General features: G+C 41.2%; 5 protein-coding genes across 5 annotated transcripts; 3 read left to right on the top strand and 2 right to left on the bottom strand.

Annotated features, from left to right (window-relative positions):
- Nucleotides 1-548: 548 nt before the first annotated feature.
- Nucleotides 549-818, top strand: LCE3A (late cornified envelope 3A). The gene has a single exon (NM_178431.1). The coding sequence runs from the start codon at nucleotides 549-551 to the stop codon at nucleotides 816-818; it is 270 nt and encodes an 89-aa protein (NP_848518.1).
- Nucleotides 819-9,553: 8,735 nt separating this feature from the next.
- On the bottom strand, nucleotides 9,554-9,841 carry LCE3B (late cornified envelope 3B). The gene has a single exon (NM_178433.1). It carries the CDS (start codon nucleotides 9,839-9,841, stop codon nucleotides 9,554-9,556), a length of 288 nt encoding a protein of 95 aa, NP_848520.1.
- Nucleotides 9,842-22,565: 12,724 nt separating this feature from the next.
- Nucleotides 22,566-23,418, bottom strand: LCE3C (late cornified envelope 3C). The gene is made up of 2 exons (NM_178434.3): nucleotides 23,368-23,418; nucleotides 22,566-22,945 (listed from the first exon to the last, which is right to left on the bottom strand). The coding sequence occupies exon 2, from the start codon at nucleotides 22,918-22,920 to the stop codon at nucleotides 22,636-22,638; it is 285 nt and encodes a 94-aa protein (NP_848521.1). The 5' UTR covers nucleotides 22,921-22,945; nucleotides 23,368-23,418; the 3' UTR covers nucleotides 22,566-22,635.
- Nucleotides 23,419-43,135: 19,717 nt separating this feature from the next.
- On the top strand, nucleotides 43,136-44,271 carry LCE3D (late cornified envelope 3D). The gene is made up of 2 exons (NM_032563.2): nucleotides 43,136-43,183; nucleotides 43,695-44,271. Exon 2 carries the CDS (start codon nucleotides 43,716-43,718, stop codon nucleotides 43,992-43,994), a length of 279 nt encoding a protein of 92 aa, NP_115952.1. The 5' UTR covers nucleotides 43,136-43,183; nucleotides 43,695-43,715; the 3' UTR covers nucleotides 43,995-44,271.
- A 12,600-nt stretch (nucleotides 44,272-56,871) lies between these two features.
- Nucleotides 56,872-57,998, top strand: LCE3E (late cornified envelope 3E). The gene is made up of 2 exons (NM_178435.4): nucleotides 56,872-56,914; nucleotides 57,423-57,998. The coding sequence occupies exon 2, from the start codon at nucleotides 57,444-57,446 to the stop codon at nucleotides 57,720-57,722; it is 279 nt and encodes a 92-aa protein (NP_848522.1). The 5' UTR covers nucleotides 56,872-56,914; nucleotides 57,423-57,443; the 3' UTR covers nucleotides 57,723-57,998.
- Nucleotides 57,999-71,923: the final 13,925 nt, after the last annotated feature.

Genomic DNA, 71,923 nt, shown 5'->3' with positions numbered 1-71,923 from the left:
AGAGAGGCTGTGGTGGGTGGCCGGCTGGGACTGGGATGGGAGATGGGCGGGATAGTGAGGAAGACAGACAAGTCTGCGAGCCACTTCAGGGGCTCCGCGATGCTGCGACCTCTGAACCCCCTTTTCCTCATGTGCGCAGAGATGCGTTGCCTCCTCACACCCTGCGCTCACAGGCGTCCAGAGAGACGCCACCCTGGAGGGTCATGGGCGTTGTGTTCACGGGACGCCTGCAGGGGGAGCTGTTCGCATCGGGTCCGGAGGTGTGACAGGCCCCGCAGGGCGTGCGCAGGAGCCCCAGAGGCCCACCCAGGAGTGTCAGCTGCCTCCCAGGCAGGGGAGAGGGCCGGAGGAAGGGGCAGTATCAGGCCGGTTTAACTTCAGATCCGTTTGCATTCCCCTTCCCCAGGTCTTAGCTGGAGGGCAGACTGAGTTTAGGGGAAGGGATCCACAATTAAACCAAAGCATGAGGAGGCCCTGGCCTGAAACCTGCATTGACACGTATTTTGCTTTGCTTTTATTTTGCCCAGGCTCCCTGACCTCCTGCCTAGATGTCCTGCCAGCAGAACCAGCAGCAGTGCCAGCCTCCGCCCAAGTGCCCTGCAAAGAGCCCAGCACAGTGTCTGCCTCCAGCTTCCTCCAGCTGTGCCCCAAGCTCTGGGGGCTGTGGGCCCAGCTCCGAGCGCAGCTGCTGCCTGAGTCACCACAGATGCCGCAGGTCTCACCGTTGCCGTTGCCAGAGCTCCAACTCCTGTGACAGGGGAAGTGGTCAGCAAGGCGGGAGCTCCAGCTGTGGCCACAGTTCTGCGGGCTGCTGCTGACCTGAGCCACGAGATTAAGTAAAAATATTTGAGAAAAGAAAGTGCCAAAATGACTGGAACCAGCCCTAGCCTGGTGCTTCTTTGCTCCTGTCTCCTCTTTCCTACTGAGATGTTCCTTGATGAGTTTCAAGTACTCCCCCAGGGGATTTATCCTGCTGGTCTTAGTGTTTTCCCTCCTTCTTTAATATCCCTGTGCTGTGAAGAATAAAGCTGTGCTTTCTCGTTGCAAGCTCTGTCCAGTGCGTTCCCGTCTTTGCCTTACAGGGGCTGCCCCACATTGGGTACATAGGCCTATCTTAGGAACAGACACAAGTGGGTCATACACCCCTCAACTCACAAAACCCTTTTAGGGGGGTTGTATATTAGTGTGGGAATGAGGTGAGCAGTCTTTCACAAGGTCAAGGACAGAAGCATGAGTTGGAAATAAACACAGAGCTCTGGAAAACAAAGGGAATGAGCTTACTGGGCCCGTTCAGATCCTTCCGAAAACACTTTGGTAGCTCAGCCCTAGATGGCAGAGAAGAAGAGAAGCTCCAGATGGGAGCAGGTCCTTGGTCCTCTGGTTCCTCCAACTCTGATACTCTGTAGTCTTCATGACCCAGGACCACAGCAGCCCCCAGAGCTGTGGCAGCAACTGGAGCCTCCAGAATGCTCTGTTGGGCATGTCAGTGGGATCTGTGGGCCCATGGTGACTCCGGTAGCAGCTTCCTGCAGAGCTGGAACCACAACAGAAATAGACTGGCAGCAAACAACCAAAAGGATACTTGAGGGTTAGGCACTTGGGAGGGGGCTGACAGTGCTGTTAGTTTTTCCTTTCAGGACATCTCAGCTCAGTGATCCCTGGAAGAAATGAAAAAGTAAATCATTGTTTTCTATCTATCTATCTATCTATCTATCTATCTATCTATCTATCTATCTATCTATCTCTATCTACCTATCTGTCTCCCCTTGTCCCTCACCGTCTTTCTCAGACCCTGACCCTATGACCCTAAGCTCACGTTTTTGCTAACCTAAGGGCAGCAGGGAAACAGGGCCTTGGGCAGGGATGAATTGGCTCAGAATGTTTGCTGATCAAGGTATTTTCTCCTCCTACTTTGATTTAGAATCAGAAAAAAAGGAGATGGGACATGGAGAGTGATGATAGTGATGGACTCTACTCCAAGTAACAGCTCTTCAAACTCTAGCCCCTCAGTAGGAAATTCAATAATTATTCAGTAGATGCCCAGATGTTTTCTGATAGAAGGGAACCAGGAAGTCCCTGTAACACCCAAATATCTGGCCTTGATTATCAAGACTGTTGAAAACTAATTGTCTATACTATTTTATTCATTAATTAATTCATTCAAACAACAGGAATTGAGGACACAGTTCAGATATATGTTGACACAAAGGACTCAGAAATGTGTGAAATATGATTCCCATCCTTGAGATGCCGACTGACAAGTCAGCAATCCACTTATGAGCTGGAATGATATGGACTGTTACATAAGTGTGTGGGAAGTCCATGGGACTTATCCTTTGGATGGTAACCCCCTGTTTCCCTGACAAGAGTGAAGTGTCCAGACATTGTCACTAGTATCATTTGTGGGTGTTGGGTGAGGTTTCTGGCCTGCAAAATGACCTTTGATGGTCCTGTGATGGCCTAGCTAAAGTGACTAAGAGGAACTAATGGGACCCAAGAGCCAGGAGTCCCTGGGCAGAAGGTTTCCTGGCAGAGGGAGGAAATGAAGCTGCCCTTTGAGAGAAGTTGGATCTGAAAGGGAAGCAAGCTAAGATAATGGGAGGCAGAATAGTGTGCAGGCCAAGAACATGGGCACTGGAGTCGGACATTCCCATTGCCTCCCCTCTTTTAAATACCAGGAGAAACCTTGAAGAGTCTAGGGGAAAACAAAGCTAAAAAATAAAGGCAAAATGAACCAGAAATGCTGGAATTAAAAGCTGAGCCACCAATTAGCAGTCTAGATCTGTGACATGACAGACTTGCAAATCTAGCAGTCTAGATCTGTGACATGACAGACATTGCTTCAGCATTTACTTGACTGCACTATTGATCCAAGAGATAGGAATGGTTCAGACACAGGGATGCTCATATCACATTGGCCAGAACGCTTTAGGAAAAAGGAGGGATTGAATGATAATTGATGGGAGAAAAAATAAAGTGATGGACAATAGTGGTAATTAAGTTTATTTCACCAGTGTTTCTGCTGAATATAAATGACAGATGTATACTATTTTCCCATTGCATTTAATTTTTTTTAGGTGGAGTCTCACTCTGTCTCCAGGGCTGGAGTGCAGTGGCATGATATCTGCTCACTGCAACCTCCCAGGTTCAAGTGATTCTCCTGCCTCAGCCTCCTGAGTAGCTGAAACTACCACGAGCCACCACGCCTGGTTAATTTTTGTATTTTTAGTAGAGATGGGGTTTCACCATGTTGGCCAGGAATTAGATAATTATCTGGCATATGTAAATAACTTTGATATATTTTGGTAAGACATCATTATTGCAGCAATAGTTCTGAACATTCTAGTTCCATAAAGGTTATAGGAGTGGCCACCCTCTTCAAAGCTTGAATATGTTACAAGCATGACCAAAATCTGAGTCTTTTCAAAACACTGTGGGAACATTAATTTATACTAGGGCTTCAGCAACATGTAGAGTGAACTGACAAGAGGGTGAGGATTTGGCTGATACCTATTTGTGATGATTTTAAAGCATGGTTCAAATTTTTTTTGACATTCCTCTCATTGAGAAGTTAGGCCTATGTCCACTTACCTTGAATCTAAGCGGGCTTGTAACTCCTTTAACCAAATGAATATGGTTGAAATATGCTATGTGACTTCAAAGGCTGGGTCACAAAAGGTCATGCAGATTCCACCTGGTCCTCTTAGGAGGCTGTCTCTGGGGAAGCCAGTTACCATGTAAAAAGTCTCGCTATTCTAAGACCATCATGCAAGAGAGGCCAGATGTAGGTCCTCCAGGTGACAACCCCAGAAGAGGGCTCAGCTGGCATCCAGCATCAACAGCCAACCATCTGAGTGAGACTTCTTGGATGTCCAGCCCAGTCAGCCTTCAGATGACCACAGCTCCAATCAACATCTGACGACAAATGCATGAAATGAGAATTGCCCTGCTGAGTCCTTTCTGAATTTGTGACCCATAAAATTGTGAGAAAACCAAGATGGCTGTCATTCCAATCACTTAGTGTATTGTTTCACATCACTAAGTTTTGGGGTGATTTGTTATGTAACAATAGGACACCCACTGATTTTCTGCCATCAGCAACTTATGTTCTTCCTTCTAAAGTTGTTGGCTCTGCTGAGGTGCCAATAGCCACTAGATAGCTTTCTTAGTCCCCCCAAAATTCACCACTTTCATGCCTTAATGTTTTTCCAAGGTTTATCTCACCTACACTGACACTCATGACACACAGGGTATGATAATCCAACTGAATGCAGAGCAAGGAAAATGTCAGCCTGCAACATGCCCAGTCGATGTCTGCTCCAAGTAAAAAGAAACTTCATCTGTTCCCATTGTATCTACAATGCCTAGAGTGGCACCTGGCATGGGAGATACACTCATTGTTGGGAGAAAAGCTGAGTGTTGGGAGACAAGCTGAGTCAGGGCTTGGAACATGTCTGGGTTCCAGGATCTAAAACCCCCTTGTGGCCTCTGGAATGTGTCTAGACTTGCTGGCTCCTCGCTTCTAGCATTCCCATTATTGCAAGTAGCCATATGTTTCAAAGAAAATGCTAAACCATCACAGCTGTAGCTCATTCACTTAATACATTGCTTCCTTTCAACCCCCACATCCTCACCACCTGTTTCTTTGATCACAAATAAATAGCATGGGCTCCCAGAGCTCGGGGCCTTTGCAGTCTCCATACTAGCATTGGCCCCCTGGTCCCACTTTATTTCTTAACTGGTCTTTTCTCATTCCTTTGACTCCACCGGACTTCGTAGCCCCCCCCCAGCCTGGTGTTGGGTCTGATCACCCCAACACTCATCAAATGTTTGTGCAATCTCAGTCTCTATGCACCCTGAAATGCACACAATTCCTGTGAATTTTAGGCCAACTAGCTTCATCAATGCTTGTGGCTTTGCATGTACAACTTAGCTGAATGTGGGACTCAGGTGTTCCCATAAGGAGCTTGCCCATCCTTTTCCTTTTTTCTCCATTATGTGTTTTAATTCTGACTTTTAAAAAGTACTTCCCAAGCATGTCTTAAGTGTACCAGAGCAAGAAGCCTATTACATTGATTCAAGTCTACTCAATTGTAAGCTTCAAATCTCTGTTCACTTTCTCAGAGAACCCTTCTCAGCCAGTTAAGTGATTTGACTAGCAGAGCAGATTTGACTTCAACTTTCAGTTATGGTTCCTTTTGACACTTTTCATTCCAGTTTCTTAAGAAATAATGTGTCCACATATATTGGAGCAAAACTGATTTTTCCAGTTTGCCACTTTTTAAAAATGAAATTAAAAAAAGTATTATAATCAGTTGAATTCCCAAAGTATCATATAGGTCTTATTCTCTGTCTAAAATGTCCAAGCTCAACCTCTAATTTCTCTCAAAAGTTTCTGCTTTGACTGTAGCCACAGCTATATGATTTGTTTTCATCTTTCTGAAGTTATCTCAAGAACCATCATAGCTTGGGTTGAACAGTCCCCAGTTTTGCAACATTATTTCCAAAATCCAGCTATCAAAATGAAGCAGCACTGATGATTCACATCAATCACTTTGGTTTGGAGTAGAGATAAAACACTGCCATATTCCAATGTTGGGGCAGGAGCTGCCCAGTTAGAGTCCAGTGGTAACTAGAATATGGCTGTGTCTCATTATTGTTGAGTTCAAAAAGTAACACACGACAGAAAATAATAATGAGTTCAATTCTATCTCAAATATCTTAAAAGAAATTTACAGATATGTAATCTGTACCCCCAGAAGCATTCATCATGTCCGCTTTTTTCTGTTTTCTCAGAGCACAGAGCCTCTCATTAGCATTCCCGTCAGAGAAAACTTCAATTCCAATTGCTTCAGAATCCACTGACTTCAGCTAACCTCCCTCCCTAAGGTCCATTATGTGCAGCTTGACTTGATCTTCATCCTTCAGACCTTTCTTTCTGCCTCCACATGCTCCATCCACTTTGGTCTCATTCTTGTCGATTTTCTGATTCTCTACATCACCGTCAATGGAAACTGTGGGCTACAGGGTCAAATCACTCCTCCCACGGTATCATCCAAGAAAAGTCAGGCCTTTATTTTTTTTAATTATACTTTAAGTTTTAGGGTACATGTGCACAACATGCAGGTTTGTTACATATGTATACATGTGCCATGTTGGTGTGCACCCATTAACTCGTCATTTAACATTAGGTATATCTCGTAATGCTATCCCTCCCCCCTACCCCCACCCCACAACAGGCCCTGGTGTGTGATGTTCCCCTTCCTGTGTCCATGTGTCCTCATTGTTCAATTCGCACCTATGAGTGAGAACATGCAGTGTTTGGTTTTTTGTCCTTGCGATAGTTTGCTGAGAATGATGGTTTCCAGCTTCATCCATGTCCCTACAGAGGACATGAACTCATCATTTTTTATGGCTGCATAGTATTCCATGGTGTATATGTGCCACATTTTCTTAATCCAGTCTATCATTGTTGGACATTTGGGTTGGTTCCAAGTCTTTGCTATTGTGAATAGTGCCACAATAAACATACGTGTGCATGTGTCTTTATAGCAGCATGATTTATAATCCTTTGGGTATATACCCAGTAATGGGATGGCTGGGTCAAATGGTATTTCTAGTTCTAGATTCCTGAGGAATCGCCACACTGACTTCCACAATGGTACAGTCCCACCAACATTGTAAAAGTGTTCCCATTTCTCCACATCCTCTCCAGCACCTGTTGTTTCCTGACTTTTTAATGATTGCCATTCTAACTGGTGTGAGATGGTATCTCATTGTGGTTTTGATTTACATTTCTCTGATGGCCAGTGATGTTGAGCATTTTTTCATGTGTCTTTTGGCTGCATAAATGTCTTCTTTTGAGAAGTGTCTGTTCATATCCTTCGCCCACTTTTTGATGGGGTTGTTTGCTTTTTTCTTGTAAATTTGTTTGAGTTCATTGTAGATTCTGGATATTAGCCCTTTGTCAGATGAGTAGATTGCAAAAATTTTCTACCAGTCTATAGGTTGCCTGTTCACTCTGATGGTAGTTTCTTTTGCTGTGCAGAAGCACTTTAGTTTAATTAGATTCCATTTGTCAATTTTGGCTTTTGTTGCCATTGCTTTTGGTGTTTTAGACATGAAGTCCTTGCCCATGCCTATGTCCTGAATGGTATTGCCTAGGTTTTCTTCTAGGGTTTTTATAGTTTTAGGTTTAAGATTTAAGTCTTTAATCCATCTTGAATTAATTTTTGTATAAGGTATAAGGAAGGTATCCAGTTTCAGCTTTCTACATATGGCTAGCAGTTTTGGGAATCCTTTCCCCATTTCTTGTTTTTGTCAGGTTTGTCAAAGATCTGACAGCTGTAGATATGCAGCATTATTTCTGAGGGCTCTGTTCTGTTCCATTGGTCTATATTTCTGTTTTGGTACCAGTACCATGCTGTTTTGGTTACTGTAGCCTTATAGTAGAGTTTGAAGTCAGGTAGCGTGATGCCTCCAGCTTTGTTCTTTTGGCTTAGGATTGACTTGGCAATGAGGGCTCTTTTTTGGTTCCATATGAATTTTAAAGTAGTTTTTTCCAATTCTGTGAAGAAAGGCATTGGTAGCTTGATGGGTATGACATTGAATCTATAAATTACCTTGGGCAGTATGGCCATTTTCACGATATTGATTCTTCCTACCCATGAGCATGGAATGTTCTTCCATTTGTTTGTATCCTCTTTTATTTCATTGAGCAGTGGTTTGTAGTTCTCCTTGAAGAGGTCCTTCACATCCCTTGTAAGTTGGATTCCTAGGTATTTTATTCTCTTCGAAGCAATTGTGAATGAGAGTTCACTCATGATTTGGCTCTGTGTTTGTCTGTTATTGGTGTATAAGAATGCTTGTGATTTTTGCACATTGATTTTGTATCCTGAGACTTTGCTGAAGTTGCCTATCAGCTTAAGGAGATTTTGGGCTGAGACAATGGGGTTTTCTAGATATACAATCATGTCATCTGCAAACAGGGACAATTTGACTCCCTCTTTTGCTAATTGAATACACTTTATTTCCTTCTCCTGCCTGATTACCCTGGCCAGAACTTCCAACACTATGTTGAATAGGAGTGGTGAGAGAGGGCATCTCTGTCTTGTGCCAGTTTTCAAAGGGAATGCTTCCAGTTTTTGCCCATTCGGTATGATATTGGCTGTGGGTTTGTCATAGATAGCTCTTAGATTATTTTGAGATACGTCCCATCGATACCTAATTTATTGAGAGTTTTTAGCATGAAGTATTGTTGAATTTTGTCAAAGGCCTTTTCTGCATCTATTGAGATAATCATATGGTTTTTGTCATTGGTTCTGTTTATATGCTGGATTATGTTTGTTGATTTGTGTGTGTTGAACCAGCCTTGCATCCCAGGGATGAAGCCCACTTGATCATGGTGGATAAGCTTTTTGATGTGCTGCTGGGTTTGGTTTGCCAGTATTTTATTGAGGATTTTTGCATCGATGTTCATCAGGGATATTGGTCTAAAATTCTCTTTTTTGTTGTTGTTGTTGTGTCTCTGCCAGACTTTGGTATCAGGATGATGCTGGCCTCATAAAATGAGTTAGGGAGGATTCCCTCTTTTTCTATTGATTGGAATAGTTTCAGAAGGAATGGTACCAGCTCCTCCTTGTACCTCTGGTAGAATTTGGCTGTGAATCCTTCTGGTCCTGGACTTTTTTGGGTTGGTAAGCTATTAATTATTGCCTCAATTTTAGAGTCTGTTATTGGTCTATTCAGAGATTCAACTTCTTCCTGGTTTAGTCTTGGGAGGGTGTATGTGTCCAGAAATTCATCCATTTCTTCTAGATTTTCTAGTTTATTTGTGTAGAGGTGTTTATAGTATTCTCTGATGGTAGTTTGTATTTCTGTGGGATCTGTGGTGATATCCCCTTTATCATTTTTTATTGTGTCTATTTGATTCTTCTCTCTTTTCTTCTTTATTAGTCTTGCTAGCGGTCTACCAATTTTGTTGATCTTTTCTAAAAACCAGCTCCTGGATTCATTGATTTTTTGAAGGGTTTTTTGTGTCTCTATTTCCTTCAGTTCTGCTCTGATCTTAGGCCTTTTTTAAGAGATTTTCACCAACCTCTCTCAACACCTCCCCTTTCTCCTACACTTCTATACTCAAATCTCCCACAGGGACTCCCTGCATGAAGAAAAATATGAACGTTTAATTTTCCAGCCACAAGCCAGTATTATTCTCTATGCAGGGTGTGCTAGACCTTCAGGAGCTGAGGGAGGGGAGACCCACTGAGCAGCCTTCTGTGGAGCAGAGTGAAAGACAAGTTAGATGCAGGTGCTGTTCAGAAGCTTTATTTCTCTGTATAATCAGACACAAGTGATAACATTGTCAGGAGGAAAGGAGGCTTCCACGATCTTGGAAAACACATGGGTGGAGCCTTTTGGAAAAAGCACAATTCTTCCCCATGAATGAATGGTTAATTAGCATGTCTAAGAAAGGATCTAACAAGTTGGGGCTTTTCCTTTTTCCTTGAGATACTTGTTTCCTCTAAAGTCGCTTGTCTCAGCATCAGGAATTAGGTCAGCAGCAGCCTCCAGAGCCATAGCCACAGTCGGAGGCACCATCTTGCTGACCACTGCCTCTGTCACAGGAGTTGGAGCTCTGGCGCCGGCATCGGTGGGACCTGCAGCACCTGTGGTGGCTCAGGCAGCAGCCGCCCTCAGAGCTGGGGCCACCACAGCACCCAGGTCTTGGAGCACAGCAGGAGGAGGCTGGAGGCAGACACTGTGCTGAGCTCTTTGGGGGGCACTTGGGTGAGGGGCACTTGGGCAGAGGCTGGCACTGCTGCTGGTTCTGCTGGCAGGACATCTTGGCAGGAGGTGACAGCCTGGATAGATAAAAGGAAAAGGTCAACGCAAAAGCTCCAGGCTAATGTCTCCTCTACAAATGGTTTTATGAAGCCCTTACTCCTAATACCAGTTGCTTCCTGAGATATGCACTTCAGGAATAAAAACAGAAACTGATCTCAAGTAAAACTGGCCTGGTAAGACATTTCCTTCCATTTTTCCCTCTTCCAGAAAAGAATGCTGGTGTCTTCTAACTGGGTCCCAAGTCCTCCTGTCTTCACAAAAACACTGATGCAAAAGCACCTAATTGAGTAATGATTCTCAGAGAATATCACTGGGCATGTATGCATCTCCCAGGAAAAGAGTGGAGAGAATGCTGAGAGCCAGGGCTCTGGTGAGTCACAGACTCCCATGCACCCCAAAGAGGTTCCTTGCTCACTGCCCCTTCCCCTACCCTCAGCTGCCCTCTGAAGTCCTCTTCCTGCTGTCTGTACATCTGACACCTCTGCTTCCCCCTTCCCTAGTAAAATCTGGGCTTATCTTCCCCAGACACCCCCAGCTGAGGGTCCCCTGCTAGATACTTGCCAGATACAGAAGATGCTGAAGAGGAGAAGGCTGTTCTCTAGGAGGCTGTGGATGAGGAGCCCAAGATAAGAGGCTTTTTATCTTGTGCAGGGTTAGAGATGCACAGACCAGGCATGCTGCTTTCACAACAAGGGGAGGTGGCAGAGCCAAACACTCCCATCCCAGGCCTCCAGCATCTTGCTTCATGCTTGCCAAGATGCCTGGCAAGAGGGAACCAGGAAGTCTTGATGACAGATCTCCACGTGTGTTGGGGACCTGTCATTTCTTCTCCTTTCACTCATTCAGTTTGGATGCTTTAGTTTGAGCTCTGCCTCTTGCACTTTGAGGGAGAATGTAAAGATGCATATGACACATTTCCTGACCTTGAGCCTTTCAAAGTTAACTGGACTAACATCAGAGATGTAAACTTATGTGTCTGATATGATATCATGTGATTCGTCCTGGGTATCCCAGGATGTCTTTTTTTGGACATCACTTCCCTATTCCTCTGCATATTCCCCAGGGGCATGGTTTGTTGAGATGTAATTGGCTCCTGACTCTTGGGGATGTTGGGTGATCTGAGACTATTGGACCCTGGGAGTGAGATGTATTAGGTAATGAATGGAGAATGGGACACAAGCCCTGTCTGGGGCTGTTGGGGCCCTTAAGAGAATTAAGGTAGGATTATATGAATAAGCAGACAAAATCATTAAGGAATATACAATAGTTGAGATCACAAGACTCATACTTAATATGAAAAAGGTCAATTTGCCCATATTTAGCTTCCCATGGGATATATGATACTGATTATAAGCAAATAAAATGGTCCATGAGCATAAAATATGTAAGATAGTTGGTGTGAGTCATGAACATGATTCGTTCAATGTATTGTTGATGATGAGGTTAGTGATGGTAGTAACATCATGTGCATCAAATTTAATGGAACAAACCTTATAAATTCTAAGGTTTCTGTAGGATGACATATAAAGTCTGATTTGTATTTTTCCCATTTGATTGTATAATAGTTTTAGACATGAATTTTTCACTGAATTCATCTCTATTATTATAATACCTGAACTTTGCTATTTGTTTCTAAAAAGTTAAAGTCAGAACTATAACAGAACATTAAATTTAAGTTAAATGGTAATTTTAAATAACACATGTTTATGGTAAATGCCTGTTATTGCTCCCTGTACTTGATAGTTTATGGCTTTTAGACAACAAACTCCTTATCAGAGTATGCACTTTACAACTTACCCTCTTTAAAACATGGTGGGAGGTGGGGGGCAGAATTCCATGATTTATTTTGAGATATTTAAGAGAAAGTGAATTGTCTCTAGGAATGTGGCTTGGGAATGGAGGAAGAGGAAAAGGATCAGACCTGTCATTGACTCCCCTCTCTGATATTCTTCTGCCTGCAGAAGCCTCTTGCTGAAGGGATATTTTTGGGCTTAGCCCCGGGACTACACTAGGTGTCCATTTCTTTTGCATTCTTTAGAACACACAAATTGCTAGTGCATTGGAAGGAATTACTCATGATGGTTGAAATGGGTACTTTCTCATTCCATACTGGTGAAGTTGAAGAGGGACACAATCTGTTGAAAAATTCAGTTAAAAAATTACTGGGGTTTAGACTTTGCTGCAAATCTGAACGTTTATTTCTCTGTATCTTGTATTTATCATAAGCAAGTCTTGTCCTCCCAACAGAGCAAGCATGATAGCCATTTTCCTGCATGGGTTGCAACCCTGAGTCATTGGCAGCTGAGGGAGGTAGGAGATGGAAGCGTTAATTGAGAAAGAAACATAAATCACACATTTTGGGCAAGTTTCAAAGGAAAAAAAATCCTTGCCTATGACATTCAATATATCGTGTTACCGCTGTTTTATAAAACACAATAGATGACTGTTAGGCTTTCCTCCAGCCCCATTCTTGACTGCCTGTCTTGAAAGCCTCCCCACAAGACCTGGAGAGCTCATTAATCTCCCTTCTACCTTAGTGATTGCTCCTGTCACCACTCTCCTCTTCCTGAAATCAGGTGTCCACAGTTCTCACACGCACAGGATTTGTCCCGTGATGACAAACAGTAGCTATAAGATCATGATCTTGTCACTTCCCCTACAGCACAAGGGCACCTCCCTGAGAATCACTAGTCCTGAGAGTCCCATCCTGAGGAGCCTTGGCTTCCTGTGGCCCAAAGACATCAAGGAAATACAGAGACTGCTCTGGCTGGATGAATCCAGGAAAAATTTCATGACTTAGTCATTCCAATTGGTACTATAGGAACAGGCACTGCAGGACCTCAGATTTAGCCCCTTGGAGTGCATTTTGGACATTCCACATCAGCAATCAAGGATGAGTCAACAAACAGAATTCTTCTCCCTTTGCTTAAAACTCACAGTTCCTTCTCCATTCTGTTCCTGCCATGTCTGCGACAATCAAATTCCATGGCAAGCAGCTAAGTTATTCTTAAGGAAAATGGGAAGCAGTGGCCAGAAAGTGCCATATACCTCCAACGTGCCTAAGTTTCTTATATGGATTTGAATTTTTCCCTCAGATTAAATAGTATTTTGAGATATTTACACCGCTCTATTCTCCTGAGAAAGCTCTGGTAGGACCCAGTGTGTAAGAAGATGTTGGACTCAAATTTTCTTCTTGTATTACGATGTTGGCTGAAGTCAAAAGATGAAAATAGTAGATGCCTCTTATCCCCATATACTAAAGTAAACTTAGGATAAGCTGCTGAAAATCTCTGCAAGACTTGCTAAGAAAAAAAAATAGAACTCTATTTCTCTGGTTCAGCTATATATTTGGAAGGTTGAACTTTGGTGAGAATTTTTTAGATAGGAAAGTTATTATCCTAAAAGACAATGATGTAGTCTCCCCCTAATCTTGTACATGGGAGGGAAACTGGTTGTTCTCCTACAACAGAGGTCAATTGAAAGGGCAGGATTCACAATGACAGCCTGTAGATGTTAGAGATTCCTTCAAGAAAGAAAGACAGCATTTTTATCCCCCAGCAGAATGTCTGCTGTAGTAGTAGACTTGATGTTCTAACCTCTGAGCCTATTGTTGAATAAAGAAAAGGAACTGAAGAGATAGAACAGGACATTGAGACATAACAGCAGATGACATCTAAGAAGGAAGACCAGCTTCCACAGTCTTGCTAGTGTTGTGCTTAGGATGGTTTTCTGTTGGGCAGACAGACCTCATTATCGAGAAGCCATGGCTGGTGCCAACGAAGGTAGGAGCTTAGGGAGTACGTGAAGGGTTAAATCCGACTGCTCATCCCATGTCTGGAAATCATGCTGTTAGGAAAATGCTTGAAGATACTCCAGGACTCACAAAAGCACCCTATAAGACAGCCCTCCTGCAGAACCTGCCACACAGAAGAAGCAGAGACAGCCCTGCCGCAGAACCTGCCAACAGAGGAGGCTAGTGGTACAGTCACATGTGTAATGATTCTCCCTCCCCTTTTCCATCTCCCAATACAATGGAGGAGGAAGGGCTACTGAGGAAGAAGGTGGAGGGGTGGTAGTGAATGAGAGAAAGAGCCCATCATATTCCCCTTCCAACTCCAGTCTCCTGGGAGATACCTGGACAATGCTTGTGTGCAAGGGAGAATTTGAGTTTCAAATTTTGTTCAGAATTAAATTTAGCTGGTCTGGACTTTAGTATCCATAGAAGTGACTGACGAAATGTGGAATTTCCCTGAGGTATTTTCAAGAGAGATTCAACAGAGCATAGGAAAAAACAATGACCGAAAAAGACAATGCTTCATGTTTTTATTGTACTGACTTTAGACTGTTCAATACACAACTTAGTAGGCTCTTAGGTTTTTATAAGAAAGGGGCAGTTTTGGATTCTCCCACCCTTTCTAGCATCAATCAAATCAATAAATGCCCAGATTTCAGGTCCCCAAGGACAAACGAGAAGCAAGTTCAGGAATGTTGGTGGAAGCTTCATAATGACCACACACAGGTACTGTAAAGGCAACTGGAAGTAGAAACTGGGTAGTTACTGGAGACATGATGGAGTTTGGAAGGTCAGGGAGGAAGTCTTTCATGAACAGGAGTATCTTAGAAGATCAAGAGGGAGGACAGGGAGTTGGGTGTTGGATGGTGAGAATATTCATGTGCTACTTACCTGTAGTCCATGGGGAAAAAGGAAAACTCTCTGGGAGGCAATAGAAGACCCTGACCAATATGACCCTTGACAAATTCCGTTTCTTCAACACCTGCCATCTCTTTTGCCAATTCTTTGCTACAGTTATCTTTTACCATGTTTTCTTTCAACATTCTGCCTATCCTGAATGTAGGGAGAGGAATGGACATATTAGGGGCATGAAGGGTCTGTGCTAGGTCCCAGGCAGCTGCATCACTTTAGTGACAGATACTCTGCTCAATGAATATACTTTGGCTCTGAGGGAGGTCTCATCTCCAGGGGGCTTGGAATGGACACAAGCTTGTTCACTGTGGGATGCAAAACTGCAGCAGAGTGGTTGGGGGAAAAGTGAAAGGAAGCATTGAAAGAGCTCAATGACGTTTGACAGAGAAAATTGGGAGTGGGCACCACAAGAGTGTTCTGACTGGAACTGCACCTGGGCATTCTGTTGAGTGAGGATCTTTCTGGTAATAAGACCTAAGAAGGGATTACTAAGACAAGGATACGCTGAGTTCGAAACCAAACACTTGTTGATGCAAATGGCTTTGAAACACAAAAGATTAGGATTTATAGTACCTGCCCAATTCTCAGACTATTAACAGTAATTTCTACAAGGGCATTCCCACCCTTATTATCTTCACTAATGTTCCACGGGACTTCTCCACCAAGGAGGAGCAGAGGTGAGGGAGGAGGAAAATCACCACACTGGGAAGAGGCTTCTCTCTTTGCTTCACTGGATCATCCAGCCCTGCTCCACTGTGGTTTTCAGTGCCCTGGTCACTGCATGAGTGACAGCATCCAGAGGGCTGATGCTGTGCCTTGTGGGATGTGTAAAGCCTGTGATGGCTCAAACAGGATCAAAAATTGGATCTTTTTATGTTTATTTCAAAGCATATGTGGCTTTGAATCCACAACTTAGGAAAAATTCCCGAGCAGAGGAGTGCAGGAAATAGAAAGTAACTTGGGTTGAGGCATCCTGATTCCAGTGAGGACTGAGCAAACCTTAGAGCTCTTTTTCTATTTTCTTTTGCAGGCAAGAAATGGGTGTTGGGATTGGGAGGGGTGAGAATGTGAGTCTCGTTTAGGAGTCAGCTTCTTTGCCTCTGTAGCCCCAAGACCTCTGTATCTCCATGGCAGGTGTCAAGAGTTTTGAGGAGAGTGGGGATTCAAGAAACCCCGTGACTATTCACATACCTGTGCCTCAGTCTTTCTGTAGGTCTGCAATTCTTCATTTTTCATTCATTAACATCATTCCTTCTTTAAACAAGTTATATTGAGATGGTGACACTCACTGTGCTGGGCAAAGCAGATTCAAGACTGAAGAAGATACCATCCCTACCCTTAGGCTGATGGTGTAGTGAGACTGACAGATAAGTAGGAAACTAAGCCTGAGCCAGGAGAGGGTGCTGGGATACAGTGTGTGGGAGTCCCCAGGCCTGAAGTCAGGGTTTTGGGGCATTAGTCCCTTTTGGTTCTGTAGCGACTCTGAATAAATGATGAATCCAAAAGGTGTCACCTGCTGTCACTTGGGATTGTTGATGGGATGAATGAGAAGTGGAGCCTGTATCCATCCAAGGGCAGTAAACCGAGGCATGGCAACTAAGAGAAATTTGTGGACCCAAGAAACATCAAGGAGGTGCCCAGGAGAAAGAGACAATGCTGAGGTCGAGGTAGAACAGGGCTGAGGGGAATACTGGGGACATGTACAGTCTTGAATGCAGAATAATTTGCTCATTAAGAGCATCCATTTTGGAGACAGGAACTTCTAGGTTTTAATCTTTCCCTGCTTCTCCTAATAGCTGTATTAAGGTAAAGATGTCTGAGGCAAAACAAATCTGTTTACATGGAGGCAAAATGACCCAGGGATATCACAGGTAAATTCAGAGACAAGTATAAGAAATCCACAATGGCTTTGGTAATATGCATCATGGATTAACATACATTTAAGGAACCTTGTGTCAGGATCTTAGCGACTGTACTATTGATTCTAAGAGACCCAGGGAAGAGAGTGATTCAAATTGGATGGGATGACTAAAAGAGATTTGTCCAAATAGAAATGATAATTGATGGGTATGATTATAATGAGGTTAATATGATCACCGTGAGCACCTGACACAACATGGACCAAGGTTGTAGAGAGAGCACTAAACTCTATAGTATTTTTCCAATGCATTTATTATAATAATAGATATATATTTTATCCTGAATCATGATATATTAAAAGTATGTAAAAATGGAATACACATGTAAGTTTCAAACATATCCTAAAACGACAAGGTTTTAATAAAACATTATTATTGCATTAAATGTGTCTGAGTATCCTGATACAGGGAAGGGTATAGGTGTGGCCATTTTTTTTATTTGCTCCATACATTATAGCTAAGTACCAAACAGAAGCACTTTCAAGATACTTGGGTGAATGGGGTTGTTCACTGAGAACTGGGAAGTGAGAAAGGCACTGGGAAGGGACAAGGACTTTTCAACTTTTAAACAAACATTTCACCATTGGAATCACCCACCTACCCCTTGACTCACTAAGCTCCTACCTTTGATGTGGAAACAACCAGACATTGGATGTCCTTTTTGTATTCACCCAAAAAATGATATCCAGTTTTCAAAAGTTTGCCCATGATGGGTGCCTTCACTGGGTTTAGCCACCCTTTACCGGCATCTGTCAAGTGCCCCAGAGTGGGAATCCAACTGAATATAGAACCATCTTTGTCTAAATCTGCTGACAAGCCAGGAAACCAGAAGATGTCTCCAATGGGCCCACTGGAACATAAGCTGCCTGAAAGGGGACTTCATCTTGTTTCACACTGATCTAAACACCTAGACCAGTGCCACAAAACTACGTGTTGAGCAGATAAATTATGAATGATTGGGTGTTGGACTTGGTCTAGAAGTCATAACACAACATTCTTTATGTCGCCTGGGCTGATTTTATTCAAGAGTTTCTCAATTTTTGAGTAGCAAGTGGTTGTCGTAGTGAATCAAAAGTCTGTATCATAGGCTTTTATAAGTCCTACAGCTGTGGTAACTTCTTAAACAAATCTTTCTTAGCTAGTTGAATCAGTAAATGATGAATCCAGCCAGAGTAAATGATGAATCCAGATGGTGTCACCTGCTGTCACCTGGGATGGTTGATGGGATGAGTAAGATGTGGAGCCTGTATCCATCCAAGGGCAATAAACCCAGGCATGGCAACTAAGAGGAATTGAGCTGGGCAGTCGATCTAAACTCATCAGAGCAGTTCTGACATCAACTTCCTCATAGGATCCCTTTGGGTACCTTTTTCATCCCAATGAGTTAAGAAAATGAATGTCTATGAACACAGAAGAGGGGAGTAATTTTCTTTTCCCTATTTCCCAAGAGCTTGGAAAAAAAGCTTCTAAAATTTAATATATTCACCTATTACTGGATACATTAATTTCTCTGTTGTATCTAGCCCTAAACTACTCTTAAGATCTGCTCTTTCACTTTGGCTCAGAGTTTATGAGACCTCCTTGGATTGCTAGTATTTTACTGATGAGCACCAAGGCTTGAATTTTTACTGAGTCTTTCTCCAGTTCATTAACATTCTCAAAATTGGTAGTGAAAGTGAATTGTTGTTTTAATGCACATCAAAAATAATGATTTTAATCCTGTGGTGCAGCTGAATACTACACTCTGGGTCCAAACTCTGGGAGGCGAACTCCTTAAAAGTGTGATTCATATGGTTTGGTGGTTTAGTGATGTATAATTCAAACAACAAAATACTGTGGACTAAAATAATTACAAAACAAATCCATTGTTTACTCACATCTCTTAAAACATTTTAGAAGAACTTAGAACACCACAGTCATCAGGAGCATAGGCTTCTCAGCAAAACTGCCAAGGTTTGCATGGCAGCTGTTGGGAGACCCTGGACACTCATTCCATGATGATTCCCATCTGTAAAATGGGACAAGGGTTGTACGTAACTTGAAGGACTGCAGTGAGGATTAAATTATTTACTGTATGTCAAGCCACTGGCACATCATGAGTAGTATACAAATCATTGACCCTATGAATATATCCAGTTTACAACTCCTGCAATGATCAGGTTTTTATTTTCTTACTTCTTCTAAGTTCCTCTCAGTGTATACCTCTGCAACCATCTACATTTCTCTCCTTGCACCCATCAACTATTCAGCTTTCAAGGATCCCTTCCTACCTCCTCAACACCCAGATCTTCCATATAGAAATAAGGTGAACTTTCCTCCCTGCAGCCATGTGGCCTTCTGTAGCCTCTTCCTAGCAGCAACTCATGGTCTCCCTATGAGTAGAGAGAAGTGTTGTCTCTCATTCCTCTCATCCTGTGAAGCATTCAGTCTGGGAGATAAGGCATGGGAGAGCAATGGAGCAGCCTTCGGAGGGGCAATATAGAAACGTAGGTGAGAAAGGAAAGCTTTATTTTTTACAGAGTGAGACATAAGTGCTGCTAAGCACTGACCAGAACATGGATGTGGAGACAACCATGAGGGACACCAGGGAGACCACTGGAGATCACTGACAACCCTTGTCAGGATGAACTCAGGAGCTCCGACCATGGGCAGGAGGTTAGGAGCAGGTACATCAGACTGAGGTTAATCCTGGGCACTTTGGGTCTCTGATTCCTCTAAAACTGCTTATCTCAATGCACTGCCCAGGTCAGCAGCAGTGCCCAAAGCTCTGGCAACAGCTGCAGCTGCCAGTGGGTAAACTCACAGCAGTCATGTCTCTAGTGCCTGTGCCAGTGGAAGAGATAGCACCTGTGGTAGCCCAGGCTGCAGCTGCCCCCTAAGAGTTAAAGCAACCCCTGGAGCTGGAGCCATAGCAGGAGAAGACTGAAGGTAGACTAGACATGGGGCTCAGACTGGGTGGGGAACTCTGGGAGCCTTTGGAGGCTATCCCTGCTGCGCGTTTTGCTGACACAAAATCTCAGAAAGCATCAATGACTCTAGAGAGAATGCAATAATGCAAATGAATCTTTGTAATATCTCTTCTCTGATGGGTGTACTTCTGCACTAAGAAATATAGGGAGGAGGACCAGGGGCCATGGCTCACGCCTGTAATCCCAGCACTTTGGGAGGCCGAGGCAGGCGGATCACCAGGTCAGGAGATCGAGTCCATCCTGGCTAATATGGTGAAACCCCGTCTCTACTAAAAATACAAAAAATTAGTACAGCGTGGTGGCGGGCACCTGTAGTCCCAGCTACTCGGGAGGCTGAGGCAGGAGAATGGCGTGAACCTGGGAGGCAGAGCTGGCAGTGAGCCGAGATCACGCCACTGCACTCCAGCCTGGGTGACAGAGCGAGACTCCGTCTCAAAAAAAAAGAAAAGAAAAGAAAAGAAATATAGGGAGGAAATGAAAATAAATTTGGAGTTAGTTTATCCTGGAAAGATGTTCTTTTCTCTTTGGTCACCTGCTACAAAATGATACTGGGTCTTTTCTAATTGAGCAGCTGAGGTGTCCTATCTTCATGTAATCACAGAGGAGAATAAACCTGTTTGGGTAAAGCTTCCTTGATGATGTCTGGTGAGATCAGTGCATCTCTCAGAACATATATAGGAAGAAGATGAGGGTGTGCTGAAGACCCATGACCTTCGCAGTCACAGGACACCTGATACATCCCGGGAGGGTGCCCATTAACCCCACACTCTTCCTGCTTCCTCCATCCCATACCCTCTGCTTCCTTCTCCCCTGATGGAAGAAACCCGGGCTTGTCTTCCTAGGTCTTCCAGCTCAGGTCCTGTCTCCAGCTAGACATCCATCTGGTTTCATGGCAGCAAGAGAAAGCTTATTCGAAAGAAGTCCATGGTCTGGGAAGCCCAAGACAGAGCTGCTAGATTGTGAGGGGCAGCATGAATGGGTTGCTCGGGGAGGTGACAGCACCAAACAACCCAGCCCAGGTCCAGGCCTTCACCGTCTTCCCAGGAACAGGGTGGCATGTTTGACACAGGAAGCCCTGGTCCTCACTTGTACACCTTCCACCCAGGCCTACATGTGTGCTTAAAATATGTCATGCTCCATGCATTGTGGTGGAAGGTAGAGTTCAATATGACACATCACCTGACCTATAGAAATTAACTGTCTAACTGCACAGGCAGTCAAGTAAATAGGGAGACTGCTTCCATGAGATAAGTACTGCAATGTAAATGACTACCCACGAAGTCCATGGTTCTTTGCCCATCTACTTTTTTCTGTAATGTTCCCTTAGGAAAATCAAGCATCAGATGTGATCAGCACTTGCTGTTGGGGTGGTGACTGAGGTAAGGATGCTGGACATTCAGAATGGGCTGTGTGTAAAACAGATGGAAGGGTAAAGTCAGCGGAGATGAGGACTCTTGAAAGAGCCTCACTGGTACCCAGGAGGTAACATAGGCCCCTGGGCAGGAGAGGAGGGGAGCCAAATGAATACCTGATTGAGGGGCAAATATGGAGAAGGAAAGTACAACAATTGGAGTGCCAAGAGTCACAGTAAGCACATTACAAAAGGCATGACCTTCCATCAAAATCCAGGGAATGTGTGCTCTTTATTTGAAGACCATGAAAACACAGAGGGAGGAGTCGTTCATCTGCTTGGACTCGAAATGAAGTTCTGCAAGCATGCATGATAATGGATGGGCTTGATGAAGATGACTTTGGTATGTGTTGCTGCTTTTGAGGTTGATGGTAGTGCTGGGTGCATCTCATGTAATGGAGCTGACCTGATCATGTCTATATTTTGGGTACGGAGAATTGATGCAAACTGAATGCTATTTTCTCTGCGAATTTCATTTTAATTGTAGATAAATTTCTCATTCAATTAATCTCTAATATTAAAATAAGTACCTTTTTCTAGATATTTTTCAAGATAAATCAGTCAGGCTGTAATCAAACTTTATACATATTTAAATTAAATTATAATTGTCAACAAAAATTAAATTATGTTCACTATTGGGGTTATAATTTTTGTCTTCTTATTCTGCCTGACAGCCCACCCTAGCAAACTGAAATAGTGATGCCTGTGGGAGCATAAAGGCACTGGGCCGTAGGAAAGAGGGTGGCTCTGAATGTGGACTGGGGAGAGGGTAGGTTTAGGTATTGATATTCTCAGCAGCATTTTCCTGCCTCCAGCACATGACCCCTGTCTCTGTCTTGGAAGTATTTTCAGGAATTATCCCTTGAACTACTCTTGGGTGGCCACTTTACTCTTAATGTTAAGGGTCCCTTCAGTGGCCTCTGTCCTGCAAAGAGACATTTAAAAGAGATAGACCAAGCACTTTCTCATGGTAGCCAGATTGTGGGGCTGAATATAGCTGAGTGACCACTTTTGCTTCTTAGGAGTAAAATCTGTAGTCATTGGGATACAACAACAGAGGAGTAAGTTCTGAAGTTTCAGAACACCCCAGAACTGTAATGGGGGGCCCTTTCTGTTCCTATGGAATGCAGCAGATGTCCACAAATGAGTTTCTCCACAGCCCCAACCCTGATGCCTGGCTTGGGAGGCTCCATACCCATCCTGGTGATGGTGCCCATCAACCTTTCCTCCCCTCCATGAGGGGCTCCCAATTCCTCGCTCCTCTGTTTGTCATCAGAGCAAAAACTACACAGGTCTGAGGCTGAGCAGGTGTCCTGTGATGACAGAGGGTTGGCTGGGAGAACACAGCCCAGTTACTTGCCCGAGCATGAGGTCAGCTCTCTGGGGTCACCTCTACCAGGGGTAACACACTTAAATCTCTGGCTTTCTAAGGTCCTGCGAGTTCGGGTGACAGGAGAACCTGGCCTGGATGGATAAATCCTGGATAGTTTCCTAACAAGTGAGACACCGTGGTAATGAGAACAAGAAGCTTTATTTTTTGGCAGGGTTAGGCACAGGGAACTGCCAATCCTTGGCAGGGGCAGGGATGAGGGAACTGTGAGATCCTATACACCAGACAGGAAGCACCTTCTGGGGACAGCTTGGATACTCAACAGGAACACCCCCAGCTCAGCTTGTGAAAGCCAGAACAAGGTATCTGGAAAAGCATGCATCAGGATGGAGCTTTTCCTGGGCCTTTGGGATCCTTGTTTCCTCCAAAGATCACTTGTCTCATCATCAGGATCCAGGTCAGCAGCAGCCCCCAGAGCCATGGCCACGGCAGGAGCCCCCGCCTTGCTGACCACTGCCCCTGTCACAGGAGTTGGATCTCTGGCGCCGGCATTGATGGGACCTGAAGTGCCTGTGGTGGCTCAGGCAGCAGCCACTTTCAGAACTGGGGCCACAGCCCCCGGAGCTTAGAGCACAGTCAGAAGAGGGTGGAGGCAGACACTGTGCTGGGCTCTTTGGGGGACACTTGGGTGAGGGACAACTGGGAGGGGGCTGGCACTGCTGCTGGTTTTGCTGGCAGGACATCTTTGCAGGAATGCAGGAATTTTACCTTGAACAGAATAATAGAAACATTTGAGCACAGAACCCTCAGACCATCTCCTTATTTTTGGGTTTGTCACACACTGACCCCCTTGATGAAGCCACTTTCTAAGCCAAGATCTGTAGGAGAGAAATGGGAATGTAGTAGAGGGAACCCTACACATGCATTTGGATAAAGCAACCTTAAAAATATAAAATGGATCTATGTGCATTCCTGACAACATGCTCCAAACAAGAATGTGAAGGAATCCTAAGGTCCTGCGGGTTTTGCAGCTCACGGGTCCCTGACATGTGCTTTAGAGGCTCCTTATTCTCCATCACCTCCCCCACTGCTGCCCACTGTGGGCTTCTTTCTGATGGTTCCATTTCAGTTCTGGGCCTCTCTTTCCCAAACACTCCCAGCTGAGGATCTGTCCCCTGCTGGCCACTCACCAGATGCAGAGGAGGTAGGAGAAGAAGGCTGCTCCTAAGGATGCTGTGGATGAGAAGCCCAGGGTAGGAGCCCTTTTATCCCGTGCAGTGTACACGATGATGCACAACCTGAGTATGCTGCTGTTTTCACAACCAGGGAGGTGACAGCACCAGACACTTCCCAGTTGCCTGCTGCCTCAGCATGTGCCTAAAGGTGTAATAAGATGACCCCTGTGTCTTCCTGGGCACATGCCTAAAGATTTAATAAGATGGAAGCAGGATGTCCTCGTGACTGCAGAAGTACTTCCCACTCTGGTCCACCCTGTACCTCCTGCCCACCTCTGCTTGTTCATTCCAAGCTCTGTTCGTTTTACTTCTTTCAACAGTAGTAGTATGGAGATGTATCGGACATATTTCTTCCATTGAGCACCTTACAGCCTAAATGGACTATCACTCAGAAAAGTAAATATATTTGATCTGACAGAATAAGCACTATCACAGAAGTGTTTAAAAAGACTTCAAGCCTAAGACCACAGCCTTTGTAAGTCAGTCCTCTATTGCACTGATGGTCCCAAAGGGTGATGGTTTTCAGGTGTTCTCCAGGAATGACAGCTGGACACACTTACCATTTTTTGTAATAAGACCACTCAAAGTCTACTCTTTTAGAAATTTTCAAAAATACAATACATTGTTATAGTCATCATGCTGTACAATAAATCTCCTGAATTTATTACTCCGGTCTTATTGAAATTTTGTATCCTTTGACCAACATCTCCCCAGTTCTTCCCCACTCCCCAACCCAACCCCTGATAATGATCATTTCTACTTCCACGCACTCGACTTTTTAGGATTCCACATAAAAGTGAGATCACGAATATTTGTCTTTCTATATCTGGCTTATTTTACTTAGCATAATATCTTTCAGGTTTATACATGTTGTCACAAATTAGAAACTTCCCTTTTTATATAAGGCTGAGTTGTATTCCATTACACTTATATAACATGTTTTTTAATCCATTTACCCACTAAAGGACACTTAGGTTGATTCTATATCTTGACTGTAGTAAACAATGCTGCAATAAATTTGGGAGTGCAGATATCTCTTCAAAATACTGATTTCATTTCCTTTAGCTATATACCCAGTAGTGGGATTGTTGAATCACATAGTAGTTTCATTTTTAATTTTTTAAGGAAACTTCACACTGTTTTCCACAATGGCCATACTACTTTACTTTCCCACTAATACTGTAAAAAGGTTCCCTTTTCTCCAAATCTTTGCCAATACTTGTTATTTCTTGTCTTTTGATAATAGCCATTCTAGCAGATGTGAGGTGATATTGTGTTTTTAACTTGCATTTCCCTGATTATTAGCGATGTTGAGCACATTTTTATATATACTGTAGGCCATTTGTATGGCTTCTTTTGGGAAACTCCCTGTGCCCACTTTTTTGATTGGTTTATGTGTTTTCTTGCTACTGAGTTGTTTGAGTTTCTAAAATATTTTGAATATTAACTCCTTATCAGATGTGTAGTTCACAGATATTTTATCACATACTGTATGTTGTCTCTTCACTCCATTAACTGTTTGCTTTATTTTGCAGAAGCTTTTTACTTTGATGCAACCACATTTGTCTATTTTTTATTTTGTTGCCTGTACTTTTAGGGTCAAAATTCAAAAATAATATTTGCCCAGGTCTAATGTCAAGAAGTTTTCCCCCTGTGTTTTACTCCAGTAGTTTTAAAATTTCAGGTCTTATGTTTAAGACTTTAATACAAAATCAACGTACAGAAATCAGTAGCACTTACACATACCATAACAACTATCCAAAAAAAGAAGTTAAAAATCCCATTTATAATATCATCCAAAAAATACTTAGGAATAAATTTTACCAAAGAAGTGAAAGATCTGTATACTAAAAACTATAAAACATTGAGGAAAGAAAATGAAGACACAAATAGAAAGATATTACATGTTCACAGACTGGAAAAGTGAATGTTGCTAAAATGTTCATACTAGGGGAGATGTTAGAAATATAATAGAATAGGAATTCTCTGACTCCAGTAGTCCCACCACAGAAATCCAACTAGCAACCAACAGCAGACAAGGATACCCTTGTGAATATCTCAGAACTTGAAGTGAGGCACAGACATCCCCTTGGACCACAGTACTGAGAAAAACCACACACGTAGAGCAAGAGGAGGTTTTACTTTGACCACACTGTCCCTCCCTCAAGCCAGCACATCACACATAAGAGGATTCCCAGAACCCATGGCTTTTACAGAGGGAAGAGAGAGTTGAGAATGAACATTCAGCTTTCCCACCATTTTGGAATCCTTCGCAGAAGAAACTCTCTTGTCTTATCCCACAGGAAACATTAGCAATGTTTATTTAGAAACTCAGAACAGGGTGAGACTCACAGTGACCAGTTCAGGGGTCTTGATAGTTGCTCTGCATTCTGGCCAGCAGAGGCACACCACCAGAGAGGCTTGCAATGCTCAACAAGAAGCACAGTTGATTAGTCTGCCAGGTTTGAATCTCTGCTCAGCTTCCACACTCAGCCCCAGTGCTCCCCTTGAAACTTCCCCAGGCCAGGAGATAAGGGTAGAATGGCAATTACCTGCAAAGAGAACATCTGGCCCCAACCATTCCCAGCTGCCAAGCTTTCACCCAGTCAAGCCCTGCCCTTTGTGCTCCTTAACGCTTCCTAAGGCCAGAAAACAGGGGCATGGTGGCAATTAACTGTAGAAGGAGCATCTGTTCCACCCAGGCCCAGCATCCAAGTGGCTAATATATCAAGCCATGGTGCTCTGCCTTAGGTCATCCCAGGATTAGAGCTGAACCCATGCCCATGTGTATCTGTGGAGCACAGCCTCTGGTCCTGTCACCCTGCATGGTTAGGTAGCAATCTCAGAGTCTTTGTTCAGCCTTGACACCTAAAACATGGCCTTGCCCAACTACATATTCAAAACTGTAGTACTGGCCATCTAAGGAAGACAACCAACAATACTGCTCAATCAGAGGCAATTTCAGCCAGCAGCTCTGTCTTATTACAGAGTCCAGCCAGTTCTCTCACCAGACCATGGAACAGAGCCAGAAATTCTACTCAACCAGTACAGTTAACAGTTCAGCCCAGCTAGAGAGCATGACAGCAAGGTCTTCCCGTTCAAGGTCACCACCAACTTGCTTAATCAGAATTCCAGGTTTGATCAAATAGTGAAGGTATACCATGGCCAAATAACACAAACAAAGGCGGAATAGTTGGCCATTTCCTCAAATGGTTGGGCACCAATGCAAGGACACAAGGATTATGAAAAATCTGAAAAAATACATCATCATCATAAGGAAATTAATAAATCTCCAATAAGGGATCCTGAAGAAGTGAAGATTTATAAAATGACTGATGAAGAATTCAGAACAATTATCTTAAACGCGGTGAAACCCCGTCTCTACTAAAAAACAAAAAATTAGTCGTGTGTGGCAGCATGCACCTGTAGTCCCAGCTATTTGGGAGGTTGAGGCAGGAGAATTGCTTGAGCCTGGGAGACAGAGGTTGCAGTGAGCCGAGATCATTCCACTGCACTCCAGCCTGGGTGACGGAGCAAGACTCTATCTCAAAAAAAAAAAAAAAAAATTCACCTAGTTTTGTAAAATGTATCCGTTAATAATTTATTGTACCTACAGTTATTTTTAATAGTTGTGTCTTTTTAATCTTCACAGGAAAGATAAAGCTTTTTTATACTTCACTGTTACAGCTTTAGAATATTCTGAATATGATACATAGTCGTATTACTTATAGGGGACTACAAGTAAATACAGATAAAAAACTAAATTAAATGTGGAAAACAATTTATAAAACAAAATGAGGAGATTGCCAAATAAATAGAAACAATAAAAATAGAAATCCTAGAGATAAAGTATGTAATAACAGAACTATAAAATTCAATAGAAAGCTTCAACAGCAGACTTGATCAAGTGGAAGAAAGAATAACTTGAAGATAGGATATTTGAAATTATCCAGTTAGAGGAGTAAAAAGAAAAAAGAATGGAAAAGACCTACAGAAATTATGGGACACTATTAAGAGAATTAACCTCCACATAATAGGAGTTTCTGAAGAAGAAGAAGAGAGAGACAAAGGCCCAGAAAGCACATTTAAGGTAATAATGACTAAAAATTTTCAAAATCTGAAGAAAGATGACAGCATTCAGGTATAGGAAGCTCATAAGTCTCCAAGTAAATTCAACCCAAACATTAATTCTAGAATAAAATTATCAAAAAATTCTAGAATAAAATTATCAAAAATGCAAGACAAAAAAAAAACACCAAGAGATAAGAAACATCACATTCAAAGCAGTCCCAATACAGCTGTTAACAGCTTTCCTGGCAGAAATTCTGCAGGCCATGAGAAAGTAGAATGAGATATTCAAAATTCTGAAGAAAAAAGTGCTAACCAAGGATACATTACCTGGAAAGTCTGCTCTTCAGAAATTAGGCAGAAATAAAAACTTTCTCAGACAAACAAAAGCTAAGGGAATTCATCATCACTAGGCCTGCTCCATAGGAATTGCTAAAGGGAGTTCTTCAAGCTAAAATGAAAATCTGCTAATTAATAACAAAAACACAAAAGTAAATATCTCAATGGTATAAGTAATATGACTATGTAATCATATTCAGAATATTCTAAAACTGTAAGGGTGAAGCATAAAACAATTTTATCTGTCCTATGAGGATTAAAAAAAGAACTATTAAAAATAACTGTAGCTACAATAAATAATTAAGAGATATAAATTATAAAACTAGGTAAATATCAAAAGTATACAAGGGGAAGGAGGGAATTAATGTGCAGTTCTGTTTGTAATTAAAGTTATTAGCTTAAAATAGCCTGTTTCAAATTTAGGATGTTTTATATAAGCCCCATGGTAGCCATAAAGCAAAATCCTGTAGAACAAAATATAAAAAAAAATCAAAGAAGACCACCACAGAAAACTATAAGCCACAAAGGAAGAGAACAAGAAATTAAGAAAGAAACAAAAGATCAAGAAAACAACCAGAAAACAATTAAGAAAATAATGGTAGTAAGTTTAAACTATCAAAAATTGTCTTGACTGTAACAGGATTAAGTTATCTAATCAAAAGACAGAGGAGCTCAATAGATTTTTTTAAAGATCAAACCATATGCTGCCTACAAGAGACTCACTTTCCTTCTAAGGACATACATAGACTGAACATGAAGGGATGGGAAAAGATACTTCATAAAAATGGAAACAAAGAGAGCATGGTAGCTATACTTATAGCATATAAAATATACTTTAAGTCAAAAACTATAAAAAAGACAGAGTAGGTCATTTTACGGCAATAGAAAGTGCTAAGCCATCAAAAGAATATAATTGTAAATATATATGCACCCAACATAAGAGCACATATATACCAATGCAATTATTAAATTTTCTGAAGGGAATGATAGACTGCAATACCATAACAACAGGAAATCTCAATACTCTACTTTCAACAATAGACAGCTCATCTAAGCAGAAAGTTAATAAGGGAACACTAGGCTTGAATTACACCTCAGACCAAAGAGAACTAACAGACACATACAAAACATTCCACCAAACAGCAACAGAATATACTTTCTTCTCAGGAGCACATAGAATATTCTCTAAAATAGACTGTATGTTAGGCCACAAAACAATTCTTAACAAATCTCGGAAGATTAAAACTATACCAACCAACCAATGACATCAAACTAGAAATCTGTAACAGGAGAAACCTTATAAAATTTTAAAATATGTGAAAATCAAGCAAGATGCTCTTAAAAACCAATGGGTCACAGAAGAAATAAAAAAAGAAAATCAAAAAATGCCTTGAGATAAACAAAAATGAAAACACAACAAAACAAATTTTGTGGGATGCAGCAAAAGCAGTGCTAAGAGGGAAAATAATAACAATAAATGTCTATATCAAAAAGACAAAAGATCTCAAATAAACAATGTAATGTTACATCTCAAGGAACTAGAAAAAGAAGAACAAACTAAGCCCAAAGTTAAGAGAAGGAAAGGAATGACAAAGATCCAAGCAGAAATAAATAAAATAGAGCCTAGGAAAACAGTAGAAAAAATTAATGAAACAAATAATTATTTTTTTAAAGATAAACAAAATCAACAAACCTTAGCTAGACTAACTAAGAAAAAAAGAAAGAAGGCTCAAAGAAATAAAAATCAGAAATGAAAGTGGACACATTATAACTGATGCCACAGAAATACAAATGATTATAACAACTGTAGGCCAGATAATTGGATATCTAGAAGAAATTTATAAATTCCTAAACACATAGAACCTAACAAAACTGACTCATGAATAGAAAACCTTAACAGACCAATAGTGAGTAAAGGGATTAAATCAGCAATAAATAAGGGATTAAATCAGTAACAGTCTCCTATCAAAGAAACGCCCAGGACTGGGTGGCTTTAGAAATAAATTCTACCAATCTCTTAAAGAAGATTGTATACCAATCCTTCTGAAACTCTTCCAAAATATTGAAGAAGAAGGAATACTTTCAAACTCATTTTACAAGACCAACATTACTCTGATACCAAATCCAGACAAGGACACTCCGAGAAAAGAAAATTGCAGGCCAATGCCTTTGATAAACCTAAACGCAAAAATCCTTACCAAACTGCTAGCAAACCAAATGCAACCGCATGTTAAACGAATCATCTGCCCTGATCAAATGGGATTTACCCAGGGCTGCGAGGATGGTTCAAAAAATACAAATGAATATATGTGACTCATTCCACTAATAAAATGAAGAATAAAAACCATGTAATCAACTCATTAGATGCAGAAAAAGCATATGACAAAACTCAATATCCTTTCATGATAAAAACTCTCAATAGAATAGGTATAAAGGAAATGTACCTCAAAACAATAAAAGCCATATCTGACAAACCTATAGCAAACATCGTACTTAATCATGAAAAGTTGAAAGCTTTTTCTCTAAGATTAGGAATAAAAGAAGGAGGCCCACTCTCACAATTCTTTACAACATAGTTCTGGAAGTCCTAACCAGAGCAACTAGGCAAGAGAAAGAAATAAAAGGAATCCTAAGACAAAAGGAATTAATGAAAGTGTTTCTATTTGCTGACAATATAATCTCATATAAAGAAAATTCTAAAGAGTCCACCAAAAACTTGTTAGAACTGATAAATTCAGTAAAGTTGCAGGACACAAAATCAACATATGAAAATAAGTAGTGTTCTATACACTAATAATGAGTTATCCAAGCAGAAAACTAAGGAAACAATCCCACTTACATCAGCAAAAAAAGAAAATAAAATACTTAGGTGTAAATTTAACTAAGGAGGTGAAAAACGTGTATACTAAAGACTATTAAAACACTAATCAAATAAATTTAAGAAAACACATATAAAAATATGTTCATGGTTTGAAAAAGTTAACATTGTTAAAATGTTCATATTACTCGAAGTGATCTGTAGATGCAATACAACTTACATCAAAATTCCATTGCCATTTTCACAGAAATAGAAAAAAAAACTTTTTTTTTTTTTTTTTTTTTTGAGACGGAGTCTCGCTCTGTCGCCCAGGCTGGAGTGCAGTGGCGCGATCTCGGCTCACTGCAAGCTCCGCCTCCAGGTTTCACGCCATTCTCCTGCCTCAGCATCCCGAGTAGCTGGGACTACAGGCGCCCGCCACTACGCCCAGCTAATTTTTTCGTATGTTTAGTAGAGACGGGGTTTCACCGTGTTAGCCACGATGGTCTCGATCGCCTGACCTCGTGATCCGCCCGTCTCGGCCTCCCAAAGTGCTGGGATTACAGGTGTGAGCCACCACGCCAGGCCAAAAATAATCTTTAAATTCACGTGAAAGCACAAAAGACCACAAACAGTTCAAGGCAATCTTGAACAAAAATAACAAAGCTGGGGATATCACCTGACCTATTTTTGAAATCTACTACAAAGCTACAGTAGTAAAAACAGCACAGTGCTTGCATAAAAACAGACACATAGACAAATGGAACAATTTAGTAGAAAGCCAGGGAATAAACCTAAGCGTTCACAGTCGATTGACTTTTGACAAAGGTACCAAGAACACACAATGGGTAAAGGACAGTCTCTTCAATAAGTAGTGCTGGGAAAACTGGTTATCATGCATAAAAGTGAAATTAGACCTTTATTTTGCAGCATACACAAAAATAAACTCAAAATGGATTAAAGACATAAACATAATACCTGAAACTTTAAAACTATTAGAAGAAAACATAGGGGGAAAGCTCCATGACATTGCTCGGGGCAATAATTTTTTGAATATGACCCTGAAAGCTCAGGCAACGAAAGCAAAAATAGAAAAATTGGATTGCTTTTGTTAGTTAAACTAAAAACCTTCTGCACAGCCAAAGAACCAATTAACAAAGTGAACAGACAACCCACAGAGTGGAAAAAAAATTTGCAAACCATATATCTGATAAAGGGTTAATATCCAAAATATGTAATGAACTCAACTCAGTAGCAAGAAAAAAAATTTGAACATGGGGAAAGAACTTTAACAGACACTTCTCAAACAAAGACCTAGGGATGACCAACGGGTTTAGGAAAAAAAAAAAACTCAGCATCACTAATTATCAGGAAAATGCAAATTAAAACCACAGTAAGATAACAACTCACACCTGTTAGAATGGCTTATATATCTAAAAAAAGAAAAAAAGAAAAGAAAAGTGTTGGTGAGAATGCAGAGAAAAGGGAACACTTGTACACTGTTGGTGGGAATGTAAATTATAATAAACATTATACAAAATGATATGGATGTTCCTGAAAAAACTAAAAATAGAACTAAAATATGATTCAGCAATCTTACTTCTGAAAATATATCCAAGGCATTGAAATCGTTGTATCAAAGGGATATCTACATTCCCATATTTATTACAGCATTAATTACAGTATCTAAGATATGGAATAAACCTGTGTCTATCAATGGAGAAAGAAAATGTAGTATACGTACACAATAGACTACTACTCAGCCTTATAAAATAAGGAAATCCCGTCATTTGTGACAACATGGATGAACCTAAAGGACATTACACTAAGTGAAATAAGCCAGATATGGAAAGACAATGCATGATCTCACTTATTTATAGAATCTAAAAATAGCTGAATTCATAGAAGCAGACAGTATAATGGTAGTTAACAGAGGCTAGAGGGAGAGGGCAGCAAAGGACTTGGGGATTTGTTAATCAAAAACTTAAAATTTTTAGCTAGACAGCAGGGATATGTTTTAAGATCTATCGCACAGGAGAGTGAATACAGTCAATAATTATGTATGGCTTAGTTCAAAATAGAGAGAGCAAATTTCAAATATATCACTACACAAAATGTCAAAACATTACATTGTACTCAATAAATGTAATACAATTCTAGTTTGTCAATTAAAAATAATATACATTAAAATAAATAAATGAATAAATTGTCCATATTCCCCAAAGCAATCTACAGATTTACTGCAATGTCTATCAAAATTCCAATGACATTCTGACAGAATTTTTTGATGTTGTTTTTACAGTTTCAACTTTTATTTTAGATTCAGGTGTACACGAGCAGATTGTTTATATTAGTATGTTACACAATGTTAAGGTTTGGGTACAAATGATCCCATCACTCAGGTAGTGAGCATATACCCAATAGTAGTTTTCCACTCCTTGCATCCTTTCCTCTCTCCCCTTCTAGTTGTCTAGTGTCTATTGTTGCCATCATTATGTTTATGTGTATCCAGTATTTAGCTCCCACTTATAAGTGAGAACATGAAGTATTTGGTTTTCTGTTCCTGCATTAATTTTCTTAGGATAATGGCATCCAGTTGGATCTACACTGCTGCAAAAGACGTGATTTCATTCTTTTCTATGGCTGTGTAATATTCCATGGTGTATATGTACCACGTTATAATTTTCCAATCCACTGTTGATGGGCATCTAGGCTGATTCCATGTCTTTGCTATTGTGAATTGTGCTGTGATGAATTTAAGAGTGTATAGGTTATTATTATTACTATTATTATTGGTAGAACAGTTTATTTTCCTTTGGATATATACCCAGTAATGAGATTGCCAGGTCGAATAGCATTTCTGTTTTAAGTTCTCTGAGAAATCTCCAAACCGCTTTCCACAGTGGCTGAACTAATTTACATTCCCACCAGCAGTGTACAAGCATTTCCTTTTCTGCACAACCTTGCCAATATCTGTTATTTTTTGACTTTTTAATAATAGCCATTCTAACTGGTGTGAGACAGTATCTCATGTGGTTTTGATTTGCATTTCTCTGATGATTAGTGATATTGAGTATGTTTATTGGCCGCTTATATGCCTTCTTTTGAGAAGTGTCTGTTCATGTCCTTTGCCCACTTTTTAATGGGGTTATTTGTGGGGTTTTTTTGCCTGTCGAATTGTTTAAATTCCTTAAAGATTCTGGATATTAGAACTGTGTTGTATGCATAGTTTATGAATATTTTCTCCTATTCTGTAGGTTGTCTGTTTACTCTGCGATGGTTTCATTTGCTGTGCAGAAGCTCTTTAGTTTAATTAGGTCCCACTTGACTTTTCTTGTTGTTGCAATTGCCTTTGGGGACTTAATCATAAATTCTTTGCCAAGGCTGATGTTCAGAATTGTATTTCTTTGGCTTTCTTCCAGAATTTTTATAGTTTGAGGTCTTACATTTACATTTTTAATTCACCTTGAGTTAATTTTTGTATATGATGAATGGTAGGGGTCCAGATTCATTCTTCCACATATGGATAGCCAGTTATCCCAGCATAATTTATTGAATAGGGAATCCTTTCCCTATTGCTTATTTTTGTTGACTTTGTCAAAAATCAGCTGGCTATAGAGGTATTGCTTTATTTCTAGGTAATCTGTCTGTTCTTTTGGTCTATATGTCTGTTTTTGTACCAGTACCATGCTGTTTTGGTTAGTGGCCTTACAGTATGGTTTAAGTTGGGTAATATGATGCTTCCAAATTTGTTCTTTTTGCTTAGAATTGCCTTGGCTATTTTGGCTCATTTTTGGTTCCATATTGAATATAGAGTAGTTTTTATCAAAATTCCATGAAAAATTATATTGGTAGTTTGATAGGAATAGTGTTGAATCTGTAGATTGTTTCAGGCGATATGGTCATTATAACGACATTGATTCTTCCAATCCAAGAGCATGGAATGTTTTCCGATTTGTTTGTGTCATCTACGATTTCTTTCAGTAGTGATTTTTAGTCTTCCTTATAGAGATCTTTCACCATCTTGGTTAGATGTATGCCTAGGTATTTTTGGGGGTCTATTGTAAATGGATTGCATTCTTTATTTGGCTCTTAGTTTGAACGTAATTGGTGAGTAGAAGTGCTACTTATTTTTGTGTGTTGATTTTGTATCCTGAAACTTTACTGAAGTTGCTTATCAGTTCTAGGAAACTTAGGGCAGAGTCTTTAGGGTTTTCTAGGTACAGAATCAGAGAAAAGAGATAATTTGACTTACTCTTTTCCTATTTGGATGTCTTTTATTTCTTTCTTTTGCCTGATTGCTCTGACTAGAATTTCCACTACTAGATTTAATAGGAGTGGTGAGAAGGAGCCTATTTGTCTTCATGTTCTTAAGGGGAATGCTTCCAGATTCTACACATTCTGTATGATGTTGATTGTGAGTTCGTCATAAATGGCTCTTATTATTTTGAGGTATGTTCCTTCAATGCCTAGTTTGTGGAGGGTTTTTATGACAGGATGTTAGATTTTATCAAAAGATTTTTCTGCACTATTGAGACAATCATAAGGTTTTTGTTTTTAATTCTGTTTATGAGGTGAATCACTTATATTGATTTGCATATGTTGAACCAAACCTACATGCCAGGAATAAGGCCTACTCGATTGTGGTTAATTAACTTTCTGGTGTGCTGCTGGATTCAGCTTGCTAGTATTTTGTTGAGGATTTTTGTGTCTGTTCATCTGAGATATTGACCTATATTTTTCTTTTTCATTCTATCTTTCCCAGATTTTTAGTATCAGAATGATGCTGGACTCATAGAATGAGTTAGGGAGGAGTCCTTCCTCCTCAATTTTTTGGAATAGTTTTAGTAGAATGGGTACCAGCTATTCTTTGTACCTCTGGTAGAATTCAGCTATGAATCCATCTGGTCTAGGGCTTTTTTTGGTTGGTACGGTTTCTTAATTACTAATTCCATTTTGGAGCTCCATGTTGGTCTGGTCAAGTTTTCAGTTTCTTCCTGATTTAGTCTTGGGAAGTTGTGTGGTTTTGGATCTTAATTTCATTCAGTTTTGCTCTGATTTTAGTTATTTCTTTTCTTCTAACTTTGGGTTAATTTTTCTCATTTCCCTAGTTCCTCTAGGAGTGATGTTAGGTTGTTAACTTTTTGGATGTTTTATCTCTGTTTTCATTTATTTCAAAGAATTTTTTATGTCTGCCTTAATTTTGTTGTTTCCCCCAAATTCATCCAGAAACAAGCTGTTTAATTTCCATGTAATTGTTTGGTTTTGAGACATCTCCTTAGTATTGACTTTTGTTTTTATTCCACTGTGGTCCAAAAGTATAAATTGTATGATTTCAATTTTTTTAAATTTATTGAGACTCACCTTATGGCTGAGCATGTGGTTAATCTTGGAGTATGTTCCATGTGCAGGTGAGAAGAATTTATTTTGTGATTAATGGGTGAAGTACTCTGTAGAAGTTTGTTAACCCAATTCATCAAGTGTCCAATTTAAGTCCAGAATTTGTTAGTTTTCTGCCTCGATGATGTGTCTAACACTGCCAATGGAGTGTTGAAGTCCTCACTATCATTGTGTGGCTAAGTTCTTTTCATATACCTAGAAGTACTTGTTTTATGAACTGGAGTGCCCCAATGTTGAATGCATATATATTTAGGATAGTCAAATCTTATTGTTTAATTGAATGCATTATTTTTATGTAATTGCCTTCTTTGGTTTTTCTCTTAGTTTTTGTTGATTTAAAGTCTATTTTATCTAAGAATATTGACTCCCACTTTGTTTTGTTTTCCATTTGCATGATAGATCCTTTTCCAACCCCTTTGAGCTTATAATTGTCGCTACATTTGAGATGGGTCTCTTGAAGACATCAGATGGATAAGTCTTGCTTTTTCATCCTACCTGCCATTCTGTGCCATTTAAATTGGGCCTGCAGACCATTTATACTCAAGCCCACATATTGATATGTGAAGTTTTGATTGTGAAGTTGTGAGCTGGCTGCTTTGTAGTTTCTATTGTGTAGCTGCTTCATGGGGTCTGCAAGCTATGTACTTAACTGTGTTTTTGTGGACCAGGTATTGTTCTTTTGTTTCCATGTTTAGAACTCCTTTAAAGATTTCTTGTAAGGTTAGTCTAGTGGTAACAAATTCCCTTAGTAATCATTGGTCTGGAAAAGATTTTATTTCTTCTTTGCTTATGAAGCATAGTTTGATAGGGGATTAAATTCTTGGTTGGAATTTCTTTTCTTTAAGGATGCTGAAAATGAGCCCCCAATGTCTTCTGATTTGTATGTTTTCTGCTGAGAACTCTGCAGTTAGCCTGATGGGCTTCCCTTTGTATGTGGTCTGACCTTTTTCTCTAGCTGCCTTTAAGATTTTTTTCTTTAGCATTAATCTTGGACAGTCTGGTGACTATCTGCCTTGGTGATGTTTGTTTTGTATAGTATCTTGCACACATTCTCTATATTTCTTGTGTCTTAATGTCTACCTCTTTAGCAAGATGAGGGGAATTTCCTTGAGTTATTCCCTCAAATATACTTTCCAGGTTGTTTACTCTTTCTCCTTCTTTCTTGGAAATGCCAGTAATTTGTAGGTTTGGTTGCTTTACAGAATATCCTTCCTCAAAGACTTTGTTCGTTTTTTAAATTCTTTTTTCTTTATTCTTGTCTGACTGGATTAGTTCAAAAGATTGGTATTCATACCAGTGAAATTCTTTCTTCTGCTTGGTCTAGTCTAGTGGTAAAGCTTTCAATCATATTTTGAATTTCTTTAAGTGAGTTTTTAAATTCAGAATCTCTGATTGATTTAAGATTTTTTATCTCTTCCTTTATTTTCTGCATTGCTTTAGAAGTTTCTTTATGTTGATTTTCAACCTTGTCTTCGATCTCATTGTGCTTTGTTGCAATTCATGTTTTGAATTTGTTATATGTAATTCCTGAGATTTCATTTTGGTTAGGGACCATTGCTGAAGATCTTTTGGAGGTGTCACAACATTCAGACTTTTCATGGTACCAGAGTCCTTGTGCTAGTTCTTTCTCATCTGGTGATGCTAGCCTAGCACTTCTATGTAAATATTTTCATGTGGATAAGATTTTTTCTTTATTTATTTCCCTATAATTTTATTGATTTGTTCTTTTTTTTTTTTTCCTTCCCCCTTCCTCCCTAGAAGGTGTGACTGTAGAAAATGTTGGCTAGGGTCTTTTGACTACTTCTGTAGCCCTATGCCCTAGGCACTTCTATTGGCAGGTTTTATTTTGGGCTGATCAGTTTGACCTACAGGCCAGTAGATGGTGCTTATGAGTAAAAGCCAGCAGTGGTCAATGCAAATAGGTATATATTTGATACTTGTTTACGGACAGAAGCTCTGAATTGCCTCAGGCAATGGGCTGATCTGTGGGGTGCTCAGTGGTTTGAGCTCCCTGCTCAGTCCTTGGGGGCATACAAAGATGGGTAGAGCCACACTGGGCAGCCCACCTAACAGATCCTCCAATGGCAGGCACAAGCACCAGCACCAAGGGAGAAAGGCTCCCAGTGGGGTGCCTAGGCCTGGAGCTGGGAAACCTCCTTGGCCCCAAGTTCTCTGCATGGAAGTGTTGGGGGGCAGCTTGAACTCCTAATCCAGGAGAGTGGGTGCTCCAGATGCCTGAATATCTGCCTAGGCATAAAGCATAGAGGGCCCTGCTTTACCACAATCTGCACTGGAAGAATGGGGCAGCTCAGGCTGCTGATCCAGACAAGTGGAGTCCTGAATGTCTGAAGATCTGTGGGAGCATGGAGCAGAAATTGCCCTGCTGCAGCACAGTCTCAGGGGAGCAGGCTGGAGCACCCATGAATGACACATACAGACTAATTCCGGGTCTCCACACCAGGTGGCCCTGGCTGCAAGTCTTACCACCCAGAAGAAACAGCAGCTGCAGTAGTTCTCCTACTGCGGTGATAGGGGAGAACACAGTTCCAGCACCTACTTGTGGGGCACTTTCCACACTTGCCATTAGATTATGGCTGTAGAGACCCCTACCCTACTCCAGGGTAAGTGCTCCACTCTCTGGCCCAAGACTAAAATGCCTGCACAGCCATACTGCCAAGTCATCAGAGAATGGCTGACTTTGTATGTGCCTGGATTAAAAATGGCATCCTGCTTTCAGTACTGGGTTCGGGAAAATCTCCGCAGCTTTTCCCAGTGTCTTTCCCTCTCAGTGTCTCCCAACCTCTTCTCAAGCTAGCTCCAGGGCATGGGAGAAATATGATGCTCTCCTTTGGCCTGGGTTGCATGGATCCCCATTAGAAAGCTAAGTCATAATGTGTGCCCCTCTCACATATTGGGGCTTCACTCACTTTTCAGCTGGACTCTATAACAAGGGTTGTTTGCCCATTTTCGCCTCCTTAGGAACTGTGATGTCTTTTGCTTTCCAGTGAATTCCCATTTTCGTTCTTGAATTAAAGCCATAATTTTGATCTTTATGCATTATTTTGCTATTTCCAAGTGGAAGAGTCATGCTAAAGCCTCCAATATACCATCTTGAAAAATAAAATAGAATTTTTTTTAAATCCTAAAATTCATGTGGAACTACAAAATACCCTGAATAGCCAAAGCAATCTTAAGGACAAAAGAACAAAGCTGGACGTAATACACCACTTGATTTCAAATGTACTACAAAGCTCCAGTAATCAAAACAGCATGAAAAAAAAAAGACAGACACATAGATCAATGGAACAGAATAGAGAGCTAGAGAGCCCATAAATTAACCCACACACACACTTCCTGTTAACTGATCTTTGACAAAGGTGCCAAGAACACACAATGGAAAAAGGATAGTTTCTTAAATAAATGGTTTGGGGAAAACTAGATATTCACATGCAGAAGAATGAAACTGGACCCTTATCTCACCCCATATACAAAAGTCCTCTCGGTCTTCAACATAAGATCCTCATTCCCTTCCGGGTTTCTAGGTGTATTTGCATTTTCAGCTTAACTGCTGCACTGAGAGCAGCCATTAGCTCTTCTAGTGACTGTCCCATAACAGGTGCAATGTGCTTTTTTATGTCAAACTGGATGGTGAGGCTGAAAAGCAACCAAGAGAGTGGAAAAAAAATATCGGAAAAAATGCCAGTGGTGTCAGACCTAAAACCTAGAGAACAGGAATGGGGCAGCCTGAGTGAGAGGAGTGAGAGGGTGCTCCCAGAGAGTCCCAGATGCCCTGTTGGGTCTACCCTGACCCCTGATCTGCAACCCTCACTGGAGACATCACTCTATAACTTTTCTTCTCAAGCCCAAAGTTTGATCTGAGCCTCTCTCTTTCCGACATGCCATCACCAATCTTACATGTTGGAATTGACTCTCATCATCCTTTATTTGAGAAACACAAGCTGAATATCTGCTAAGGCCAGTAAGTGGCTTGCTCAGCTTGGGTTTCAGCACTGAATAAGGGGCACATTTACTTTCTTCAGGGATCTTACAACCTAGCAGAGAAGATAGACACTACACAAATATGGTATTTATATCTGTGATGACTGAGCCCAAAGGCAAAATGTAGGCATTATAGTGTGGGTGAGAGAACTGTCTTTGTCTTGGAGTTCAAACCTAGCTTCAGAAGTGAATAATTACTTTTCCATGTACAGTCGTTGTCCAGAAATAAGTACAGAGTCCGTATTTACTCCTAATGATGTACAACTTTGAATTGCTGTAAGACTTCATTTTGAGTATAACACATGTCCGCCTGTCAGTGTGACTCAAAGCATTTCAGAACTTGTCAGCAGGAGGGTCCACCTTTCCTCATGAATTGAAAGCTGACTTGTAGCTGGCTTTTTCTTAGCTCCACCACTGGGTCCCTTTCTGAGTTTCTGTCTCCATATCCTAATTTGGAGACATTCTTTTTCTTCTTGGGATGGAACTCCTTAATCTCACACATCTCTTATGAAATCTCCAACCACTTGTTCTTCTCAGAACACAGTCCACAGCCCAGTTACTTCTCTCAGAGCATGGAGCAGCTCCAAATGTTCTGCACTGTGAGAACTTCTTAGTATCCCTGACATCCTGAGGACCTGGGATAATGAAGAAGAAATTTACTTGACTGGCTCAAAATGAGGATGTTATGACCTAATAACAAGCATGTTGACTCTGGGCCAGGAGGTGCTTTATCTGAGGTCTAGTTCCAGGGTGAATCTTCTGAGAAGTCATATTAGTAATAAATGAGTGGACAAACAACCAACCAAGGATCAACCCTTCTCCTTTGCAATATATGACTGATGCTATGAAAAGCAGCTGAGTCATTCTTGGGGAAGATGAGATGAGCAAGCCATCAATGGCAACTTGGGAAGTTGTCCAAGTTGTCGTGGAGTTTATGTCATTTAATTTTCTTACTATTGGATTTCAGAAGCACAAAATTAGATTAACAAATACCCTCTGTTCATATTATATGCTCACAATTCATCCATGCTTGGCCTTCTTAATTAATGTGCCTACCTGTTTGTCTATTATTTAAATAACAAACACACAAAAATTCACCATCCAAGCGAAAATGATAACTTTGATAGTAAATTATATGCACCTGTGTAATTCAGCCTTCACCCATGTCCCTGCCTGTCCCATCTAATATAACCATGATCCTAAATCTTGTATTCATCATTCTTTGCTTCCCTTTTGGTATATTTCATTATTTTTTATTTCTAAAAATTGTTATTTTAATTGTTTTTTCTATTTTAAGTTTCATTTCTTGAGATTTTGTATACCAAAATATCATCCATTTAATTATCCAATTCTATGAGCTTTAACTAACATATATAGTCAGGTAAACCCCACAACAACTAAGACATACAACAGTTCTATCACCTCAAAATATTCCCTCATCTGCTTATTAAATCAGCCTCTCCCTCATACCAGCCCTTGGCAACCACTGACCTATTTTCAGTTCTTATAATTTTGCCTTTTCAAGAATGCCCTATAATTAAAATTATATAATATGTAGTATGTAAAGTCTGACTTCTTTTGCATTTGAGATTCATCCCTGTTGTTTTATATATCAGTAGTTGATTCCTTTTTTATTGCTAAGTAGCCTTCCATTGCATAAATATACCATTTTTAAAACTCTATTCATCAGTTGAAGATCTTGTGGGGTTCTTCAAATTCAGGGCAGTTATGAATAAAGCCACTATAAATGTTGGGCTACAGGTTTTTCTGTGAACATACAACTATATTTCTTTTGGCTAAATATCTAAGAATAGGATTTCTGGGGCAAATTGTAAGTTGTATGTTTAATTTTTTTGATAGACTGCCAACTAATGTAATTTTGCATTTCTACCAGCAATGACTTGGGCTTCTTGTTGTTCTACATCCCTCATATTACTTGATATTGTCATTTATTTCATTTTAGCCATTCCAATGTGTATAGAGTGGTATCTCACTTTGCTTTTAAATTGCATTTCTCTAATGACTGATTAGGTTGAGTATCTTTTCATGTGCTTAACTGCCACCCATATATCTTCTTTGTTAAAATGACTCTTCAAATACTTTGCCCATATTTTCTGTGTTATTACCTATTTTTGAGAATTTAAAAAACATTGGCCGGGCACAGTGGCTCTGTAATCCCACCACTTTGGGAGGCCGAGGCGGGTGGATCACAGGTCAGGAGATAGAGACCATCCTGGCTAACACAGTGAAACCCCATCTCTACTAAAAATACAAAAAAATTAGCTGGGTGTGGTGGCAGGCGCCTGTAGACCCAGCTGCTTGGGAGGCTGAGCAGGGAGAATGGCGAGAACCCGGGAGGCAGAGCTTGCAGTGAGCCAAGATCGCGCCACTGCACTTCAGTCTGGACGACAGAGCAAGACTCCGTCTCAAAAAATAAAAATAAAAAAAAAATTCTTGAACCAAGTCCTTGGTAAGATTTGTGTTTTACAATATTGTCTCCAAGTCTGTGAATTTTCTTTGCATTTGCCTAGCAGTGCCTTTTGAAAAGCAGAAGTTTTTAATTTTGATGAAGTCCTATATTTCTTTTTTGAATTGTACCTTTTTGGCATATCTGAAAAATTTTGCATAACCCAAAGTCACAAAGATTTATTATGTTTTATTGCAGAAGTTTCATAGTTTAATTTTTTAAATTATGATCTATTAATTTTTATATCTAGCATTAGGTATGATTTCTTTTACATATGGACGTCCAATTATTTCATCTCTATTTGTTGAAATGACTATTATTTCTCCAGTCATGACTCAAGAAAGAATTATGTCATACTAATTCCCAGGAAATTGTAAAGGACAGACTGTGCTCCACAGCACGTGAGTTGAAACAAGGAAGAAGGGAGGAAGAAAAGAAGCAGTGGTAGCCTCCCAGGTGAGAGGTATGTGGACAGTGATCCTGCTTCCAGGTTCAATGTCATTGGTTGGATATTATGGAAGTGCCAAAGCTACAAACCTAGTCTTGGGCGTGTGCCTTGTTGACACCTCCCCTGGTTGTGAAAGCAGCAGCATGCCCAGGCTGTGCATCACACACCGTGCACAAGATAAAAGCACTCCTGCCCTGGGCTCCTCATCCACCGTCTCCTCAGGAACAGCCTTCTCCTGCCTCCTCTGCACCTGGTGAGTGTCCAGCAGGGGATGGGACTCAACTTGGGATGTTGGAACAGAAAACTAAGGTCATAGCAGGAGAGGGAAATGGAGAGATCTGAAACAAAAGCCCGGAGAGAGGATGGCAGAGAGGGTACCAATGTGGGAACTGGGGCCAGGAGGGAGACCCTGCAGGAACTGACAGCAATTCCATGACCTGCAAAGGCCACAGAAGCTTATGATTCCTTCCCATCCTCTTTCTACTCAGGCTGGCACATGTTTCCTATGATCTCCATTCTCCAGAATGCCTTTTGTCAAAAGGGTACATTCCTAGAGGCTCTTTGGAGAAACAGAAACATGGATGCCCACTTAGACTCACAGCAATCTGTCCCTGGTGGAGAACAAAGTGAGAGGCATCTGGCATGTCCCACCAACTCCACATCAGCTTCCCTCACCTTCCTGCAGCTCTTGCCTCAGGAGGCCGCTGGTCTTAGAGACATTGGACTGTAGATTTTGGACTAACAAATGGCTTTGTTTTGTCCAGGACAACTCAACTCCTGCCAAGATGTCCTGCCAGCAGAACCAGCAGCAGTGCCAACCCCCACCCAAGTGTCCCTCACCCAAGTGTCCCCCAAAGAGCCCAGTACAGTGTCTGCCTCCAGCTTCCTCTGGCTGTGCCCCAAGCTCTGGGGGCTGTGGCCCTAGCTCCGAGGGCGGCTGCTTCCTGAACCACCACAGGCGCCACCACCGATGCCGGCGCCAGAGGCCCAACTCCTGTGACAGGGGCAGTGGTCAGCAAGGCGGGGGCTCTGGCTGCGGCCATGGCTCTGGAGGCTGCTGCTGACCTGGATCCTGATGCTGAGACAAGCGATTTTGGAGGAAACAAGAATCCCAAGGGCCCAGGAAAACCCCATCTTGATGCATGAGTTCCCAGATACCCTCTTCTGGCTTTCACAGGCTGAGCTAGGGGTTTTCCTGTGGAAGGTCTGAGCTCTCCCCAGAAGGCACTTCCTGTCTGATGTCCAGGATGTCACATGTTCCCTTACCCCTGTACCTGTGAAGGATTGGCAGTGCTTGTGCCTGACCTCATCAAAAAATAAAGCTCCTTGTCCTCATTACCACTGGTGTCTCCCTTGGCATTTCACTCTGTCTCTCCCTAGGTGGGGCTGGAAGTGTGCCCTCCTGTCTGCCCCTGACATCCAGCACCACCACAGGGAAGATGCAGAATTCTAGCTCTAGGTCTGCAAAATTCAGGAATCTGTCGAGTCCTTTTCTGCTGGAATTGTGCGGCAGTGGGGGACAGGATGTGATGAGAGGGGTTGTAGTGAGGCCTCTAACTGTCAGAAAAGAATGACTGAAATGTGATTGTCCTCTCATAATGGACTCCCCAGTCGTAGGAGGAGCTAGCTACTAGATGTTTCTGACATCTCTATTACAAAACAGTGAAGATGTAGCAGGCAATTATCAAAAAAATAGGCAGAATTAGCATTTCTTCTAAAGGGGTAAATTTGACTCTCCAAGGGACATTTTTTGTTGTCAAAACTTAGAGGTAGAAAGAGAATTTCTGGCATCTAGTGGGTAGAGGCCAGGGATGCAGCTAAGCCTCCTACTAAGCATAGAACAGCCCCACAGTGGAGAATTATCTGCCCCAAGAAGTCCAATAATTGCAAGGCTGAAAACCTTTAGACTACAATTAAAAGATGGGTAAAGAAAAACATGGCCTCAGCTGTCTGTAATCCTAGCACTTTGGGAGGCTGAGGCAAGTGGATTACCTGAGGTCAGGAGTTTGAGACTGCCTGACCAACATGATGAAACCACATGTTATATGGTTAGTCTCTACTAAAAATACAAAAAAAAAAAATAGCTTGGCATAGTGGCAGATGCCTGTAATCCCAGCTACTCAGGAGGCTGAGGCAGGAGAATTGCTTGAACCTGGGAGGCAGAGGTTGCAGTGAGCCTGTTGTACCACTGCACTCCAGCCTGGGCAACAAGAGTGAAACTCCATTTCAAAAAGAAAAGAAAGAAAAGAAAAGAAAAAAGAAAAAGCTGGTCTCAGGAAAAACAGATAACTCCACATACACAATTAAATCTTCAGAGAGAGAAGGTGGAGGGAGTAGAATTAATTAAAGCTTAAGAAGTCCTGGGTCAGGGGAGAAATGGAGCTGAGAGCTTAGGGAATGTAGTAATGTGGAAGGTGTGGACTGAGACCATTAAGATAAAGGAAGAGAGAAAATGAGAAGTATTGCTAGGCTTATAAATTAGAATAATTGTAAGATCAAAAACTTATTTGCTTATTAGGTGCTAGAAAACCCTAAGTGACTACTATGAACTCATTTAATTTTCTAACTCGATAAGCCAGGTGCTCTTAATAACCATATTTTACAAACAGGGAAATTGTGGGTCCAACAGTTCTGCACAGGACCCAGCCAATAAGTCCGTGATCCTCGCTGATGCCACTTGTCCCTCCCTGGAGACTTTTCAAGAGATCTTTAGAAACAATTAGTATTTTCTACTTTACATTTATTTTGTCCTGTTTAACTTCGTGTTTTGTTTTTATTTTTGTTTGATTTTTTTAAATCTGCAGAGCTAAGAGCCCAACTATGTGACTCATAACTTCAATAAAACTTTTTAAAAATTTTTCTCTGTCATGTTTTGGATGTGTGATACTTAACCGCCCTCTAGGCTGAATTACCTCCTTAGAGATGAGTCTCTCTGTCTGTCAGATTGTTGAAATACTAGCTTAGAGAAACAGTTCATCAAAGCCATTCATATAGTTCTTAGAATAAGCCAAAGGAACACCACAGGACATGAATTAAATTACAAATTGAAAATGTGGGAGAACTCTGTGTGGAGCTGGGTACAACAAGCAAAAATAAATAAATATAGATAAAACATTAGGAGTTTATTGAATCAAAAATATCCTTTTGAAAACGTCAAACTGCCTATTTATTTTTACTGCAAAGTCTAAGAACTCAGGATTTCTAAAATCTCTGAAATTTAGTAAAGAAAAGGGCTCTCAAGGAGTCTGATGTGAGAAATACTCTAACCAGTTCTGATTACTCTCCAGCTCAGCACAGTTGCTGAAAGTAGGAACCACAGCCGTCCTGTTTGATTCATCACCACAAGCTGCTTGTTACTCAAAACTGGAGACATTCTTGGGTAGCGCTCCACCATGGGACAGAAACAGTGTCAAGTCATGATTCAAATATGTCTCAAAAATATTGAGAATGCATAAGGTTGGTTGGGAGGTTGGAGTTGCTACCCTGTGTGTGAGGCCTTGCCACATGGACCCCACACCAAGGAGCCCACAGATCTAGCCAGAACCACTCCACTAGTCCAGAAACTGAGGACCACTGTTTAGAGCAGGACTAGAATTCATGAGACAAATTCCTAACTGCATATCACCTGAAAGAGAAAAGATCCAGCCTTTGAAGAAATAAAGCCTGCCATCAAAGTCTATGGAAAGAGGACTGGAGGCTCCAAGCACCTACCAAGGTCAAGCTCTTGATGTCAAATTGTCCGCCAATTCTTACACCCACTGTGAGTCCACTCAGGAGGGAGAAGAAATAGGAGTTGGACCAACTTATGAAGTTTGAACCTGCAATACCAAGACAGTCAAAGATAGATGTTATGCAGTTCATGATGCTGCCCCTAAAAGTGGACCCCAACAGGTCACTAATAAAGACCACCTCAACCCAGCCTAGGATTCAATAATTAATAATTAATCATTCATTATTTAAAAACTATTTATTAAACATCTATTATATACTGACACCTCTATAGATACTGGAGATACATTAGAGAAAATGAAAAAATAAGATGTTCTCAGGGAACTTCCAATCTAGTGGGTCCATTCAAGACAGTCCTCTGATTTGCTTGTAAAACAGCAAAGTAAGGTATCAACACCCCTCTATCCAGTTGGTTTCCCATATCTCTGGATTGAGGAGGCAGCAGTGTAGCTTTGATAAACACAATGAAAGACACTAGCCTGAGAACAACATTGATGATTAAATATACTGGCTTTGCTACTGCAAAAAGCTCATGTAGTAACACCTTACTTTTATACCACAGACAGCAATCAAGTAAGAATAAGGGATGAGTTGCTAGTGGTGATGAGAAGAATATTAGTGCACTAGAAGGCCTATGTTCTCAGACCACTGCCAGTGGAAAAAATAATGTTTGCACCAGTAGTATGAAGGTACTCTCATTTTCCTCCTGTTAGACCTTATCTCAAAGTGGGTAGCCACAACTATAGGCTTTCCTGTAGTAGGATAAACAGACACATTTACTGTACTAATAATGTTTTCTCAAAAGCCGTGCATTTTTATTTAACTTTTATTTGAAGTTCAGGGGTACATGTGCGGGTTTGTTATACAGGTAAACTTATGTCATGGGGATTTGTTGTACAGATTATTTTGTCACCCAGGTATTAAGCCTAGTACCCATTAGTCATTTTCCCTGGTCCTCTCACTCCTTCTATTCCCCACCCTCTGGTACGTCCCTGTGTCTGTTGTCCTCTCTATGTGTCCATGTGTTCTCATTATTTACCTGCCACTTACAAATGACAACATGCAGTGTTTGGTTTTCTTTTCTTGTCTTACTTTGCTAAAGATAATGGCCTCCAGCTCCATTTATGTTCCTGCAAAGGACATGATCTCACTCTTTTTTATGGCTGCATAGTATTCTATGGTATACCTGTATCACATTTTCTTTATCCAGTCTCTCTTTGATGAGCATTTAGGTTGATTCCATGTTTTTGCTATTGTGAGTAGTGCTGCAATAAACATATGTGTGCATGTGTCTTTACGAGAGAACGATTTATATTATTTTGGGTATATACCCAGTAACGGATTGCTGTGTTGAATGGTATTTTGGTCCTTAGGTCTTTTAGGAATAGCCACACTGTCTCCAACAGCAGTTGAACTAATTTACACTCACGTCAACAATGTATAAGCATTCCTTTTCCTCTGCAACCTTACAACACCTGCTATTTTTTGACTTTTTAATGACAGCCATTCTGACTGGTTTGAGATGATACCTTACTGCGGTTTTGATATGAATTTCTCTAATGATCAGTGGGATGTTGGGCTTTTTAAAAATATGCTTATTGACTGCATGCACCTCTTCTTTTGAAAAGTGTCTGTTCATGTCCTTTGCTTGCTTTTTAATTGGGTTGTTTGTTTGTTTTTTTTCTTGTAGATTTGCTTAAGTTCCTTATAGATGCTGGATATTATTAGATTTTTGTCAGATGCATAGTTTGCAAAGATTTTCTCCCATCCTGTAGGTTGTCTGTTTACTGTATTGATAGTTTATTTTGCTGTGCAGAAGCTCTTTAGTTTAATTAGATCCCATTTGTCATTTTTGCAATTGATTTTGGTGTCTTTGTCATAAAATCTTTGTCCATTTCTATGTCTGGAATGGTATTGCCTCAGTCGTCTTCCAGGGTTTTTATAATTTTGGGTTTTACATTTAAGTCTTTGATCCATCTTAAGTTGATTTTTGTATATGGTGTAAGGAAGGAGTCTAGTTTCAATCTTCTGCATATGGCTGACCAGTTATCCTAGCACCATGTATTGACTAGGAGTCTTTTCTCCATTGCTTGTTTTTGTCAGCTTTGTTGAATACCAGATGGTTGTAGGTGTGTGGCCTTATTTTTTGGCTTTCTATTCTGAACCACTGGTGTATTTGTCTGAAAAAAATACATATTGTTAATTACCTGTGTGATATAAAAGATTTGTCTTATTCTTGAGTATGCTTATATTTCAGAAGAAAATGCGTCTTTATTGTTATAATAAAATGCAATAGGAAAATTCTACAGAGCTGATTCAAATGCAGTTTTTACAGGCATTAGTCACACATCAATTGCATTACATCAGGTATACATAATAACACTACAAAATGTATCTATAATTATTCACCTTCAATTAATTATAATTACCTTTCAGATAAATTCTCCCTGAATATCCCAGCCTGGGTGAATCACCTTCTTCTCTGACCCATGTCTGCAACTCAGAAACTTACAAAGTGAGTGGCTTACTGACACATCGTTCATCAGATGTAGGTTAGTTTCTTATCTCCATCTCTGGTTGCAGCTCTAACATCCGTGGTCCACTGTGCTTTCATTCCATTGTAGTTTTTTCTCTCTTCAAACACCTTTACCTTATGACAACTATCACCTGAAGAAATAAGAAAACAAAGCCTGAAATATCTGACTCCCCAACCTATGTTCTTAATGAACCTATTATTCTGGCCGCTTCTATCCACCACATTCTGTCCTCAGACAGGAATTTTGTCCATCCCCCTTCTCTCTGCAGGGACACCTCTGCCTCCTAGGTTTCATGAGTTTCTCTGTGTCTCTCTGACCATAAACTGCAAGGGGAGGTCAGACTCCTTATCCCTTTGTTCCTGCTCCATGCCCATCATCAGCTCCTATAGGCTGCTGACCTCACCTCAACTACTCTCAAGTGATACCAAATGACAACCTCTGGGCACACTGAGGAGACAGGAGACTGATAGCCAAAAGCTCTTGCATAAGCCTCAGGACTCAACACATGTTTTATGTAGCTTTCATCATCTTGGGTCATAGTCATTTGATCACCTGTCTGTCTGCCCTGCTACAAGGTGAGCTACTCAACCAGAACCACATCTCATTTATTTATAATTAGGTGTGTCCACCATCCAATGGATTGCACATCTATCACCATGCCCACTGTGTAATATCTGTTCATTTTTTAGAGAATAGAAGAAAGTAAAGAAGGAATGTAAAGAGAGGGGGAGAGCAAAAGAGGATGGGAGAAAGAGAAGAAAACACACCAAAAACAAACTTAAGAAATAGGTACCCGGACAGTCTTGGGGCATCCCAGATCCTTCTCTTAGAAAAACTTACTCTTTCCTCCCCCACACCTCCCGCCCCCCCGCCTACTACCAGGACCCTGCAGCCTATAAGCAAGCAACATAGAACCTGGTAACAAGATCCTGTCCAGAGAGTCTATGAACTAGAACTTCCTGAGACATCTGCCTCTTTCCTCAAGGTGTTCAGACAGACACTCCCTGAGCACCAAGCTTCAGTCACTAAGGTGCCCCCCAGCTCAGGCCCAGGGAGAAGCCTCAGACCCCTTGGTGTGACAAAGACAGGTAAAGAAGTAGAAGAGGATAGTAGAAGTTGAGACTAGAGAAATCAGCCAGTTCCTGACCAGCCAGAGACTAGTACTGTAGCCAAAGAATTTTTTGTTTGTTTTGTGGACAATAGGTACGTATGCACGTAAGCCCACAGGTGATCTCATTCTCCAACCTCCAATTCTTTCTCTTCCACCTCATGTGATCTGATCCTCTCAAACCTGACTGTGCATCAGAATCACCTGGGAGATACTAAAACCCTGATGCCTAGCCCAAGCCAACCAGCGTCTTGAGGGATGAAACTCAGAGTTTTGTATTTTTAAAAAACCCTCCAAGATGATGCCAATGTGCAGCCAAAGCTGAGAACTTCTGAGGTAGAGGATTCTCTTCTCTCCAGAAATTCCACCCTCCCTGATCTCCTGGCATCCATCTTCTCCCTACCTCCCCGACCCCCATCTCCTCTTTCTATATGTGACTTTCTGAAATAACAAAACTTTCTTCAACTTTATCTGCCTTCCCTACACCACTCTTAGCAACTCAAAGCCCCCTGGATGATTGGAGGTCTGACCCATTCCTCAGCACTCCAGGCCCACCATGACCTGTACTGAAAATTGGAGCCCAGCTCAAGAGTAAAGAAAGATCATGTCACAGACCACCCAAGATAGCTCACAGAAACTGAAGGTTTTGAGGGTGACATGGAGTTTGGAGACAAAACTTTTCATTGTTGACATCTGAAGTCTTTCACATTTTTCACCACAAAGCCCTGATTTTACAGTGATAATTAGCTCCAAGAAGGAATGTTTTCCTAAATGCAGTTTAAAAAATATTATGCAATTTATGAAATTGAGTATTGATTTATTTATTGACTGATATTGGAAAGAGAGGAAGAACCAAGAGAGATCCTTGGCAGGAAAATCTTCCAAGGGCCTCTGAAGTTTATTAAGTAGTCTGAACTCAGTGTCAGATACAAATAGTGACTTATTTTTCCTCTAGTCTCTGTCTTCTACTATGTTATACTGACTCTACTTTGATAATATCTCAAGTGTGTTTCAGGCCTTTCTAATCATTTTTCAGGTATTCAGGAAGCATCCTATCCTGTCCAGTTGGATATAACTCAGAATAAGAATATTAACTCCTCCCTCTCCAACCCAGCACAGCCCAACTGTCTCCTAAAGGACTGTGTGGAAAACAGGCATCTAGTGTGTGGAAAAGAGACATGGTTAGTTCCATCATTTATTGTCCACCTCCTCCTCTCCCCTGCGGGTTCCCTTTATTCTGCACTGTTTTGAGGCCGGAATGAGAAAAGGGGGGACAAAGCAAATATCTCATATTTGGCTGGTACTGCTAGTGTCTCTCAGTGGCTGCATCCTCTCTGTGCTGACCCATGAGGGCTCTCTTACCAGATAAATGACTGATTTCTTTAAGGAACCTTTAGCACAGTGACCTGATGTGAAAAATTTGGCCTCTTTTGACACTCCCCTGCACTCTTAGCCCCATTGGTACAGGCCTCTTGCCTTGATAGCCACATTCCCAGCAGGACTGTGGCAGTACAGCTATGCCTAGCTGCCCTCCAAACTGTCCACTGGCTCAGGGAAACTCATGAACTCTGGCCATGTCAAGCAGTAAGGGACTGGCTGCTTCTCTTTTCCCCATTCTCCTTTCCATTTTCCCTTTCCAATTATTTTTCACTCTCCAGAATAGCCAGAGAACTGTTCAGCAAGTCCAATGATGACACTGAGACCTGAAATTTTAGTCTTCCTGGGTTTTGCGTGTGTGTGTGTGTGTGTGTGTGTGTTTTATTGTTTTGTTTTGTTTTGTTTTGAGATGGAATCTTGCTCTGCCGCCCAGGCTGGAGTGCAGTGGCACAATCTCAGCTCACTGCAAACTCCGTCTCCCTGGTTCAAGCGATTCTCCTGCCTCAGCCTCCTGGGTAGTTGGGATTACAGGCACCAGCCAACACACCCAGCTATTTTTGTATTTTTAGTATAGATGGGGTTTCACCACGTTGGCAAGGCTGGTCTTGAACTCCTGACCTCAAGTGATCCACCCACCTTCACCTCCCAAAGTGTTGAGATTACAAGCATGAGCCACCGCTACTGGCCAAGTCTTTCTGTTTTTTAGGCATTGATAAGTTCTACAATTTGTCCCCTTGAAATTTCTATGACTTTTCCTCTAGTGGAGGGTAAGAGTAATAACCTGTTGCTTCCCCATGTGAAATGTAAGGGGAAAATCCACAGCATTCTATCCAGTTTTGAAAACTTCTCATTACTATAACAAGAGAAGAGTGATAGCATCTCAGGGCTCCTTCCAACCTCTTTATAAGGTGGAGAGTTATTTGTGCCTATTGTTTACAAGTTGGCAGTTATTTTTGTCAAATCTCAATAAAACAGGAAAAGCTTAATCTTACTTTCTCATATATGACCTGGATATTATATGGAAGCATCTCTGTGGTGATGAGAAGAGCTGTATATCTCAAAATAATAATGCTTATTGGATGTGAAGTTTGTGACCCAGATGAAAAACTAGGGACTCATGTTTTCACTTAAGAAGACAAGGTTGGGAATGATTGAGCAAGGATCTCCAAAAATCTGCTCTTCCATTAAAAACACCTTGAAAATGAAAAATTGTGAAAATCAACTTTTGCAAAACTCTGGAGATTTACCAAAGGCTTGCAAAAATATTAGAGTGTTCACTTAAGAAAAGCAGTTGAATATGGGTAAGAGCAGTGAGCTTTGTGACATTTTAACTTGCCCTATTATCATCTCCCTGTTCCCAGTGCCATAATAGTCTTGAAATCTAAAATGCTAGTAGCACATGGAGGTAACAGAACATATCTGAAACTATCCAAAAACCCCATCCCTAGAGAAATGTCATTATCTGACTATATGGCACATAATGAAGATCCCATTCCCATTTCCCCTAGAAATCCCAACTAGCCAAGCTTGTTTTCATTCCAGTTGACTCAGAACTCTCTCACTGAAAACAGCTTTTACCCCAGGGTGTTTGCCAAAAACAATCAGTAAAAAATGTTTAGCATCACAGCTGCCTGTGATGGTGATAATAGTTGGGCAAATCAGAAGTTGACCAAAAACTTAGATGGAAAATCTGAGGAATGAGATTCTCATAGAGAGTTTTAAAAATCTATGACACATTTCTGGAAATCTAGGAGACTATGTGGACTTACAGGGTGTGTGCATGTACAGAAAAGACCTGGGAAGACCCTAATATCTCAACTTTGACTGATCTTGAAGTTCCATCCAAGCAGGAAATGAAACCTAAGACAGATTTGTAAACTGTCTTCTGAAGTCTTGAAAACATGCCCCAACATACACACAGAGGTCCTCAGCAAAGGTTGAAAGACATTAACTCAAGGCATTTAAGGAAATCTCTGTCTACTAAGCTAACTGAGTACAGAGTTAAATGACTACACACAATAAAGAATACAGATTTTACAAAATTGGTTCAGGAAAGTCATGAAGCAAATGGACAGTGAAAACAAACAGCAACAAACCCCAGAGAGGGTTGGGAAATTTGATTTCCAGGATTTTATATCATTTTAAATGTCCAATTATTAACCAAAAAAGAAAGAAAGCTACAAATAAACAAGAAAGTATGACCTACACAAGGGGCAAAGTCCAGGGAGGTAGTCAAGAGAGACTGTCCCTGAAGAAGTTTAAACATTGGTTTTACTAGACAAAGATAAAAATCAACTATTTTAAATGTGCTTAAAGTACTAAAATAAACTACGTCTTAAGAATTAAAAGAAAACATAAGAATGTTGTCTTGCCAAATAGAGAATAACAACAAAGAATTAAAAAGAATTTCTTAAAACAACCAAATAGAAATTTGAGGCTTGACAAATATAATAACTGAAATTTAAAATTGACTAGAAGGGCTCAACAGCAGGTTTGAACTAGAAGAACAAATCAGTGAACTTGAAGATAGGTCAATTGTGATTATCCAACCCGAGGAACAGAAAGAAATAAGATTGAATAAAAATTAACAGAGCCTTCAGAGGCCTGTGAGTAACCATCAAGCCCACCAACATGTTTATAATAAGAATCCCAGGAGGAGATGAGAGAAATAAAAAGACAGGAAGAATATTCAAAGGAATAACAGTTAATTACTTATCAAATTTGATGAAAAATATTAATCTACACATCTAAGAAGATCAACAAACTCCTAGCAGGGTATAGTCAAACCTCTCCACACCTAAACACACCATAGTACAAATGTCAAAAGACAAAGAGAGAATTTTTAAAACAGCAAAAGAGAAAAGACCCATCATATACAAAAAAAATTAATAATAACATTAACAGCTGGTTTCTCATCAGAAACCATGGAGGACAGAAGCCAGTTGGATAACACATTCAAAGTGCTAAAGAAAAAAAAAGTAAACCAAGAGTTCTATATCCAGCAAAACTATTCTCCAAAAATTAAGACATTCCCAGATAAACAAAAATTGAGAAAATTTGTTTCCAGAAACCCTACTCTACAAAAAATACTAAAAGGATTAATTCAGTCTGAAATGAAATAACACTAGAGAGTATTTGAAATTTTTATGAAGAAACGAAGAGCATTTGTAAAGTTAACTACATGGTAAATATAAAAGACAGTATAAATGCATTTTGTGCTTTTAAGTCTTTTTTCTCCAATTTGATCTGAAAGACAACTGCATAAAGAAATACTTATAGAACTGCATTGATGGCCTTCTAATGTAAAGATATGATTTATATGACAATAACAGTATACAGAAGGGGGAGGGAACAAACCTACACAGGAGCAAAGCTTTGCGTGCTATCAAAATTAAGTTGGTATTGATCTGAGTTATAATCACTGTAAGTTAAGATGTTAATAAGAACTCCCAAGGAAACCACTAAGAAAATAACTCAAAAAATATACTAAAATATATAACATTGAAATTAAAAGGGTATACTAGAAAATGCCTGTTCAATAAAAAACAAAGCCATAGTGAAGAAAAAGAGGGGCAAAGAAAGTTATGAAATATATAGGAAATAAATAGTAAATGGTAGACATAAATTCTACCTTAATAGTAATTACATTAATTGTGAATAGATTAAATACCCCAATCAAAAGGCTAAGACTGGCAAAATGGATAAAATAGCATGAACTAACTATATGCTATCTATAAGACACACATTTTAGGCTCAAAGACAAAATAGATTCAAAGTAAAAGGTAGAAAAACATACACCATGCAATGGTAATCAAGAGATCTGGAGTGGCTATACAATACTGGACGAAATAGACTTTAAGACGAAATTAATGGCAGAGACAAAGAGGACATTTTATAATGACAAAAGGATCCATATCTATTAAAGAAATAATTATTATACATATATATGCACCTAACAATGGAGTCCCATATTACATGTAACAAAGACTAACAAAATTGAAGGGAGAAACAGACAACTCATAAACAATTTAACAATAATACTTGAAGCTTTCATACTCCACTTTCATTAATGGAAGAACAACTAGGAAGAAAATCAACAAACTGAAGACTTTAACAACACTATAAACCAATTAAATCTAACAGACATCTTGTTGAACACTCCAACCACAATAGCAGAATACACATTTTTCTCAATTGCACATGGAACATTCTGCAGGGTAGACCATTTGTTGGGTCATAAAAGAAGTATCATTAAATTTTAAAACACTGAAATCATACAAAGTATCATCCGTAACCACAGGAGAATGAAACTAGAAATCAATAACAGAAGGAAAACTGGAAAATTCAGAAATGTCTTAAGCAACCAATGAGTTCAGAAAGAAATCACAAGGAGAATTAGAAAATACTTTGAGATGAATGAAAATAAAAATACAACATACCAAAAATTATGGGATACAGCAAAGGAAATGCTTACAGGGAAATACATGGCTGCAAATGCCTACATTAAGGAAGAAGAAAAATCTCAAATCAATTACCTAACCTTCTGCCTTAAAACACTGAAAAAAAGAAGAAACTAAACATAAAGCAGGAGGAAGGAAATAATAAAGATTAAGTTTGTAGCTGCATTATTCACAATAACCAAAAATTGGAGCTAACTCAAATGTCCATCACTTGATGAATGGTTAAATAAAACGTGCTAAATTCATAAAGTGAAATATTACTCAACCATAAAGAAGAATGGAGTTCTGACACATGCTACAGCATGGATAAATCTTAAACAATATATTAAGTGAAAGAAGCTAATGCAAAATGCCATATATTATATGATTCTATTTATATGAAGTGTCCAGAATAGGCAAGTCCATACAGGCAAAAAATTGATTACTAGTTGCCAGAGGGGCAATGTGGAATAAGGAGTGACTACTAATGAGTGGTGATAAAAACAATTGCTTCAAGGAAGGTAGGATTGCAACCCCCAGCAGGCCTGAATGAGGTGAAGGTAAACAGGCGTCAGACCTTCCTGGTTCCCTCTTGTCAGGCATCTTGGTGAGTACACAGGAAGGTGATGAATGGATAGTCTCAAGGGTGTGCCTGGCTGTCACCTCCCCTGGTTGTGAAAGCAGCAGCATGCCCAGCCTGTGCATCACACACCCTGCACAGGATAAAAGCACTCCTGCCCTGGGCTCCTCCACAGTCTCCTCAGGAACAGCCTTCTCCTGCCTCTCTGCACCTGGTAAGTATTCAGCAGGGGACAGGGCTTGATATGGGATGTTAGAACAGAAAGCTAAGGCCATAGCAGAAGAGATGGAAACAGAGAGGTTTGAAACAAAGACCCAGATACAGGACTGTGAGAGGGCAGCAATGGGGGAAGGGGGCAGGAGGGAGACCCTGCAGGAACTGACAGCAATTCCATGACCTGCAAAGGCCACAGAGCTCACAATTCCCTCCCATCCTCTTTCTACTCAGGCAGGCACATTTCCTGTAACATCCATTCTACAGAATTCTTTTTCCCAAAAGGGTGCATTCCCTAGGGGTTCTTTGGAGAAACAGAAACACACGTGCCCACTTAGACTCACAGCAATCTGTCCCGGGTGGAGAGCAATGTGAGAAGTATCTGGCATATCCCACCAGCTCCACATCAGCTTCCCTCACCCTCTTGCAGCTCTTGCCTCAGGAGGCAGCTGGTCTTAGAGACGTTGGACTGTAGATTTTGAACTAAGAAGTGGCTTCGTTTTCTCCAGGACATCTCAACTCCTGCCAAGATGTCCTGCCAGCAGAACCAGAAGCAGTGCCAACCCCCACCCAAGTGCCCCTCACCCAAGTGTCCCCCAAAGAACCCAGTACAGTGTCTGCCTCCAGCTTCCTCTGGCTGTGCCCCAAGCTCTGGGGGCTGTGGCCCTAGCTCCGAGGGCGGCTGCTTCCTGAACCACCACAGGCGCCACCACCGATGCCGGCGCCAGAGGTCCAACTCCTGTGACAGGGGCAGTGGTCAGCAAGGCGGGGGCTCTGGCTGCTGCCACGGTTCTGGGGGCTGCTGCTGATCCAGATCCTGATGCTGAGACAAGCGATCTTTGGAGGAAACAAGAATCCCAAGAGGCCAAGAACAGCCCCATCTGACGCATGCCTTCCCATATACCCTCTTCTGACTTTCACAGGCTGAGCTGGAGGTTTTCCTGTGGGGGATCTGAGCTCTCCCCAGAAGGCACTTCTTGTTTTATGTACAGGATGTCATATGTCCCCCTACCCCTGTACCTGCCAAGGATTGGCAGTGCTTGTGCCCAACCTCGTAAAAAAGATAAAGTTCCTTGTCCTCATTACCACCAGCGTCCCACTGGGCATTTCACAGTCTCTCTCCTCAGCTCTTTGGTCAGTACAACCCAGCTCAGGAGCCAAACCTTATCTCTGCACCAGGAAAACATAGTGGATCCGACCCCGCTCCACTGATGGAAGGGAAGGGGAGAGTTTTATGTTGTAGTGGGAGGGAGAGAACGACACAGGTTGTGCTGGTTTGAGGCCCTGAAACTCAACCTCAAACTCAAAGAGGGTATCAGTGCAAAAATTGACTTTTCCTGTAAAATCTGAGAGGACATTAATACAATTGGGGAATTTCCAGTGTATGACAGAAGACCACTAGTTTGTTTTGATGAGCTGTTTCTGGAGTGCTAACTAAGAAACCGGAAATCAAAAGGCAAAAAAGCAGAAAATAGGCAGAAGAGAAGCAGAATCAAAAGATGGAGGGAAGAGATGTAAGCCTTGGGAAGAAGTATAACTCAGTGACTGAAAATCCAGGGAGAGAGATGAAAGCTGAGAGAGGTGCTTAAATTAATGAGATAATGGAGCAGAGATGTGGCTGGGAGTTTACTCAATGAGATTATTGGAATGTGCAAAATGAGAATTTTAGGAAAAAGAAAAAGGCAGAAAATGAGAAGTGTTCCTGGAATTATAAATAGATATACCAAAGAAGCAACAAATTATTAATTTTGTAACTACACGACCTTGACATCAACACATGGAAGTTACAACTTCAATGGAGTCACATGTTTTGGCCTAAATTGTGAGACTGAGATGCTCCTGGGGTTGAAGGAATGTTTTTTTATGTGAACTAAGAGTAACATCTCACTTTGACTACCAGAAAACCAGAGAAGTGTCACGTAGAGCTACAGTCAAATTACAAATACTAAGAGAAGTTGATGTGAGGGCTAAGTAGAGCAGGTGGAGGGGGGGCATTAAAAATAAAGATGGATAACCTTATAAGTCCATTGAACTAAAAAAGGATTTTGTCAAATCCTATAAATTAATTCTTAAAATTTAGGGATCAAAAAGACCCTGAGGCCCAGCATGGTGACTCACACCTGTAATCCCAGCATTTTGGGAGGCCAAGGCAGGTGGGTCACTTGAGGTCAGGAGTTCAAAACCAGCCTGGACAACATGGTGAAACCCCATCTCTGCTAAAAATACAAAAAATTAGCTGGGCGTGGCGGTGGACACCTGTAATCCCAGCTACTCAGGAGGCTGAGGCAGAATTGCTTGAACCAGGAGTCAGAGGTTGCAGTGAGCTGATTGTGCCACTACACTCCAGCCTGGGTGACAGAGTGAGACTCCACCTCCAAAAATAAGAAAAAAAAAGAACCTGAGAGAAGTTTAATATCAGATATTCAGATACGCACCAATAGGTATTTAAAAAAAGAGAGAAATTTGTTGAAATTGAAGCAGGAGGCACAGCTTTGGGCCATTGGTTTAAGTTCGGTTTGAAATCACTAGAGAGCTCTCACCCAGGGACAGTGAAGGGGGTGAAAGGCCTGCCCCCAGGGAAGAGTGTGCCATGGCTGATACAGCCTGCAAAGCTCCACACTTGGAATGTGAGTGATACCCACATGCAGACCCAGCATCTCTGTGCAGACCTGGAAGCAGCATGACACAGGCTGGACAAAACTGGAGAATTAGAGCCTGCCTCCTGTCAGGGGCTGCAGAACAAGGTTGGAGGCCCAGAACACCTCATTCCACTACACTGAAGAATGACGGGGTTCTGGCTATGGTTGGATCGAATCTGAGTGGAGAGAAAATGGAGCAGAGTCAACATTGCTGGCAAATCAATGAGATCCTGGGAATCTATAAAGAAGTATAAAAGGACCTCTCAAAAATGGAGCCCAATAAGGGAGTTTCCAGCAGCAGAGAAAAACAAAGTCCCAAACTGCATCTGGGCAATACCAAGTCCTGAGCCCTGGACCCATTTATTCACTTGACACATTTTTATTGAGCATTGATTATGTGCTTGATTGTAGGCACTAGGGACACAATAAGGAATCAGAGAGACAAATTTCTGTCTTTTGGGACCTCACATTCAAAACTGGTCCAAAGGAGACAGTTCCCGATTTTGCATGCATCGCAGAGTGAATCACAGTGGCCTTCTCCTCAGTTGGCCTCTCAGCCTCTGGAGGTGAGTGGACACTGGTGTTTATTTAATAAACCCAGAGAAGACACTCAGCCTAGGCAAAATATTGAGGCTCTGAGACAGTGGCTTTGGTGGTGACAAAAGGAAAGGGCATCAAGTGTTTTCTAGCTTCCACATCAAAAGACAACAGCCAAGAAAGAAGAAAGGATAAATCATGACTACCAAGGGGACAAAGTTATTGCACAAGCAGGCCTCTCTCCTCATGCCCTTCCCCATCTCCCTCCCTCTCTCCACAGCCCTGTGAATAAACCTCTTCTCACAGGGTCACTTTTCATCCCACAAATATTAACTATTTCATCATCTAATGGAGATTTCATCACTTATACGCCTCCCTGTAACAGGATAACCAGACACAAAATTTTCATCAACGTTTATAAAAGACAGTAACATTTTGTGATCATTTTAATTCGTGTTTTTGATTTAAAAGATTTGTCCCATTTTTAAAGGTGGTGTTTCAGAGGCAATGCATCTCTAATGTTATATAAAATGCAATGGAAAAAATACTACATAGCTTATGTAATTGCAATTTGCTAAATCCTGTTCAATCACTGCCCATTCAGTGTTCACAAGCTTCCCCACTGTTGGCCTCATCATCACTACATCCATGAAGTATTATTCACAGCTCAGCTAATTTCCCTTAGCCACCCCAACTAAGGTGGATCACTCCCTCCCTGAAACTACTCTGGAGCTCTTAGAGTAAATACCACAGTCACTAAGATACTGATACAATGGCCCTCAGATGTACTTTAATTTGTAAACCATGTCCTCACAGCCTCTATAGACTTCCTGTCTCTTTCTCTGATTTTGCCCCTCACATCTTTGGTCCATTGTGCCTCTTATCACTTTATAGCTTCCCACCTTGATACCAGCTGCTACCTGGGGAAGCAGGATTCAAACTCAGGAATGTCTGAGTCCAAAATGAATGCTCTGAACAAGCCCATTATCCTGCCCCCTCCACTTTGTCTTAGATCCCTCAGGGTCCCCCTCAGCTCTCTTCTCCTTAGCAACAGCATTATCTCTTCCTCCTGGTGAGGTTCCATGAGCTGGGTTCCATTAGCTCCTCTTGGTATCACCATCTTGGCTGGCTGCCCACAGACAGATCAAGGATTTATACCTCTGCTCCTGCTACTTGCACAGATACTATTGTCAAAGGCCAGTGATCTCATCCTCAAATGATAGCATGTGGCAACATCTAGACACATTTTCCCCCACAGAGTCACTCCAAGTAAAAGGGGTTTGAAACCCAAAGGGTCTGAACTTGAGCCCAAGGACATTCCACACACCTGCATTCCTGTACTTGCCACATTGGATCATGCTTATTTTGTTATTTGTCTGTCTGCCCCACTGCACTGTGAGCTACTCAAGAACAGAGAACAAATCTTATTCATTTATAACTCTCCTGTGTATAGCAAAATGCCTGGTGTGCCATATCAGCACAACACATCTCACTTGAATAATTGAATAAATGGATGACTGAATGAAAGAAAAAATTAAAGTGACAGGCCTACAGGAAGGCTGGGCCCCAGGAATTTCAAGAGTCCTGTGACTTTCCTCACAAAAAAACTCTTAGCATCTGCCCAAGAAGATATAGAGGGCGTAGTAATAGAGATTACAGTTGTTCAGCTCAACATATTCCAAAGTAAAGAAGGAAAGAATGACAGAAGGAGGGAAAGGTAGGGAAAGGGAAAGGGAATGGGGAAGGAATAGAGAGGGAGGGGGCAGGAAGGGAAAGAGAAGGGCAGGAGGGCAGGAAGGAAGAAGAGAAGGGATGAGGGGAGGAAGGACAAAAAGAAAAATAAGAGATGGTAGGCCTACAGAAGATTTAAAGAACAGATATTTGGACAGTTTGGGGGATTCCTGGATCTTTTCCATTAGTAAGGCTCTCTTCCATTCCCCTTTTACTCCCAACCACCACATGGAGGGCTTCACATCTCTCTGTGGTACCTGTGTCTCCACTAGGGACACAAGGATAACATTGAGAACCCAGATTGTCTCAGCTGCTTGCCATGGTCATGCTAATGGTTTGGGGATGGGAAGGTCCTAAACTGAAAGGAAGCTGTGTTCTGCAGGGAATGAAAAAGATCTTTTTGTTATTTAGATAGTCATTTACGTGTATTTTATATGACCTGATTAAAATGCACTCCAAAGAGCCAAACCTGAGCCACTATACCACCTGTGCCCATCATTCCCATTGGCACTACTAAGTCATGAAATTATCCAGATATATCCAGCCAGGCCAGGTTCTCTTGTCACCTGACCTCACAGAACCTTAGAAAGCCAGAGATCTAAGGGTGGTACTCCTGGTAGAGATTACCCTCAGAGAGCTGATGTCATGCTCTGGGTAAGTGGCAGGGCAGTGGTCCTCCAGCCAAGCCTCTGTCATCCCAGGACACCTGCTCAGCCTTGAACCTACAGAGCTCCTGCTCTGATAACAAACAGAGGGGCCAAAAAGTGGGAGTTCCTCGTGGAGGGGAAGAAAGTTTGGTGGGCATCCTCACCAGGACAAGTATGGAGCCTCCCAAGCCAGGCATCGGGGGAGGGGCTGTGGAGAGGCCCATATGCACACATCTGCTGCATTCCATGAGACAGAAGGAGGGCCCCCACTACAGTTCTGGGGTGTTTTGAAACTTTAGAACTTACTCCTCTGTTGTTGTATCCCAAATACTAGAGATTCTACACCTAAGAAGCAAAAGTGGCCACCCAGCTTTGTTCAGCTTCACAATCTAGGTACCATGAGAAAGTACTTGGTCCATTTTTCTTAAGTGCCTTTTTGCAGGCCAGGGTCTACTGAAGAAACCCTAAACAATATGAGAAAAACGGCCACTCAGGAGTAGTTCTGGAAATGATTCTGAAAATACCTTTCAACCAGAGGCAGGTACCATGGGCTGGAGGCAGGAAAAGGCTGCTGAGGATATCAAAATCTGCACCCACCCTCTACCCATCCACACAGAGCCACTGTCCTCCTTACAGCCCGGTGCATTTATGCTCCTACAGGCATCACTATGTACTTAAAGGGGCAAACTCTTAGGCAGAGTAAGAGAAAAATTACACCCACTGATAATGAACATAATTTAATTTTCTTTGAAAATTATAATTTTAATATGGCTAAAGTTTGGTTATAGACCTGACTGTGATTTATCTTGAAAAATATCTAGCAAAAGGTCTTTTAATATTAGAGATTAATTGAATGATAAATTCATTTAAAATTAAAATGAAATTAACAAGGAAATAGCATTCAGTTTGCACCAATTCGGCATACCCAAACATAGACACCATCAGGTCAGCTTCATTACAAGAGATGCACCCAGCACTACCATCAACCTCATAAGCAGCAACACGTACAGCAAAGCCATCTTCATCAAGGCCATCCATTATCATGCACATTTGCACAACTTCCTTACCGAGTCCAAGCAGATGAACGACTCCTCCCTCAGTGTTTTCATCGTCTTCAAATAAAGAGCACGCATTCCTTGGATTTTGATGGAAGGTCATGCTTTTTTATAATGCGTCAGTTGTGACTCTTATTACTGCAACTATTGTACTTTCCTTCTCTACATTTGCCCTTCAATCGGGTACTCATTTGACTCCCCTCCTCTCCTGCCCGGGGGCTCTTTCAGGGACCCTCACCTCCCCTGACTTTAGGCTTCCATCTGTTTTACACACAGCCCATACTGAATGTCCAGCGTCCTTAGCTCAGTCACCGCCCCAACAGCAAGTCACCACCCCAACACCACATCTGGGTGTTTGGTTTTCCTAAGGGAACATGCTAGAAAGAAGTATATGGACAAAGACCTGCAAACTTTGTGCATAGTGACTTACATTATAGCAATTTTCTCATGGAAGCAGGCTCCCTATTTACTTGTTTGTCTGTGCAATTAGACAATTAATTTCTATAGGTCAGGTGACATGTCATATTGAACTCTACCTTTCACCACAAAGCACAGGGCACAGCCTCTTTTAAGGACACATGTAGGCCTGGGTGGAAGATGCACAAGTGAGGACCAGGCTCTTTGTGGTCAAACATGCCATCCTGTTCCAGGGAAGGTGGATAAGTCCTGAAGCTGGGCTGGGGTACTTAGTGCTGTCAACTCCCCCAGCAGCCCACTCATGCTGCCCCTCACATGCTAGGAGCTCCTGTCCTGGGCTCCCCAGTCCACTGACTTCTCAAAATCAGCATTCTCTGGCTTCTATGAAATCAGATGGATGTCTAGCTGGAGACAGGACCTGAGCTGGAAGACCTAGGAAGACAAGCCCAGGCTTCCATCAGGGGAGAAGGAAGCAGAGGGTCTGGGATGGAGGCACCAGGAAGAGTGTGGGGTTAATGGGCACCCTCTCAGGATGTTTCAGGTGTCCTGTGACTGTGAAGGTAATGGGTTTTCAGCACACCCTCATCTTCTTCCTACATTTGTTCTGCGAGATGCACTGATCTCACCAGACATCATCAAGGAAGGTTTACCCAAACAGGCTTATTCTCCTCTGTGATTACATGGAGATAAGATACCTGAGGGGCCCAGTTAGAAAAGACTCAGCATCCTTTTCTAGTAGGAGACCAGAGAAAAACGCATTTTTCCAAGGTAAACTAACTCCAAGTAACTTTTCATTTCTTCCGTGTATTTCTTAGTTCAGTAGGAGAGCATGGGGTCTATGACACCCATCACAGAAGAGATATTGACAGAGGTTTGTGCATTACAAGCACATCTGATTCTATTGATGTCTTCTGAGATGCCCTCCAGCAAAACCAGCAGCAGTGATAACCCCCAAAGCCTTCAAAGTGCACACCCCAGTACTAAGCCTCATACCCACCTCCAGCCTTTCCCTGCAGCCCCAGTTCAGGGGTCACTTTAACTTTAGTGGGGCACTGCTGCTTGACCTATCAAAGGCCCCATCTTTTCTACTGGCACAGGCACCACAGCCTCTACTGCTGTGAGTGAGCCTGCCAGGGGCTCCAGCCATTGCTAGAGAATTACTGCTGACCTTGGCAGTACATTGAGATGAGCAATTTTAAAGGAACCAGAGACCAAAGTGCCCAGGATTAACCTCAGTCTGATGTACCCACTCCTAACCTCCTGCCCATGGTCTGAGCTCCTGAGTTCATCCTGAAGAGGGTTGTCAGTGATCTCCAGCGGTCTCCCTGGGTGTCCCTCATGGTTGTCTCCACACCCATGTTCTGTTCAGTGCTTAGCAGCACTTATGTCTCACTCTGTGAAAAATAAAGCTTCTCTTCTCCACCTACATTTCTATTTTGCCCCTCCCAAAGCTGCTCCATTGCTCTTCCCCTTCTTATCTCCCAGGCTGAGTGCCTCACAGGACAAGAAGAATGAGAAATGTCACTTATCTCCATTCATAGGGAGACCGTGAGGAGTTTATGTGTTAGGACTGGAAAGAGGTTGCAGAAGGACACACGGCTGCAGAGAAAACATTCATATTATTTCTATAGGGAAGATCTGGGTGTTGACGGGGTAGGAAGGGATCCTTGAAAGCTAATTAGGTGACAGGTGCAAAGAGAGAAATGGAGGTGTTTGCAAGGGCATATACTGAGAGGAACTTAGGGAAAGGGGAAAAAATGAGATCATTTCAGGAGTTGCAAATTGGATATGTATTCATAGGATCTATAATTTATATAGGACTCATAATGTACCAGTGGCTTGACATACAGTAAATAACTTAATCCTCACTGCAGTCCTTTGAGTTAGATACTAGCCTTCTCCCATTTTACAGAGGGGAATCAATGTAGAATGGGTGCCCAAGGTCTCCCAGAAGCTGCCGTGCAAACCCAGACAGTTTCACTGACCACATGCTCCTGACCACCATGGTACCCTGAATTCCTCTAAAATGTTTTAAGAAATATGAAAAAAAAAAAAAAGGATCCCTAGACCTGGGCACAGAGACCTAGCTGTGCCTGTGGAGTCAGATCTGTGCTCCAAAGTACCACCAGAACTCCTGCTGTCAGTGAATTACCCCAAGATGTAGAAAGGTGGCACCAGAATCAACTAAGAAAGTTTGGGTTGAGACATTAGTACAGTTCATGGGAGCCAGAAGTTATGGCAGTGGTGACCCGCCACTGGAAGCTGATTCCTACAAGTGAGGTCTCAGTAAGTGTGAAGACAGACTTTTCAGTCCTCATCAGGGGACTTCTAGGCCAAGCCTCATTCATTCAAAAATTTATTCATTCACTACATACTTATTTGGCACTGGTCTAGGTACTTGGATCAGTTTGAAACAAGACAAAGTCCCCTCTCAGGGAGCTTATGTTCCAGGGGCCCATTGGAGGCATCTTCTGGCTTCCTTGCTTGGCAGCAGATTTAGACAAAGGTGGCTCTATATTCAATTGGATTCCCACTCTGGGGCACTTGACAGATGCTGGTAAAGAGTAGCTAAACCCAGTGAAGGCACCCATCATGGGCAAACTTTTGACATTGGATATCATTGTCTTAGTGGATACAAAAAGGACATCTAATATCTGCTTGCTTCCACACCCAAGGTAAGAGTTTAGTGAGGCAAGGAATAGGTGGTTATTCCAACCATGAAATGTTTGTTTGAAAGTTGAAAAGTCCTCGTCCTTTCCCAGTCTCATTCTCAGGGAACAACCCCATTCACCCAAGTGTCTTGAAAGTGCTTTTGTTTCCTACTTGGCTATAATGTATGTGAGCAAATAAAAAAGATGGCCACACCTACAGACTTCCCTGTATCAGGATACTCAGACATGTTTAATGTAATAATAGTGTTTTTAAAATACCTATTAATAATTTTTTGAATAATGATTTTATTATATTATTTCAACTTTTATTTTACATTCAGCAAACAGAGAGAATTTGGCATCCTCTTTTCCTATTTGGATGCCTTGTATTCTTTCTCTTGGCTGATTGCACTGACTAGGACTTCTAGCACTATGTTGAATAGGTGTGGTAAGAGTGAGAATTAATGTCTTGTTCCTGTTCTTAAGGGGATGTTTCCAGCTTTTGCCCCTTCAGTATGATGTTGGCTGTGGGTTTGTCATAGACGGCTCTCATTATTTTGAGGTATGTTCCTTGAATACCTAGTTTGTTGAGGATTTTTATTATGAAACAATGATGGATTACATCAAAAGTTTTTTCTGTATCTATTGAGATTATCATATGGTTTTTGTTTTTAATTCCATTTAGCTGGTGAATCACATTTATTGATTTGCTTTTTGTTGAACCAACTCTGCATTCCAGGAATAAAGCCTACAAACTTGATCATGGTGCATTAGCTTTTTGAGCTACTGCTGCATTCAGTTTGTTTGTTAAGGATTTTTGCATCTGTTTCATCAGGGATATTTGCAATAGTTTTCCTTTTCATTGTCTCTTTTCCAGATTTTGGTATCAAAATGATACTGGGTTTGTAGAATGAGGTTGAGAGGAGCCCCTCATCCTCGTTTTTTTTGTAATAGTTTCAGTGGGATTGGTACCAGCTCTTCTCTGTACCTTTAGTATAATTTGGCTGTGAATCCCTCTGGTCCTGGGCTCATTTTGGTTGGTAAGTTTTTTTGTTATTGATTCAATTCTGGAACTCAATATTGGTCTGTTCAGGGTTTTGGTTTGTTCCTGATTCAGTCTTAGGGGGTTGTGTGTTTCTAGGAATGTATTCATTTTCTCTAGTTTATCTAGCTTGTGTGCATAGAGGTGGTCATAATAGTATCTGAGGATCTTTTATTTTTCTATGGGCTGGGTCATAATGTCAGCTTTGTCATTTGTAATTGTACTTTTCTTTCTTTGCTAATCTAGCTAGCAGTCTATTGATCTTGTTTATCCTTTCAAACAACAAGCTTTTGGTTTTATTGATCCTTTGGATGAATTTTTAGGTCTCTTCTATTTGATTTTGCTCTGATTTTAAGTATTTATTTTCTTCTCCTAGCTTTGGGGCTAGTTTTTCCTGCTTCCTGGTTCCTTTAGGGATGAAGTTAGATTGTTAATTTGAGATCTTTCTAACTTCTTTATGTAGACATTTAGTGCTATAAACTTTCCTCTTACCACTGCTTTTGCTGCATGCCAGATATTTTGGTATGTTGTGTGTCTGTTTTCATTTATTTCAAAGAATTGTTTGACTTATGCTTTAATTTTACTGTTCACCCAAAAGTCATTTGGGAACAAGTTGTTTAATTTCCAACTCATGTTGTAGTTTTTAAGAAATCTTTTTATATTGATTTCCATTTTATTCCACTATGATCAGAAAGTATGATTGGCATAATTTTAATGATTTTGAACATATTGAGACTTGCTTTATGGCCAAGCATGTATTCAATCCTAGAGTATGTTCTACACGCAAATAAGAAGATGTATTCTGTTGTTGATGGGTGGAGGGATCTGTAGATGTCTATTGGGTCCAATTGGTCAAATGTTGATTTTAAGTCCAGAATTGCTAGTTTTCTACCTTGATGCTCTGTCTAATGCTGTCAGTGGGGTATTGAAGTCCCCCACTATTATTGTATGGCTATCTAAGTCTTTTAATAGGTCTAGAAGTACTTGTTTTATAAATTTAAGTGTTCCAATGTTGGATGCATATATATCTAGGATAGTTAAATCTTCATGTTGAACTATAGTTTATGTAGTGCCCTTCTTTGCCCTTCTTTACTTGTTGATTTAAAGTCTGTTTTATCTGATATGCGTATATATATATATATATATATATATATATATATATATATATCCCTGTTCTTTTTTGTTTTTAGTTTACGTGATAGATCTTTCTCTAACCCATTTACTTTGAGACTATAGGTGTCATTACATATGAAATTAGTCTCTTGAAGACAGTATACAAATGGGTCTTGTTTTTTTTTTCCAATTTGCAGCTTTGTGCTATTTATGTGGGGCATTAGATCATTTACATTCAAGGTTAATATTGATATGTGAAGTTTTAATCCTCTTGTGAAGTTGATGGCTGATGGCTTTGTTGTTTCCATTGCATGGTTGCTGTATAGGGACTGTGGACTATGTATTTACATGTGATTTTGTGGTTGCACATGTTGTTCTTTCGTTTCTATGTTTATAAATCTCTTAAGGATCTTTTTTAAGGCTGGTCTAGTGGTAACAAATTAGTGATTGCTTGTTTGGAAAAGTTTTCGTTTCTCCTTTGCTTATGAAGTTCAGTTCGATGGGATATAAAATTCTTGCATGGAATTTCTTTCCTTTAGGAATGCTGTAAATGTGCCCCCAATTTCTTCTGGCTTGTAAGGTTTCTCATGAGTAATCCTCTGTTAGCCTGATGGGCTTCCCTTTGTACATGGTTTGACCTTTTTCTCTAACTGGCTTTAAGATTTTTTTCTTTAGCATTGACCTTTGACAGTCTGTGGCTATATGCCTTGGTGATGTTCATTTTGTACAGTATCTGCGAAGTGTTCTCTGGTTTTCCTATATCTGGATGTCTATCCCTCTAGCAAGATTAAGAAAATTTTCTTGAATTAATCCCTCATATATATTTTCCAAATTGTTGAGTCCTTCTCCTTCTCTCTCAGAAATGCCAATAATTCATAGGTTTGATCACTTTACAAAATTCCATATTTCTCAAAAACTTTGTTAATTTCTTAAATTCTTTTTCTTCATATTCTTCATTCAGACTAACACAGTCTGAGTGGGTTAGTTTGAGCCAAGATGGCTGAACAGGAACAGCTCCAGTCTACAGCTCCCAGTGTGAGCAATGCAGAAGATGAATGATTTCTGCATTTCCAACTGAGGTATCGGGTGCATCTCACTGGGGATTGTTGGGCAGTGGGTGCAGGATAGTGGGTGCAGTGCACCAAGCCTGAGCTGAAGCAGGGCGAGGCATCACCTCATGCGGGAAGTGCAAGGGGTCGGGGAATGCCCTTTCCTAGGGGTGATGGACGGCACCTGGAAAATCAGGTCACTCCCACCCTAATACTGCACTTTTCTGATGGTCTAAGCAAAAGGCACACCAGGAGATTATATCCCGTGCATGGCTCAGAAGGTCCTACGCCCACAGAGCCTCACTATTGCTAGCACAGCAGTCTAAGATCAAACTGCAAGGCAGCAACGAGGCTTGGGGAGGGGCGCCTGCCATTGTTGAGGCTTGAATAGATAAACAAAGCAGCTGGGAAGCTCGAACTGGGTGGAGCCCACCACAGCTCAAGGAGGCCTACCTGCCTCTGTAGACTCCACCTCTGGGGGCAGGGCATAGCCAAATAAAAGGCAGCAGAAACCTCTGCAGACTTAACTGTCCCTGTCTGACAGCTTGGAAGACAGTAGTGGTTCTCCCAGCATGCAGCTTGAGATCTGAGAACAGACAGACTGCCTCCTCAAGTGGGTCCCTGACCCCCGAGTAGCCTAACTGGGAGGCACCCCCCAGTAGGGGCAGACTGACACCTCACATGGCCAGGTACTCCTCTGAGACAAAACTTCCAGAGGAACGATCAGGCAGCAACATTTGCTGCTCACCAATATCCACTGTTCTGCAGCCTCCACTGCTGATACCCAGGCAAGCAGGGTCTGGAGTGGACCTCCGGCAAACTCCAAGAGACCTGCAGCTGAGGGTCCTGACTGTTAGAAGGAAAACCAACAAACAGAAAGAACATCCACACCAAAACCCCATCTGTACGTCACCATCATCAAAGACCACAGGTAGATAAAACCACAAAGTTGGGGAAAAAACAGCAGAAAAACTGAAAAATCTAAAAATCAAAGCACCTCTCCTCCTCCAAAGGAATGCAGCTCCTCACCAGCAACAGAACAAAGCTGGATGGAGAATGACTTTGAAGAGCTGAGAGAAGAAGGCTTCAGATGATCAAACTACTCCAAGCTAAAGGAGGAAGTTTGAACCCATGGCAAAGAAGTTAAAAACCTTGAAAAAAATTAGACGAATGGCTAACTAGAATAACCAATGCACAGAAGTCCTAAAAGGATGTGATGGAGCTGAAAACCATGGCACAAGAACTACATGATGAATGCACAAGCCTCAGTAGCCAATTGGATCAACTGGAAGAAAGGGTATCAGTGATGGAAGATCAAATGAATGAAATGAAGTGAGAAGAGAAGTTTAGAGAAAAAAGAATAAAAGGAAATGAACAAAGCCTCCAAGAAATATGGGACTATGTGAAAAGACCAAATCTATATCTGATTGGTGTACCTGAAAGTGACAGGGAGAATGGAACCAAGTTGGAAAACACTCTGCAGGATATCATCCAGGAGAACTTCCCCAATCTAGCAAGGCAGGCTGACATTCAGATTCAGGAAATACAGAGAACCCCACAAAGATACTCCTTGAGAAGAGCAGCTCCAAGACACATAATTGTCAGATTCACCAAAGTTGAAATGAACGAAAAAATGTTAAGTGCAGCCAGAGAGAAAGGTCGGGTTACCCGCAAAGGGAAGCCCATCAGACTAGCAGCTGATCTCTCAGCAGAAACTCTGCAAGCCAGAAGAGACTGAAGACCAACATTCAACATTCTTAAGAAAAGAATTTTCAACCCAGAATTTCATATCCAGCCAAACTAAGCTTCATAAGTGAAGGAGAAATAAAATCCTTTACAGACGAGCAAATGCTGAGAGATTTTGTCAACAACAGGCCTGCCCTAAAAGAGCTCCTGAAGGAAGCACTAAACATAGAAAGGAACAACCGGTACCAGCCACTGCAAAAACATGCCAAATTGTAAAGGCCATCGATGCTAGGAAGAAACTGCATCAACTAACGAGCAAAATAACCAGCTAACATCATAACGACAGGATCAAATTCACACATAACAATATTAATCTTAAATGTATATGGGCTAAATGCTCCAATTAAAAGACACAGACTGGCAAATTGGATAAAGAGTCAAGA

This window comes from Homo sapiens, chromosome 1, assembly GCF_000001405.40.
Source record: "Homo sapiens chromosome 1, GRCh38.p14 Primary Assembly".
NCBI classification, from domain to species: Eukaryota; Metazoa; Chordata; class Mammalia; order Primates; family Hominidae; genus Homo; species Homo sapiens.
The sequence above is the reverse complement of the archived record's forward strand: the minus strand, read 5'-3'. Positions and strand labels throughout refer to the sequence as shown.

What these genes read in the sequence shown, in the direction of transcription:
- LCE3A (NM_178431.1), top strand. Translation starts at nt 549, where the DNA reads ATGTCCTGCCAGCAGAACCAGCAGCAGTGCCAGCCTCCGCCCAAGTGC.
- LCE3B (NM_178433.1), bottom strand. Translation starts at nt 9,841, where the DNA reads ATGTCCTGCCAGCAGAACCAGCAGCAGTGCCAGCCTCTGCCCAAGTGC.
- LCE3C (NM_178434.3), bottom strand. Translation starts at nt 22,920, where the DNA reads ATGTCCTGCCAGCAAAACCAGCAGCAGTGCCAGCCCCCTCCCAGTTGT.
- LCE3D (NM_032563.2), top strand. Translation starts at nt 43,716, where the DNA reads ATGTCCTGCCAGCAGAACCAGCAGCAGTGCCAACCCCCACCCAAGTGT.
- LCE3E (NM_178435.4), top strand. Translation starts at nt 57,444, where the DNA reads ATGTCCTGCCAGCAGAACCAGAAGCAGTGCCAACCCCCACCCAAGTGC.